The following is a 72,089-nucleotide window of genomic DNA, read 5'->3' on the forward strand; positions in this document are numbered from 1 at the left end:
GGAAGCATTTATGATACGAATCATTAAGAAAAGAAAATATTCTACAAGCATCATATGTATGTGTGTATGTCCTTCAATAAATAATATTTATTTTTATGGCCAGGTCCATAATATTTTCCACTTTCTGCTTCTGCTTTTAAAGGACATTCATACAAAATTTTTTGGTGGTTATTTAAAGGGTTGATCTTCTTAAAATATTTATTAAAAAATAGCATTGATCTACCTAATAATGGCAATTGTTGCAGTGGTCAACCAAATCGTACCAGACGTATTTACGTAATCTCTTGAGAAGATGATGAAAGTCCCTCCACAAATTATGACGTCATACAATAGAATAACCAATCAGAGGCCAGCATAAATTTTACCATTGGTCAATTACAGTGCCGTATATATTGTCCTCTCATTGGCTATTCTATTGTATGACGTCATAATCTGTAGAGGGACTTTAATCATCTTCTCTCTTGATTACAATTGCACCATAAAAAGATTGATGAGAATCCGTTTTCATCATGGTCTGTAATATGAACATTGCCAACAAACAGACAGAAAATTCCACCATTCAACAAATATAAATTTTAAATTATCATCCGAACTAAAATTTGAAGTTGAAGAGTATCCTTTGATTTGAATGCAAAAGTGAAGTCACATTAAGATTAGTGTTTTTTATTATGACATTCTTTACAGATAAATATATTTGATATGTTTTCTCGCACAAGCTATCTCTCTACCAAGAAGCGCAGCCACTCTATAATAATATATGTCCTTAAATGCACAAGAAATTAAATTTTTTATTATATGAAAGAACTGACCAATAAGTTATGTTTATGAAAGCAACCTAATATACGAAATTTTTCCCCTGTCATAATATCCACCTATATTTTATATCCATATTTTTATCAGTTATGTTTATGAAAGCAACCTAATATACAAAATTTTTCCCCTGTCATAATATCTACCTATATTTTATATCCATGTTTTTATGTTATGTAGCAAGAGCTATCACGTAGCTAGTCTAAAACTATGGCTATCCGTACGTATGTTGTAATTTATCCAAAAAAATTATTTACGTATAAGAACGCAGCTATGCTATAGTTTTGACTACTTCATGCCTGTTTTGTAAGGCATATTAGGATATTTCATATTAATGTATTTTTGTTATAAAGTCAAAGCTTTCTTATTTCAAATAACTAAAGCCGTTTAAAGTGGTTTAATATTTCTGCTTTTTAGAAAAAGTTAAATCTTTCCTGTGACTTTAAATTTTATTTTCCTTTGTGTATTGGGATATTTCTTACGTTATATTTCTGCAGCCTTCTTATCTACTTCTTTAGTTTTACTTTTTCTTTTCTCCCTGTTTCTATCTTTTCATCCTCTCTCCTCTTTCTTTCTTTATTTCTAAACTTTATGTATCCAATTCCCTATCTATTTTAAGAGTTATGAGATATGACATCAAATTTTATGGCTGAACCCATAGAATTTAAATCCTTTTTTTTAGTAGCGGAGCTTCTCTTAACAGAGCTTAGTTGGTTGTTTGTTTGTATGTTTTTGCACCATTTACTGATCAGCGAAATAATTGAAAGCAAGATAGCTTTTATCTTTACTAAATATTTGTGCAATTTCCTAGATATTTTAATTTCAATGGGGATGTCAAAACTGGTTTAAAAATAAACAAGTAGCGTAGATTAACACGAGACAAAAGTTGTCCTTTTCTTAATTTGAAACATTAAATATGATTTTCAGTCATGAAATTGTCCTCACATTATTATGAAAGTTTAATATATTATAATATTTACGTGTTAACTCAGAGGAGATGATTGTAATCCTAAAATATGTAGTCTACTTGTTACTGTTGCGCTACTTGTTGATTTAATAGTCCTTATTTTTAATCTTGACATACAACATGTTGTAATAGTTTACTAGGACTTGGCATTTTAACTTAAGGGAAAGAATTGTTATTCCAAAAAATAAAGCGTTGAATAAGACAAAGTTTCCCTTTAAGTATTATTTTTTTGGTCGTATTGTCCATTGCAATTATTCAATCTTTTCATTAAATTAATAACATTTTCCTTGGCAATTAACTTGATGTATTTTGTTATGATATTGTTTGATATTAAAAATGACAGAAATTAAGCTATCAAATGAGGAGTATGGATATTTTAGTGAAACTGCCAAGTAAAACATGCATTGATTGCAATATTCTAATCTTTAATTTACAGCAATATATATTCTTTTGTAATTTAACACTTATTACAGGTTGAGATTGTTTGAATATAAAGTGGTGAAGCTATTCTTTTTCTTTGACTGTCAGTATATTTGTCAATTTTCTATGCTAACCTGGATAACGAGACCTCAATATATTTTAGGCCTACGTTTGTGCGTGTCAATAGATCAACCCATTTTTCTTCTCTAAGTATTAACTTCTGAAATAGCAATTAAAGAGCCGTTTTAAACAAGTTATGGAATGAAATTAGAATAAATCACTTTTCACTTTTATGAAAAAGGGCAGGCGTTTTTGCACTTTGAGCTGAAGATCTCACAACATTCATTGTAGACTTACATACCAGAATACTGTCAGATATACATAACAAACTCATAATTCAACCTGAACTCTTAAAACATGTCTTAATCAATGGCGAAAATCAGTAAATAGTAAAGAGGACTAACTATAAAAATAAATGGAATCAATCCTTTTAATCTTAACAAATTCAACAATTCATTTACTTTAAAATTGAACCAAATTCAAGATAATTAATACAGACAATTTGTAAGGACAAAAGATTTGTCAAAATTGGATTTAGAGTCCTTACTTTACATACAGTTATTTAATTTCTACAGAAGCTATATTCGCTAAATCAATTAAGATTATGAAGATTCTATAAAAGCTGTATGATGTTAAAACATACCAATCATAGATTTGGTATACATTAAAATGAATAAATATTCTACAATAGCAATCAATTTGCCTTGCAGACAGAGGTATGGAATCCCATGAATGTAGAAAAGTTTTGTCTTTAAAAATGTTGAGTACATGAATATGTATTGTTTAAAAGAATGATGACAATTACCTTGGTCAATAAACTTGACAGTTTTAGAGTTGGGTGTCCATTTATTCCAACATAGATTTATCAACAACCTTATTAACATTAAATAAAATTTCAATATCTTGGTCCTATAAACAGGCAGTTTTTTTTATTTTTATGAAAAGGTATAGATAGACAAAGTTTGTTATTAAAGGTTGTTATATATTTGGCTGGTTTGTTTGTGGGGGATGTAATTACTTTTTTATGGGTGATTTTTCATGACAAGATAGAGTTACTCTCCCCACAAATAGATTTTTAAAATTTCTTGGGGCCAGTAAGAATATTAAAGGAAAGCCCAATTGGTTGACCTAATACTTTCAGTACCTACACACACTGACGGACTCCTTTCCTCTTTGCTATAATCTAATATTGTTCATAATGTATGGACGTTACCATAGATTCTTTGCATATTATTAATGAAATTGCTTTGTTAGTTCATTATCATGTTCAAGCAATACAGTGAAATAAAGTAATATTATAGCTACAAAAGATCGATAAAAGTAATAATATCCCAAAAAGTGTTTATTAGTTCAATTTTTAACATATCAAACCAACTTTAGGTTTAAAAAAATCTGTTTGTATGTATAGATTCGTTTAAATACTGAAATCTAAAAATAAAATACCTAAAAACCTTCCCTAAAGTGGAAAAAACCCAATCGGCTTGGCAGTTATCAAAACCTTAAGCTACAGACAAAAAAAACATGCTACTTTTTATAATATTTTTTATAATATAACATCTACACAGCAGTTTTTCTAAAGCTAAAAATTAAATGATCGGTTAAGTTTTAATGTTAAAACACTTCATTAGAACTTAAAGAAAATAATATATAACTTAGTTTAATCATGTATTTTTATGTTTTATGGATATGTTTTTTTATGACGTGCAGGTTTTGAAGTGATACATCGTCAAAAAATAAAATAAGACTTAACAATAGCACTTTTTCTTTGTGAAATAATGAGCAGAGAAAAAAACCGTAAGGGAAGGAGTGATTCATATTTCTTTACATCTTAGCTGAATCAATATCCCCACCCCAACCCCCGAAAAAAAATAACAGCTAAATAAGAAAGATTTTCGGACTTTTTGGAAATATTAGTTATCATTCAATGCTTAATCACTAAATCCCTGGCTGAAATGATTTCTTATTTAAAATTTATATGACAGTACCACTAGTTGTGTGTTTAAAATGCTATTCAAAAGAAAAGTTATTGTAGAGAATCACATGTTAAAACAATTTGAAGGCAATGCTGAACTCATATTTAAATGCAAAACATGGAAAGTATTGAAACCAGGATGACAACTTTCATAAAACAGTAAGACAAACAAACATTAACATTTCAGAGTCAAAACTTAATAAAAATTATATATTTAGGGATATTCTTTTTAGGACTTCATTATAGAGATGCTTTGCGTATAATATTGCACTTTGTTGTCCTAGAAATCATTATTCAAGAACTCAGATAAAAGGGATAAGTATATAAATAAATTTGTCTGACCGTTAACAAGATATTACTTTTGTATGTCATGGAGGTTGCGCCTCAGAATCTTGGGGGAGAGAGGGCGGTAGAGTAATAAATTATAAAATAGATAATCCTAAAACCGAAACCTGAACCAATGTTATCCTCTCTGAAATGAAGAACTTAATTAGTTTAGTTTTTTTAGCGATATCTAAAAGGACAGACAATAGAAACCATACTACTTTATACTATCAGATGCACCCTTAGTATCAAGGTAGCATTCGAAGAGAGCACAAAATCAGACTGATAACCTAAGTGAAGCTCTCCTAAACTGGAAGACTTAGTCAGTCAGTGTTAGCGAGGTTTTAACAGACAAACAAAAAAAATTTCATATTATAGGATATATGATTGTTGAAAAAAACATCTTAAAGTAGCATATCACATTAGAATAGATATAATCCAGTGCCAACTTATCAATCAATACACAATACATTTATTGACTAACTTGTAAACTACCAAATACAAACAATTGAACAATATATTATAAGAGAACCAAAAGTAAAATAATATCCTAAGTTACAGAAAAAAAACTACTATTAACAAACTATCTACATATTTCATGACTTATGATAAATAGAACAGTAAACTTTTGACTTTGCCTCAAGCAAAAATGGCCTAAAACCTTACCAAGCAAATATCCTTAGGAATCCAGGGACCTGATTGAAGCTTCCCTTAAATTGAAACTTGAAACAGTTAAGTTGTTTATGAGATATAAATATACAGAAAAAAAAATAAATTAATATTATAGAATAAACAATGATAATCACATACTTTAGTTACAAATGTAATACTACAATCAGAACTTAATACACGAATTAAATACAAAATACTTTTTTGGTTCACCACATCCAGTTAAAAAAACATGTTAACGTAGAGTGTCTTTGCTGCTATCAACACATATAAAAGTATGGAGTTTATAAAAATAATAATCTTATCTAGTTTAGATCAAATTTGGAAGCTGTGTTAAAAACCTAATTTTTTATCTTAATTGAGTTTAAATTCCTCATGTTTATAAGATAATATTTATGGTGGGTATTAATTTCCGCGAAATGTCTTGTTATAGTAACAAGGATTACTACATCCAAAAAGGATTTAAAATCAGAAGGTAATACAAACAATAATTAACAAGATATACATCGCTTATAATATTGTACCTTGTAATCATATGAATCATTATTTTTAAAAATTATTTAAAAAATCAGATGAATAGGATAATCATATCATACAAAAAGGTAATGATAATGAAGTTGCCACGCTACCTAAATCGTACCTAACTGTTATAGAAATCATCATGCAAAGTTTGAAATCGATAGGAAAATTCTAACATGCTTAAATTAACTTAAAGGAATTTTGTTTCGGACGGACGGACGTAAGGACGGACTGACACTAATTATAAAAAAGATGCACTTTTGATAGACAAAATATGATGTTACGATGTTAGTTAAGCAAAAGGGAAAACTTTCTTAATATTTTACGGTTCTGATGATTTGATACTGTGATACTTTTGTGTAAGTGGATGCACACTATTATTTATGTAATGGGGGAGTACTACTACTACTAGGAAGCAGGGAGGGAGGAAACAATGAACTTTTAATCACACTAGTACCCAAAGTTTTATAATAATGTTTTCTTATTTGTTGGCTAAAAATCTTTGGGTACTTAAATTTTCCTTGGTTGAGTGTCCAAACGATTCTACCAATAGTGTTAATCTACTCAAGGGATAATTTTGCTCATTATCATTGGGGATGACTTTACTTCATCGTCCATTTTCTTATCCCTCAAGATTCCTGACACGGGTGAGAGACATGTATTCAATTAATTAATTGGAATGATGTAATGTTTTTATGTCTATTGTTTATCGGTAGTTGTATTCTAACTAAAAAGCACCATTTATTAAAAAAAAAATTTTAGCATGTTACCTCTTACTGTATTGACAAATAAAAAAGCATAATTTCTAAGGGTACCAATGCGTGTTTTAAAAAGAATAGATTTTTAGAATATACGGCTACTATACTTGATTTAAGATAATATTAGAGTGTAATAAGGCTCCTTGATTTAATGCTTTGATAAACATTGACAGTGTAACTACACAACTGAAAATAAAATGAGCAGTTGCTTAATACAATTGCATGTACTTCACTGTATGAAAGTAAGTTATAAAAATGCCTGTATCTTCTAGCTATTGATAGAAATTAGTATAATTAACTGCTTCAAATTAAAAGCCTTCTGATAAAATTTACATTTTTAATTAATTATTGACAATAAATGACTTTCAGGTAGGTAAAACGAGTTTAATAGCAAGACAGAAAAAAATCATATTATTAAAATATTTTACTTTTTTTTCATTACACATACACATTGTATGAATACCATTGATATCACGGTATAAGTCAATAACGTTGAGGAATGCGGGTGTAGGGTTGTTCATTTCATAATTTCAGCTCTAAATTTCACAATTTGACTTGCTTATAAATAAGGATGATAACTTTGTTTTCATGCATAGTTTATTTTAGGTTTTACATAATAGAATTTTATAGCGTTTATTGGGACAAAAATTCAAATTGTAAATACTATTACTTAGATCTAACTCCAGATTTTTATGTTCTATAAAAAAGTGAAACATTCAGCGGACTAAAATAACAATTTCCCCCTTGCACCCAAATGACCCTACCCACACCTCTTACTAAATAAACAAACTGACCATTAAATGACAGGGAGAATAGCAACCTTAATTGGCGCCAATTTTCCCCTGTCATAATATCCACGTATTTTCTACATACATTTTCTTACTTTTGCAATTCTATTTCTTATTTGGAAGGTAGGGAGAAGTCTCCATTACAGTGGAGAGGATCTATTCATTTTGTTATAAAAAGACATTGAACAAACTAGAAGAAGCATTTTTTTAAAGAGCATAATAAATCCAACTTCATAGACGTCGTATGATCATAATTATAGAGCTACTTCACTGCTTTATGCTTATAATATCTAATTATATGATCTCCTAGAAAAAAATTCGATTTAAAGTTATTAAAAGTTCTGAGTAATCTCAATTTAAACTAAATTGTCAAGAAAATCAACGTATCGTGAAATAACCCATAGAGTAACCAAATAAGATTAGAAACAAATGTTTTTTTGGATGTGAGTATTCTATCTAAGCTAGCAAACGGTTGTATTTTCCCCTCAAATATTTCTTTATGGCTATCGATGTATTACCAATTAAAAATATTTACATATACAGTATATCGATTGTGTCGTAGATTGGGTTCCTGTCCATTATCTTATGCCTAAATTTCTGACTTTTGTTTGGAAAGCATGTTTTAATATTTTATGACTTAAATACTTAAGATATTTAAAAATTAATTTGCTCTTTTCTATGTTGTCTATGACATACATATTAACAGACAATACCAACCCTATCAAGTACTTTTAAAATCAAACCAAAAAAAATATTTATCAATAGATTTGATATTATTTATGAATAAAGTTATTGAAAAATATCTTGGAAATATTCTCTACATTTACTAACTAAACCCTCTTTGGCCTTCAGTCCTCATTCTCTATCTGATTTAGCGACTATTCTTAATCTTAGGATTAGCTAATTAAATCTTTGACACAATGTATGAACAACTGTCTATATAGTGTTGAAAAAAGGCGAGCAGATATAGTCGTGAGTTTAGTTTAATTACCCCCCCAATATTTCAAGTTGAATAACCTAAAGGGATATTCTGTTACTTTAGTTTGGTTACTCTCCCAATATTTCAAATTGAAAAACCTAAAGGGATACTCTATTACTTAAGTTTATTTACTCTCCCAATATTGCAAGTTGAATAACCTAAAGGGATACTCTGTTACTTTAGTTTGGTTACTCTCCCAATATTTCAAATTGAAAAACCTAAAGGGATACTCTATTACTTAAGTTTATTTACTCTCCCAATATTGCAAGTTGAATAACCTAAAGGGGTACTCTGTTACTTTAGTTTGGTTACTCTCCCAATATTTCAAATTGAAAAACCTAAAGGGATACTCTATTACTTAAGTTTATTTACTCTCAAAATATTGCAAGTTGAATAACCTAAAGGGATACTCTGTTACTTTAGTTTAATTACTCACCCAAATTTTCTTGTTGAATAACCTAAAGGGATACTCTATTACTTAAGTTTATTTACTCTCAAAATATTGCAAGTTGAATAACCTAAAGGGATACTCTGTTACTTTAGTTTAATTACTCACCCAAATTTTCTTGTTGAATAACCTAAAGGGATACACTATTACTTAAGTTTATTTACTCTCAAAATATTGCAAGTTGAATAACCTAAAGGGATACTCTGTTACTTTAGTTTGATTCCTCACCTAAATTTTCTTGTTGAATAACCTAAAGGGATACTCTATTACTGAAGTTTTTACTCTTCCAATATTTCAAGTAGAATAACCTAAAGGGATACTCTGTTACTAAATAATTACTCGCCCAATACTTCAAATTATATAACCTAAAGGGATACTCTATTACTGAAAACTTACTCGCCAAATATTTCAATTTGAACAAACTAAAGGTTTAATTTGGTACTTTATGTTAAATATTCCTCCAATAGTTCAAATAAATGACTTCATGGGATAATCTGATACTTTAGTCAGATTACTTTCTCCCACAATAATTATCATCGGATTTTGATCTTTGATAGAAATCAAATAAACTAGGAATCAAGAGTGTCCTTTAAGAGCAATTTTAACGTGTAATAAGTGCCTGAAATAGGAGTTTAGAGACGCCGTTCTTTGCAATTTTTCTCTGTTCCATAGAATATCTCATTTTTAAACATAATACAACAAGGATGATAACATGCAATAAAAGTAATGCTATTTAAAATATAAAACAAAATGACACTTTTTGAAAAGTGGCGCTAAGCATTGTTACATTAAATATCTAATCTTGTGCAAAAAAAATGACAAACAAAACTTGATGATGCCATGACAGTATGACATACAGCCAAATCCACTAACAAATATAGACTTGTATAGGTATTTTGTAACCAAATGTAGATGTTATTCTTTTCTGGACCTTTGCAAGATGATATTTGCAAAGCAATAATTCTAAATTAAATACTAGGTATACATATTAGTGTTTGTAAGGAGGATGGGTCATAAATACTCATATTTGTGCCATAGTTAACATGGACAAGAAACTAGAGTTAGGGGGGGTGTACATATCCTAGGAAAAAAATCAAGATCTTTTACAAAAATAGTATGAGAGGTAAAATATAATCCACATATTTTTACAAATACATAGTTAAATACATGCATAGTGAGGGAAACAAACCATATAGACAAGGACGTCCAACCAAGGGGTGGTGGTGGTGAGGGGTGCTCTGTCCACCCACCAACCCCACCCCTCAAAAAAAAAAAAGGTTAGATGTCCTTTCTTATAGAGTTAAATATTTGAAAATATTGTTTAACGAAATTAGATTTCTTAGGTAACTGACAAAATTTTTTTTTAAGTAAGAGACTTAAACGTCATAGTAAAAAAGTATCGCAATTTGTATTAAGAGAAGTTAGTTACGATTTGATTTGGCCTTTACTTGACGAATGGGAAACAGGTTACATTGTCTAAAAAAATCTTTCAGTTTACTTTCCCTGACTCCCTATAAAATCTCTTATAATTTAGATATTATTTATAAACACTAAACATATATTATTAATGCCACCTAGCTATCAATTCATATGCCAAATAAACTTATAGATTTTATTCAACTAGAACTATTAAAAATTAAATTTGATTGCACCCAAATACCCACGTCATAATAGTTTACCCCATTAAGTAAATTAGAAACTAGAATATTATACTTTTCATAGTAATTTCATATACTTACTTTACCTTTAACTGGATGATTCTTTTTTTTAGAACATAATGGTTTGAGGTTTTAAATCTTTTTTATTTCAGTTAAGAGTTAAAAGTATTAAGAGTATAAAACAAATAAGAATGGACATGAAATATTGATCCGTCTACGAATCTCTATTATAATGCCTCAGAGTAGGCAAAGGTCAACTTAGAAATGGGTATCTAATGACTTCAAATGGACAATTCATTGACCATTTCGATTGTGTGTGAGTGTTTATGTGCGTAAGTGTGTGTGTATGTTTTTGTGTGAAAGATAGATCAGTCATTTAAATTTCAGAGACTGAAGATAGCTAAATAGATTATAAAAGAATGGACAAAGTTTGAGTATAGAAAAGAAAGTTTATTTAAAGATGGATTCTCAAAGGGAGATAGATTTCGGTAACTTTGAAAGCTTCTCACTTATCTTTCCTCGTATTTATGAATTGGTCCAAATTTTTATTTGTAGGTTAGATTGTAGCTATTAGCATAAACAAAGCAAAAAATAAATGTTTCAATGCACTATGTAATTCTTTCGTATAATCTTTATTTTATTTCCTTTAAAGTAAATGTAAAAAATATTGTCATACAAATTTTTAGGGAATTTTTAGTAAAGGGAATAAGACAGACCAATAATCTTTACGAGTAGTTCGAATAGAAGCAACACCTAATCAATGTTCCATTATCCCTGAAAAAGGTAACATTTGATTTACAGGTTGATTTGTAGATAAAAAGATAGCATACATTGTTTACTTGATACAGTTAGGGAGTTGAATCCATTTTTATAGAAGCAGAAATATAATCTATGATTATGGTTTGGACCCTCTAAAACTGTAATCTACCTTTCCACTTTCCCCTCTCTTGGTGAAGATATCTTCAACGCCGATACGATTTTTGAAATGTAAGATTCTACTTTCCCCTCTCTTGGTGAAGATATCTTCAACGCCGATACGATTTTTGAAATGTAAGATTCCACTTTCCCCTCTCTTGGTGAAGATATCTTCACCGCCGATACGATTTTTGAAATTTAAGATTCCACTTTTGCCTCTCTTGGTGAAGATATCTTCAACAAGAGAGACAAAAGTGGAATCTTATATTTCAAAAATCGTATCGGCGTTGAAGATATCTTCACCAAGAGAGGGGAAAGTGGAAGGGTAGATTACAGTTTTAGAGGGTCCAAACCATAATCATAGATTATATTTCTGCTTCTATAAAAATGGATTCAACTCCCTAACTGTGATAGACTTCATGACAATTGGTTTATTTATTTGCAATTAAACTAGATAATTAAATAGTGTCAAAGCTCAAGGGTGGTCTGGTCAGTTCAATAAGGAAGTAAATTTGATTCTTAAGTTTGTTTAAAATATTTCCTTTCATAGTTTAAAATAAAAATTTTGTCATTTAGTTAGTCTTGGCAAAAATCGCGTCATAACTAAAGACTTTAAAAGTTTTACCTACTGCTAATACACAGGATACGCTAAATTAATAATAAAAGTTTGGGATAGTGCCTTGGACTAAAACAGACACAACTTATAACAATGCTGCACAGTTAGGACTTCTAGACGAAGGTTTGTAACTAAAATTCAGATATTTCCAAAGTTGAAATCTAAGGTCAAGCTTTTCAGTGTTATTAACCATTTCAATAAGATAATCAATATGTTTAAGATATTAAAAAAAATATGCTAGGGGAGAAGCCTCTATGTTTACTTAAAACTAAAATCTATTTCTCAATCTGTAAAGAAAAAAGACAAGTAAAGGACAACAAGGTCATTGTTACACACTTGACAAATATAGAAAATATAGATCATTAAAAAAGGAACACCGCGAAACCAAGCATTAGACCAGTGTTAGTTGGACTGATCAATCCATTATTTCTGTTATAATTATATTGAAATAATGCCTACATGAATAACAACCATAGCGGTTTAATAATGTCATTGTTTATTTTTCATAATAATAAGTAAAACATATTAATTTGTATTCAATTATGACTATTATGAGCAATTTTAAGATAAAGTATTTTGTGGATCTTTATATACTAAAATACTGACTTACAGATAATGTAGTTTAGCTTTGTCTCAATCTATTAAACAATCTATTTAAACTCTATTACAAATCACATTGTAAACCGAATGCCCATAAATGGTTGACTTTGAAAAGACAGAAGAAAAGTTAGCACTATCCCAGTAGATTGAGGTAGGACTTACTGAACCTAACCCCTTAATCATTTGTTTACTCTACAAGTCTACTTGTCGGTAATGATGTAATCATTGCCTACCAAAAATGAAGATAATTCATTTAATGCAAGCAGAATTAGATTAGATTTTTATCACTATTTTTTTATGTTCAGATACATTTTTAAAAACAATGTCAAAGGCATACGTGGGTCTTTGTAGCAATTAATTGGATTTAAAGTATTTTCCTTCAAATTTCTTTCCTTCAGTGATTTATGTCTGTGAAACAATGAAAATTCTTTGCTGTGAGAAATCAGATGAAATTCAGAGATTATTTTGGAAAGAATGCCGCGCCAACCCTGGAAGAATGCCGCGATACACAAACAAATTGTCAATCTAGATTATGTGCGCTTTGCTGCATTTTACGACATCATATAAATGTTTATATACTCAAGATAAGTTTGTTTCATTCTTTTGGAAAAAAAAGATCGTTTTTTATATATAATACATTTTAAATTAAATTTTACCAAGAAAACAACTATGAGCTTCAAGGATAAATTTAATGTAACAATTTAAAAATAAAAATGCGGGATATTTTGCTTGAACACTAATCTTGTTTTGTGGGATGTCACTTAAAACAAATAAAGATGTTATCTGAAGTAAAGTTATTTGCTTATCCTTGTATTTTTCTAATTCTTTATGAAAGTTTTAAAATCATAAAAGTAATATGTCTCAAATTAACAATTAAATCCTTAAAAACATTAGTGTTATGCTTACCAAACTAAAGTTAAATTTCAAAAAAAAAATATGCTATTACTTCAAATAATGGAATATCATTTTTTTAATACTTGAATTAATATTTTAGAGATAGAGGTGTAAAGTTTTTTTTGTAAACAACAAAAGGACACAGCCATTTATAGGTTAACTAAAATCCATGTTAATATTTTAAATTGAAAGGACATTTTGATGGGATATAATAATATGGAAATGGGGAAGGCATTTTTTGTCCTAACTGTTATATCAAAATATCAATAATGGTTTTTGAGAATCTTTTTTACTTACCAAATTTAATTAGCAAACCATTTTTTCATTTTTATCCCATTATTACTCTAAACCCTATGTTTCAATCAGTGATATTACAATGGACGATAAATTATCTTTCCTAACCTTTACAAATCATTTACAGATTCAGGTCCATACTTTTCTGTAGGTAAAATAGTAAGCTGAAACGGTTCATGAAAAACTTCAAATATTTTAGACAAATTTGAAAGCCCTTAGAGACTAGGATCGTAGCACTACTTTGTGTATAGTATATAAGTAAAAAAAGTAAGTAAAAAATATTTATCATTCATTTTGAATAAGGTAGGTAGTTTTTAATTGAAGTTCAGCTGCCGCAGAAAACAACATAATACATTCATAATTTGATAGTTTTTGTTACAAATGTTTTACAATGAAAACTATAATGATTAAAAAAAGCAACCTCAAGCAAATTCAGCTCTAATGTATTAATTATGGCGGCAACCGACCCTGATTATTACACCGTAATTTAACAAATGAGTTTCTACCATTTTGATTTGATTTATCGTATGTAAACAGTCAGGCTAACCTCCCTAAAAGGAAAACTACTAGAAATTGGTTCTCGAACGATTCTGCAACATATTTTAATACAGTACTTATTATTTGAAGCAAAATTTATCTCATTTCTACCTACGTAACAAAAAGTAAGTTAAGGCATGTAAGATTAATGCAGTGATAAGGTATATAAGTTGGTCGATAGTCAGTTTTAAATATATTTGTTTTCAACTATTTTAATATTTATAATTTGTATAATTTTGTAAGCTGATCAATTTAATTTTCACGACCAAAGATTGTACTGTTTTAGAACAAGAAACAGTGTATTCTTTTCAACAATGAGAGCTTTTTAGTATTAGTTTGGCATTCTTCTTAACTTTGCTCTTATGGATGTCGTTATCTTTAACTGTAGGTATATTTTGATCCCAAATTGGTTTTGCATGATTGTATAAACCTCAATACTATAAATCTAAAGAGGGGTAAGTCCTTAAAGCTCCTCATATAGATCCATAAGAATCAAAAAAGGTTCATATTGTCACTCATTAGATATGTTTTTAAATATTTGCATTGTTGGCATTATTTAATGTTCAAATAAAAACTTTTTAGAAATTTTAAACTTCAAAGTAATTCACATATTTTCTGTATAATAACCACTTTATCCATAAACAGACCACTTAAGTAAAACAGAGAGTAGTTACTTAATTCTGATAGGAAATTGAAACCGTGTGTAAGCAGTGAGAGAGAGGGCAATGGGCTGCTTATTACACTAGTAGCTAAGTTTTATAATAACGTTTTCTTTTTCGTTGGCTTAACAACTTTTGGGACTTTAGTGAATTTTGATTGGTTAATTCATTCAGTTGAGTGTTCAAACGTTTCAACTAATTATTTTATTCTGCAGACTGAAACTTTGTGTATCATCATTGGGAAAGTACATCAATTTATCAGTCATTGTCTTATCCCTTTGGATCCCTGTGTATTGGCTAATAAAACATAGAATATAATGTAAAATAAATAAGGCAAAAAATAATCAATTATAGTAGCTACGCAAGTAAAAATGTTTAACAACCACCATTAAACAAAGAATTTTAAATAGTCAATTGATAAATTCTTATCATTACTATAAAGTAAACTATCTGAAAGAATTTTGATTAGCAAAAAGAAATTACTTTTGCTATTGTCAATAATTTAAGATCTTATTTGTATTAACAACTTCGCTTAGTTGAGATATTTTAAAACAATTTATTATATAAGCATGACTACGATCAAAGGAATCAAAGTAATATGGAAAGGACTGAAGCCTTCAGAAATTATAAATTATGATATATCCTTATTTTTATATTTTCTCCTTTTCCCTTTCATAAAGCTAAACTATTTTAAGTTTATATTTGAAAAGTAACATGTCTACGTAACGTCTAACAAAATTACCATGATATATAAATAGAAAGGCTGCATGTTTGTGGGTATTTTTAGCACCACTAAGAGGTTCATACAATGATCAATTTAACGGACAAATTAGCAAGATTTTATTGGTGTTTATTCGAAGCAACAAAATTTAGTCAAAATATATTTGCTCTATTTATATCTACGATATAAATACGAGATACTTACATTCGATTCAATATGAATTTTAATATTGTTATCTGAACGTAAGTATTTATTTGGCTTACTTTGTTTTTGCTATAAATCAATTGATTGGTTTAGCTGTTTTTTTTTGTACACCTACCTTATCTAGTTACAAGCCAATTTGCAACTTAGAAATGTGCAACTATTCTATCTATAAACGGTTAATAAACATTCTACAGGATGAAATCGTTTCTGATTGGGGGTTGCTGAAATATCTGATGAAAAAAATATACCAAAATTTAAATTTAAATCTTTTCTCGTTTATGCTAGATCGCATCTGTCAATTAGTTTTTTTATAACATTTTAATGAATTTTTTTATCTTTGAAAGGATTAAGATTTTATATTTTAGCTAGAAACGAGGCAACCCTATAGTCTTGTTTAACCTGAGGTAAATTCTCCACAAAAAAAACGTTGCCTTTCTAAAATAAGTTTACCTCACTAAAATTTTAGTGAGGCAAAATTATCCCCTTTAAATTTTTAGAGAGCCTTACTGATTTTAGTGGGGCAAACTGATGTTAGTGGGGCAAATTTTTTTAATAATTCATCGCTGGATATTATCTAGGAGATAGGATGTATTGTGTTGGTGTATATCTTCCAAACCAAATCTTGCTCATAAATTGTAGAATTAGCGGCCGAATGTCCTAGAGAATAGTTATTTCTCGCATCGTATTATAAACAGCTTTCCGCGGATATAGAATGTACAATTTTAAGATTAAAACTAGTTTTTTTAGCCCCGAGGTGCTGAAGGCATGGGCTAAAAAACTGGTTTTAATTTTATGATTGTACATTTTAATATCCACTGGATTCGAATCAATACGAGAAAACCATTCCTTTGATTGAAAATTTTTCTGTTTTTCTTGTATTGTTTTCATTTCGTTTTAAAATGTTACCCAAAAATATTTATTTTTTTCTCTGAACTGTTGTTGCAATCGTCCATATTTACCCTAATTTTAGAAAATGTTTGTTTAAAGTATAATTTTGAGTATAATAACAATGTACCGAAGAATTTTATAATACCTTTAATTGAAATAAATGAAATATCACTTTCAAGCTTATCTATTGATAAATGTCTTTGTTAAATGTAAAGCTACCAATTCTGTTTCTGATGTAATAGATTTTACATAATTAGATCGATGAAAAAAAGTAAAAAGTGTTCTAATAACAATGTACCTTTATTTTCAAAAATATACACTGCTGTCGAAGTGTTTTTTTTGTGTTTTTAAAATAATACTTTATAAAGTTGTATTAGATCGACATTAAATCATTATTTTTAAATTATAAATATTCTATTCGAACTATAAGGATAAATTTCAAGTTTTTCTGTATAGAGTGCATTGGTATCTGATTATTCTTTTAAGCTGTGTTACTTATATCCAATTAAGTAGATAATGTATGAATTAAGCTATAAATAACGCCAGTTCAAAGTGCCAATTAATTGTTGAAATCAATGTGTTTTTGTACCAACAGGAATTCCAATCAAAATTTTTTGCACCCTATTAAGTCTTTCATGTCGAGTTATATTGATAACACAGAAATCAAAGAATGAGAGAGAGATAGAGAGAGAGAGAGAGAGAGAGAGAGACAGAGAGAGACAGAGAGACAGAGAGAGAGAGAGAGGGAGAGAGAGAGATAGAGAGAGAGAGAGAGAGAGAGATAGAGAGAGAGAGAGAGAGAGAGAGAGAGAGAGAGAGAGAGAGAGAAAGAGAAAAAGAAAGATATATAAATCGTAAACGGTAAATGCATAATAAGTCCACAAAAATGCCTGTGGATAATAATAATAAAAAAGGTGATCATTTTCAATGTAAATGGAGCTTTTTACTAGATTAGTATAACTGTAGTGAATTACAGAACCTATTAAATTGATGCTTCGTTGTCCTATCCCTGAAGAGAACTAGCCCTGCAGATTCTATCCCTACTTAATTTATCTATTCTTAAAGAATCCTTTAAATAACCTTGATACTTAAATAAGAAGGATGGTAACAATGAACTATAGTACAGTACTTAAAATACTTTAAGTAATTTAGTTTTAATCTGCAATATGTTTTTATTTTAGAACATTTGTTCAGTTGTTTCAAGAAATCAAAAAAATGTAGAAAGATATTAGAAAACTACTTAGAAAATCATGAAAAGAGGTGTAAAAAAAAAATAATAATTATCATTTAAATGAAATGACAGTAAATCTATATAGATATTCTTTATTAAATAAAAATTAGAATCTGTGAAAATTTAAGGATCGAACCCAAGACTGTATGACTCCTCCCATATAACAAGGAATGGCTCATTAGCTCACTAAAATACCCAAAATACCCAGTAAACCCTATTATTTTACATATTTATTGAGGTCAAAAAAGGGTATTTTTTCAATAGACAAGGGTGTAATAGATTCAAATTAGCAAAAATTTATGAGATCTTCAAAGTGTCTAGATTTTTTTCAAAGAAAATTTTAGCCCTGTCTAAAGCAATAAAGAAGAAAATTTTTTAGTTTACTGAAAAGGTTAGGGGGTTATCTTTTCAATATTTTAGCGCAATTATGGTTCAAACAAGGTTGACAACATCCATTAAACCGATGCTCTACAAATCAGACTGGCAAACGAACATTAACAAACGTATTTAATATTCAACTATATCTAGAAGTCTTAATCCGTGTCTATTCTAAATTAATTATTAATGGACAAACCTAAATTTTTAAACTAACACAGTGCATAGAAATCATACTTCCAAAAATTCAGTTGAATAGGAATATTTAAACAAATTTCAAATGGTTGTCTAAGAGTTAAAAACACGTCGTCATAAATGGATAGACTTTTGATAATGATGATATAGCAGTATAAGAGCTATCTGGTTCGGATGTACGGACCGACCCTATTTATTATCAAGCTTAGCTTTCAAAAATGCAAAAATAGCGTTAACTGATTTTAAAATATTACTTTTTTGGCAGAATTTCATCTTAATAAAATTATCAATGTAACTTTAAGAAAATTTAGCCAACAACTGTTTTCTGACTCAAATTTTTTGTAAAGCTAACATGTAAAAAAAATGTGGTTTACCCGTTCAGCTTCAAAATAAATCAGTGAGGTAAAAGTCAACTTCTTGCCTCTAACTTTTCCCCCACTAAAATGCTGTATTATTTTGTATAGAGCGCTTACAAATTAAAGAATTCAAAGCTATAACATATAAGTTTGTCTGTAGTAAATACAATAGTGAACAAAAGAAAAGCTGACGATTTCCTTCAAAGTTTACATCTAAACTATGAATTTGTAAGTTACTAATAGCCAATTTAATAAAGATGGAGAGCTGCGGCTGAAAAAAATGCTTCTTATCGAAACTATGACTTGTGATTCTTAATAAATGTGTATTTTTACTCTTTTTAAGACATTAATTCTTTAATTCTCGCTCTTTTAGAAAGGAAAATCGCAAATACATAATTTGTATTGATTTCTTTATCTTATCAGAATTGTAATTCATTGAACGTATCAAACAATATAAATAAAACCCGACCCTTTTAATGTTTAGGTTTTTACATTGTAGCAAAGTTTAATAAAATCCTTTTTTTTCTTTTCATAAACCATTGTTTCATTTATTCTACTAAAATTAAAAATTACGTTGTTTGCATCTCATTCATCCTGTATTTATCTTTCATTCAAAAAACGGTTTGTTGCGCATTTGTCTTTAATTCATCTTAATATTGTCTTACATTTGTCGTACTTTTTTCCTAATTATGATCTTTTAGATACATTGGCATCTATTAAAAATTTGTGTCTTGTATTTTAAGTTTCATGTCTTTTTCACTTGCTAAGGTTATAATGTGAAATTTATCTGTTTTATTTTAACATTCTTTTTTCTTTAGTTTTAGGCCCCTAAAGAAACTCTCACTAAGCTCGATATAAGTTTGATAGCCTTGTTTAAATTAAGAAGGTTTACTTAGGGTATGTAGAAGGTAGACAAGTAAATTTTTGACAGTTTTACTCTTTTCCATTTTCGAATTTCTGAACCAAAGTATTGCCAATTGAAGTGTACGTTTGCTTTTTAGACACAACAAACCCTTTTATTACAGGACTTGGCAAAGAAATTTGTGTACCAAGGCATTCCCCTTACCAACTTGTAATAATTATTATTCATAAAAAGACCATGTCACAAATTTTATAAATATTCTACCTTGATAAATCCGCTAGATTTGCTCACATTAAGTGTATGGATGGCAATATATTACTTCACCAGATAACAATAGACCATGTACATACATGTATTTTAAGACTAAAGAAACTAAATAGTTGGGTAGCTCTATAGATTATGGTATATAAATGCAAAAATATTTGATTTAAGGGATAAAACAATAAAATATGAATTTATCTTCTGATTAGCGAAGTTTGTCCTTTAGTAGCAGGCAAATAGAGGAAGAAACGGTTGTAGATTAATCAGGCATAGAAGTTTACTTTGCTTTCTTGAACAAAATTGTATAAGCAATTTGCTGTTATATTTGAAATAATGATGTTAATATATGTATTTATCGTTCTTGTTTCTAATATAAAACGTCTAAACCCATGCTAAACAAAGACAAATAAACTCCTCAACTTTTAAAAGCATGGGTGTTTAAAAGCAATCTTTTAAACCTATTGTTTATCGTAGCAGTTAATAATAAGAACAGTATAAATAATAACCAAACTGAATCACAAATCAGAACCTTTTTGGGTTTAAAAAGTTGGTTGAGCTTTTTAATGTTAAAAAGAATAGTTGTATTTCTAATTTAAATTTAGTTTAATTGTCAGATCGTTGACTACAAAAGGTTATAACAGTTATTTTTCGCATCGTACTTTCCGCACAAGTGATGCCGAAGTCACAGGCTAACAAAACTGGTTTTTATACTATGATTGTACAGTTTAAAATTCGTAGAAAACTGGATATAATACGATACGATACATAATTTTTCAGTATGGCTTAAAACGGGTTCTAATTCAGTAGATGTTAATCAGCTTCGAAGCCATAAAGAAACACTATTATTTTTGAAGATGTTAGATTTGGCCATACTCTTTGACTTTGGCTTATATCCTTTGATATACTGCATCTACTGTCTATTATATTAAAGAAAGATATGTGTGTTTACTTTAAGTAATCAAATACGTGACCTCATCTGTAATGAATTTTACACTTATGGATGTAATCGTCTTTACAAATGATGATCTAAAACAAATTCTGGTAGACTTGAATCTTAATGAATGTTGTATAATACCATTCCTTCAAATATTTTTAAAACTGTTTGGAATTAATGCATAGTAACAAGTTTAATTCTCTACCACTACTTATAGTAGTTTTGTAGTTACATTTAGAGTAACAACTTAATATCCAATGTATACTACAATTCTTCAAGTAGTTTTGTAACTATTTTGAAATACTGCAGAACCCCAGTGTTCAATTATTAGTTTTGTAGTTACACTTTTATAAGTGTTTTAAAGTACTTGCAGATAACAACCCTTTCAATCATCTACCATTTTTTTAACATTTTTGTATTCACACTGTTGTAACATATTTTCCATTTCTAAAAGTAGTTTTGTATATACACTTCTGTCACTGTTTTGAAGTACTGTAGAGTAACAACTTATTACCCGTATGTTTAATTACCTACCATTAGAATGTAGAAAGGTGCCATTTCATATCTAATTTATGTTCCTCATTCTCTAACTATTACAGCTTTCTCACTTGTTACCAGTAAAGCTACTAGAAAATTAGTAGTTTTCTATAGGTTCGTCTGGTTGTCTATTAATTGAGTAAATAAATGGCTGTATTATTTTCACTAATTTAAAGGATGTAATTCACTAAGATCTCTGTGCATGACACTGGGCTGAATCAATAGTTCTGCAATTTCCTGGGAAGTTTAAGATTGGTCCTGGGCAATAAGTGGATTTTTACTTTTTTCTTCTTATTCATACACAAAAATATAAATCATGTGAGTTATAAACTTTATATTTAATTAAATTATTGTTTAAATTTTTGCTTTGCTTCTAATTCTTCTTGTTTTCAACAATTTTCAAATTCAGTTAATTGACCTAAAAGTACAGAAAATAAGAATAATAAAGATATCATTACTTGACGCTTTCTAGAGCGAACTTTTTTACAATTCAGATCTGTCCGTCCAACAATTCATTTTTGCCTACAAAAAAAGTTATTTTCCCTCAACGCGCTAAGGCAAACATTGATCAAAAATTAAAAAGAGGATAGTCGTTGTATATTTCTTTAAGTAAGGTTAGGTTATGTTAAATAGGTATAGAGTAGCCCTGCAGAGGTCAACATATTATTATAATGCAGGAAGGATTCAGTGCTTCCTAGGCACTTTGAGGAAAAGTATCAAAAAGATATCTTTTCTATACGTCACTTGAAGCACAGCTTCTGCCTAAATAAGACCTGTGTATCCAACCGTTCGTTACAGACTTTTAATTGTCAACTTGGAAAATATTGTAATTGTATCAAATAAAGGCAGTTTAATGTTATACTTTCAGCTAGATTTAGGTTTGCTTTTTTCCTACTTATGTAAACTTTAATCCTTGCTATTAAGAGAATTACACTTAGGTGTTACTTTTATTTGATTTTATTTGGGTCAAAACTTTCTAACCAATTAATGCTTGTTAAAAGATTAGATTTAATGTTTTTAAAAGTTTTCTCAAGGATTACAATAAATCTTCAGTTTCAAAATCTTATGTTTATTATTTAAACTCTCCATTGTGAGGTTAAAACCAAGTCTGCTTTAATAAGAATTTGCTCATTATAAAAAGCCAGAAAGGCAAGCCATTATAAAAGTTAATAAATAATTTTCCATATTAAACATGAGACAAGATGATTTGTATTACAATCTATGGTACTTTTGTTATTATAGATTAGAAATTAGGTAGCTATTCCAAACCTAATATAAAGGTCACTTTAGATTAAGAAATGGATAGTTTAGATTAAAAATATAGTCTGTAAAAATTATAGGAATAATTAAAGATTATTTTACTTTTACTTTGGCTCTAGTCTCTATGGGCAGGGCACTCAATAAATACAAACCACAACCAATAATAAGCTTCTCTGAAGATTAGGGAGCCATTATGGACACACATTCAACACAACTTACTACTTTAGAACATATGAAAGTATATACCCTAGCTATACTCTATAATATTCTATGTTATGGTTATAATTAAAGTTATAATGACCAAGAGAGTGCTACTAAGATTTATTGCATCTTATAATATTAGAAAGAGCTGCTTAAGGATTTGCTAGCCACTACAAAATTTGATGTGCCCGCTTAATTTGTAAGTTACATTTGCAGCTATAATAGCCTTTTACAATTGTCATTAACGATCCTCGTAATTATTTTTCCTTGTCTACCTTACCCTAAAGTCAAGGAAGGTGTGAGTTTTTAACTCTTCTTGGCATTTTTACAAGTAAACAGGGGGTGTAGACCCTTTTTAATTATGGGGGTATGGTGATGGGTTTATCCTACCCCCTTATGCATGCTTCTGTTAAAAAACTAATTTAATATCTTACTATGTGGACGTAACTCAATAATATAAAACCTTCACATTTGAATATTTTGCAATGTCCTGTTATCGTAGTGTACAGGACGAATGACATACATAAAATATAAAGTTACTGTTAAGTTACATAATTTTAAACTGGATCTAATTTAAAAGGAGAACTTTTATTCAATGTTCTTTTGGATTTTGATAAATTTAAAATCTCAAAACAACCTTGAAATATCCAAGGTTACAATATCCATTATAGCTGACCACATGACCTGGATGTAAGGATAAAGATAATATAAATATTATATTCATGTTTTAATATCCAATATAGCTGACCACGTGACCGGGATGTAAGGATAAAGATTATCCTTGCCATAAAATCAAACATTACAACTAAGAAATCCTAACAGAAATATTTGAGTTGGTGTTTATGTAAAAAAGCAAATATAAAGTCTACTTTTACACTTTACCTGTTATCATTTTCAAATTTATAGTAAAATTTGGTTCTAGCTTACAGTCCTACATTAAAATCATTTACAAAGGATACAAACCAGTTATGATCTGTAAATTAAATAATTCAAGGAAATTTCCTTCAAAAAAGCTGGTAAAGTTGCTAGAATAGATTCTTATTATCTTGGTCTCAAAGGAAAATTAATTTATTTTTAAAACTAAAAAATATCTTAATTTTAATTTATTTTTTTAAACACCTAAAAGTCCTAACTTGTAGTTAATACTTTTCTTTATTGTCATCAACTTTAGACATTTTATTAGAAGATTTTAAACAAGTTAACCCTATAGATAGTTCTGCACTAGAGCAGCCAATGCAAGCATTTCTTATTGGAATATTCATATTTTCATTGCTAGCAGTAAAATTTTGCATAGGAAAAAATATATAAAAATTCTTTATAAAGGGATAGGACAATGTAATGTTAATCATTTATACTACCAATTTTATTTGTGAAATATTGATATAAATATAGGCGAAGAGAAACTTTAAAATTAAATCATGATTTAAAAAGACCTCGCTAGCCACTAATAAAGTAATTCCTTCATAAAAGTCCAAGGATAGTTTTAAACTATTTTATTCTAAACTATTATATCTATTTAATAAACTGTCCAAATTTCTCTTAAAAGTGTTAAATTATGGGTGGGATATCTTTAAGTATAACAGAAATATCTAAGATAAAGCTTAGGCCAGGGATATAAAGGGATAAGGGAATGACCGATAAATTTATGTACAATGTACATCCCCAATATGATGATACAAACAATTAGCCCTTCTACCATTAGTGGTTGAAACGTTTGAAAACTCAAAATTCAAAATAACCCCTACAATTGTTGAGCCAACAAATAAGAAATCTTTATCATACAACTATGGGTACCGGTGTCATAAATAGCCCAATGTCCCTTTCCTTTCTGATCTTGAGCCCATCTTTTCCACCTATCTATCACCTCCCCGTATTAACTATAATCCTCCCTAGACATCCTCTTAGAGTATTCCTGTAAACTAGCTAAAATTTATGCACTATCACTCAAAGTACCCTGTTGAGTACTGAGAACACCTCCCCCACAAGGTTTGAAGTAATTGAAAATATTGAAGGAAGGGTCATTTTTTGTATTTTTATTTATTGCTTTAGGATAGTTTAGGTTACGTTATTGTTTTTTTTTTAAATTAATTCATTTATAAAATGTTAGCATCGTTAGCGCTTTAATAAGAAAGATAGATAGAAATCAACAAAAAATGCCCAATGATCGAATTTATTCAATGCTTTTGCTAAATACATAATTTATGTTGTTTTCGAAAAAACTCTTATAAACTGATTTGCTGTAATCTTAGGTAACTAGTATCCTCCCAATAAGATATTAGTTTCATTTAACTAGCGTTAAAAGAAGGGGAATAGTAACCTATCACAGCTATCTAAGGATATTAAAATAAAAATTATAAGACTAAAACCAATTATGTGGAAAATTGTCTGTAATACGTTGCTATCCGTGATTTTTCCGTTAGGCTGAGAACCGGATCTAGTCCAGCGGATATTACTCAGTTTCGAGGACATTCTGGAAAATGTCATAAAAATTCTTATGAGAAGGAAAAGTAATTCATGTCAAAACTGGAAACCTTTTATAGAAGTAAATTTTCGTATTTTTATTTCGATTATATTGCATTACATGAAGGTGGTTATTTCAACATTATTGATTAAGTATAGTTGTAAAAACATATAACTGGGTTTCATGATAAATAGAACAAAGTGTTGTTATCAGCATGTTTTGTTTATATTGAATGATAATTAATATTATCAAAATATGGAAGATTTCTGATTCTGATTTTGATATGGCACATGAAAGTAATTACTTAATATTTTTTTATGTTTTAGGGTGTGCTTTCTTCATAGTATTTCATATCAGGGATCTAATGGGATAAATTGATGTACATCACCAATAATGATACATAAAATTTCCCCTTCTGTAGTTACAATTAATTGTTGGACACTAAACTTAATAAACCTACAAATTCAATTAAAGTCCCAAAAGTTGCATACACAAAGGTTTTGCAATCAAATGGTTGGTTATTAATAAATTACATCATATTAGGCAACACACATATATAATATTACATATTTATTGCAAATCTACTTGTAATTGTAATCAACAACTTTGCTGTTTATGTATATACAATATATTAGCAGCTAAAATTACTGTTGTTGCAAAAATGATGTAAAATGAATTGAGTGGTTGAGTGACTGCTGTTGATGATGAGTATTATGTATTATTTTTCTTGGTTAATAGAATGTTTATTAAAAACAGCAACGTTTTCATAGTTTTGACTAACTATAGACTTTTTACTTTATCTTCAGGTATTACTCAATATAGCTTCAAAACCGATCCTTTTCTGCTGGATAATGACCGGTTTTTAACACAGATACAATTTAAATCTAGTTTGCTTATGAACTTTATCCGTGAAAACATATTAAAAAAATCATATGAGTAACCTTCCCTTTTCAGTTCTAAATTCCAAAAATAAAGTATTTTTTTCAGACTTTCATCAATGAGCCTCCTCTAGCTGAAATATTACTTCTTATCAATAAAAATATTTATTTTTTATTTTTCAGAACAATTTATTTAATTATGCTATAAAGTTTCATATTTTTTTTTCCAGATTGAGTGGACACCATGTTGAGTGGTTGATTATTGTTGTTGCTTCACTCAGCCCCACTGCTGTAGCGTATGTCGTGACAACTGCATAAACTTTAAATAGAATCAACCGCAACAACTTTAAATGGACTGTATGCGATATTCTTTGCATAGTTATTTTGAATTGTGAAAATATGTTCTTACAGTATAAAATAATTACAAAAGTGGTAATTCAGGAATTAAAAAGAATTTTAAAGGATATTTTAATAAATAAAAAATATACTATATCAAACAGTTATCTTATTCAAATAAATAGGATTTGCTTCCTTTGCATATAAAAATTCTTGTTTTTTTACTGAAACATGTCGCTTAAAAGGCTAAAAGCATGTCAAATGCTTAGCCAAAAAATATAATATTTTTACATTATGTCATTGGTGTTTCAGGTTTCAAGGTGTTCAGTTATTTTAAGTGAATCTAAGCTTCTCAAAAAATCATACAGTATGTCTATCTACAATAATTGCGTAATTTGGACACCTAATAATAACAATTGCACAACGTATAAAGACACCTCATTAAAAGTCAAAAATAATATGTAAATAAAAAAATTAAACTTAAAGACCTTTTGTTTAAAGAACTATTACAAGAGTTATAATTGTAAGTTAATGACAGGATCGTTTATTATGTATAGAACATTATTTATTATTACTTAACCAGTTATAATTGTTTACTTTTTAGGCACTGACAAGTCAATTAAACTCACTGTAAAAAGCTCATAAAACAAGAACAAAACACGTTTAAAAATTTAGCCAGAAGTAGTATTAAGAAATATGTGGAGCAACCAAAGAAAAAGAGAAGAATTAAAAAGAAAAATATGAATTCAAAAAAACTGGTTTATAGAAAGCAAGAATGTTGTCATTCATAGCAGCCGAAACACATCATATCTCTTCCATAGCCTTACAGGAAGATGGACGGACGGACAAAGTAAATCATAGAGTTGCTTGGCTATCACAAAAATAAATGTATAAATAGATTAAATGGAAGGCAGATAGTAAAATTAAAAAATGAAGAAAATTTAATATGTAGGTAGAAATAAAATAGCAAAACATAATAGCGAGAGAAACAAAATCTTGTAGAGATTCCTGGCAACTTACAAACAAAGGGTTGTCAAAGATAGTTAAGCTGTAATCTATCTGCATATGATTAAACAAAGCATATTCGTGTTATAGTCGAGTAAAATAAGGTTAATTAAGATAAATGCTTAGCAATATATGGCTCTTTAAAAGTATTATAACTATATCTTTGTTTGAAGTATCGTTTACAGCTATCTGCAAATGGGAAAAAAATAATATAGGTATTATTGTATTCAGCAAGATTTTCAAAATCGATGTATTGGTGAAGCATTGTATGTTCATTGGCATTGACAGGATTTAATCTATTTTGATTAATTGTAGATAAAACCCAGAGAAAATAAACTCTTCTCTTAAAAATTATAAGGAAAAGGGTCGCCTTACCTAGTTGTAGTCAAATTTTGAAAGGGTTATTAGATATTCCCATTTTCATCTATAATATTCCAAAATGTTTTTACACGACTCGATTTTGATTGATGTACAACAGTTAGGGAGTTGAATCCATTTTTATAGAAGCAGAAATATAATCTATGATTATGGTTTGGACCCTCTAAAACTGTAATCTACCCTTCCACTATCCCCTCTCTTGGTGAAGATATCTTTAACACCGATACGATTTTTGAAATATAAGATTCCACTTTTGTCTCTCTTGTTGAAGATATCTTCACCAAGAGAGGGAAAGTGGAATCTTACATTTCAAAAATCGTATCGGCGTTGAAGATATCTTCACCAAGAGAAGGGAAAGTAGAATCTTACATTTCAAAAATCGTATCGGCGTTGAAGATATCTTCACCAAGAGAGGGGAAAGTGGAAAGGTAGATTACAGTTTTAGAGGGTCCAAACCATAATCATAGATTATATCTATGCTTCTATAAAAATGGATTCAACTCCCTAACTGTACAAAGTACGGAAATTCCATCTTATTTGAATTATAGGTGTTAAATACTTCATTTGAAATAGTCAAATAATCATTTAACTGTTTATACTATTTGTTAAATGTTACAATCAGTTTTGGCTATATTCTAAAGAAAAATTTAGTTTTTAAAGTAACGAGAGTGAAAAATTATGTTTATTGAAACAAATCGTAATATTATTAAACAATTTATGTACTGGCTAAAATAGATTTAAAATAGTTTATTCCTTACGAAATAAAATGGAAATATTAATGACTGAATCTTGGAAATTATTCTTTATTACCAAGTCAAATGTATGCTAACTTTTTTTGTATGAATCATTGAAAATTATACACTGAGGAAAGAGCTAACAAGGATGACACCCATAAGTGGCGAAGATGAAAATTCATGGAATGAACAAACTGAAAAAATTATAGAGCAAGTGAATTGTCATAGCAAATGATAGAAAGCAGGAATAAGGTATAACCAACAAGTAAAATAAATCTTAAATAATACTTGGGGGGCAAATGGAGAGGTCGTCAAATTTACGATGTGTTGCCCCCCAACGACAGCTGAAAAACACTTATAGGTTCCATGATTTTTTTTAGAATGATATCGTTATTAGTATAAACTGGATAGAAAGATTGATAATTCAAAATTAATAAAAGAAATTACGAACGTACAAATCACTAAAAAAATAGATCAGCTGCCTATCTCCAAAAGCAGTTGAGAAAAACCACATTTCCACCCATAGCATTACGGACATACAGACTGACTAAGAAAGTGAATTGTAGAGTAGCTTTGCTTCTTAAAGGCAAAACGAAATCAAACAAAAACGAAAATATGGTATTGAGAAGAAAATATAATAAGTAGAATTCAAATAGGAACATTAACGAGGTGAATTAGTATCAAAACTAAATTTTATACAAAATGATATCAATGTATCAACCTTATAATTTGATTTTTAAAATTATTGAGTAGCATGCTAGAAGTTTAGTTGTTCTGTTCAAAGAAGAAATAATTACAACACATTTACTCATAAACCTACTGGACTTTCTTCATGGTATTTTTCTTACAATCTACACATCAATTCGTATATCAATAATTACAACGTAGAAAAACTTACTCATCTTGGCCTATTTGATTAATTTTTACTCTTTCTAGCCAAAGGATCTTTTTATCAAATTATATTCTAGAAAATTCATAAATAAAGGGTATAATTGTATGATCCTAAAATCTTTCAGTGAACAGGTAAAAGAAAATTAGAGAAAATAGTTAGCCCTAAAGGCCCGAAGTCAAAGCCAACAAATGAAATGAGGCATAAATAGATTTTGGTTAATTTATTAAAATACATAAAGATTAAAACAAAGTTTAAGTAGAATAAAATATTAAAGACTTGATTTCCAGTTTACTTAATCTGCTTAATTTCAACATCTTCCGTGGGTTCCTTCTTGAGAGCCTTGACAACCAAAACACCATCCGTGGACAGGTTGGAGGTGACGTCCTCGGCCCTAGTGCCCTTGGGCAGAGTGTAGGACCTGCTGAACATTCTGGTCACATTGTGCTTACCATCCTCAGACTTCTCCTCGTGGCTGCCCTTAATTACGAGCATGTTTTTACTTACATTAACATGCAACTCCTCTGGCTTGTAGTGGGCCGTGTCCAGAGAGACTTCAAGCTTGTCCTTGTCGTCGGTGAACCGGATGACGTCATGGTCGTTGCCGTGCTTAAAGAGCTCCATGTCTCCAAAGTCAGACTTGATGGCGGGCATCATCCACTTGCGTGGGAACATCCAGCCTTGCTCGTACCTACAAATATCACATTAAAAAATAAAGATAATATTACATAAAATAACACAGTTAGGGAGGTGAATCCATTTTTATAGAAGCAGAAATATAATCTATGATTATGGTTTGGACCCTCTAAAACTGTAATCTACCCTTCCACTTTCCCCTCTCTTTGTGAAGATATCTTCAACGCCGATACGTTTTTTGAAATATAAGATTCCACATTTGTCTCTCTTTGTCCAAGAGAGGCAAAAGTGGAATCTTAAATTTCAAAAATAGTATCGGCGTTGAAGATATCTTCACCAAGAGAGGGGAAAGTGGAATCTTAAATTTCAAAAATCGTATCGGCGTTGAAGATATCTTCACCAAGAGAAGGGAAAGTAGAATCTTACATTTCAAAAATCGTATCGGCGTTGAAGATATCTTCACCAAGAGAGGGGAAAGTGGAAAGGTAGATTACAGTTTTAGAGGGTCCAAACCATAATCATAGATTATATTTCTGCTTCTATAAAAATGGATTCAACTCCCTAACTGAATAAGTCTTCTATCAAGGCAAAGCTAATCAGACAAACACAAAACAAAGATCAATATAAAAGAAAAACAATGAAGAATTAAAGATTTATTAGTGGACTAAATGAAAGTTATACGAAAAATTTTTGGGTTTATCGCTAAAATTATGTAATACTCTTGCTATTAAGATTAAAAGAAATTCTAATCAGCTTAACTTCAAATATGAATAATTGATCAAAGGATTGCTTCAAATAAAAAGTAATAAGAGCTAAAACAAAATTAAATTTACTTACTTCTCCATGGGGTTATCAGACTGGATGGCAGGATTGTCAGCCTTGTTGGGCAGCTGCTGCATGCATCTGGTCTGTCTGAAGTCCTTGTCCATCTCCTTCCACAGGTCCCTGGACTCCTTGAACATGGCATCCCTCACCATGTCGAACTGGTCCCAGGAAGACTTAAAGTGAGGATCCTCAAAGAAGAAATCTCTTACTGTGGTGGGAATACGATCAGCCATGGTAAAATCTAAATAAAAAAGGATAAGCAAGACCTAACATAAACGCAAAATTTGAATTTTATAAAACGTTAAGATCATTTTTAACAAAATATTTATGTTAATACATAAAAATTATAATATTAAACAGCTAAAATATTAAATTTACTTAGGAAAAGTTTTATATAGATGTAAATAAAGACATGAGAAAACGTTATTAATATATAATAACTACAAAAAATGAAAGTAGATCATAAACAAATACTTTACAACTAAAACACATGGAAAACTCCAAGTTGAAAACTTTATTAGTCACATAAAAATTACACATACCTTAAAAAGCAGAAGAATAGTTACTACGAATGCTAATTGAATACTCAATATTGAAACGTAACGCTGCAAAGTTTATATACCCGGAGCTATAATTGTAAACAAATAGATTTGTACATTCTAGAAACTAGTTTGTACAAATGGAAACTGGATATATGATATACGTGGTGGATATATTGACAAGGGAAAATTTTTCTTCAATATAGCTTGCCAATAGGGACCTCATTATTTGGTCAGTTAGTTCATCCAGTAGAAGGGGTTGGGATGGGGTAAAGAGGAAGGAAGGGGGAATCGGTATTTTGGCCAGCTACTAGTTCCACTTTATTAGAGTACATGATAATCTGGTGTAAAATCCAAGTAATATTAAATCCATTATTGTAAATCAATAGATTGTACATTAAAAACTAGTTCGTACAAAATATTAGAAATCAAAAAGTACAAAAGTCAGGAATGAAGGGATAAGTAGGATATGGTGAATCAATATCAATAATACAAAATCATTTCCATTAATATTTTAGTGTGCTGCATTTTTCTTTCTTAGAAAAATATCATTAATAAAAAATATGAAAAAAAACTACTTTTTTTTACAAATAAATCTTCTATAAGATGATAAAAACTACTGTAAAAAGTTGCAAATGTATTTTAGAAGTCAATTATCGGTTGTATATTTATGTGGTCACTAAGGCTTTAAATATAACAAGGATGATGTAGTCCAAAAGAGCTAAGCTGAAGCTGAATAGTATTTGCTTTCAAAACTTCTGAGTACTACCTCTCGGGGTTAATAACAAAGTAGAGACAGACAACTTTTAGTAGGCCCCAAAACACAAACATCCCAACTATTGAAAAAATTACCCTTTAATCGAACGACCTTTGCTAACTGTGCATAGTAATGAGCTGCGCAAGTTTAGTGTCAAGGCATTTCACCTTCTCTTATTGTGCATGTAGTTCAACTGACATAGCATCAGTAAGTATAACTTTGACGTCTTTAGTTGAGACATAGTTGGAGCTGAGATTCCATCCAATCACCTACCCAACGACAAGCGGACGTAATACGCTAAAATTGCAGACGGTATGACGGACTGAAGTATTTTTAGTCCTTAGAGAAGCTACATTCCAAAAATGTCCGAGTATAAGAAAGGAATGTTGACAAAAAGCTTCGAACATGAGCTTGTGGTATGCAAACTATTTTTTCTTAAATTCTAAAACTACAAACACACCAACAAATAGCAGATATTTCAGATTTTGGGAACTTTTTGCTAAATTTGTCTTGTTTTAAAATAAATAACATATAAAACAATATATTTATAATTTGAATCTTTTGGATCATGGAAAGAAAACGAAGTAGCGGGTTTCGTGGTATTTTCACAGTAGCTTTTGAGAGGTTATTTTAGGTTAGGTTAGGTAAGTGTTAATGATTGGCTCGCAGGGTTAGGAAATAGGCCCCGCAAGGTCTAGAAATAGGAGAAAAGCTTCTGTAAAAATACGACTAAACCCCTTCCTTTATTTTCTTTCTATGATTCAAACTTTTCTGCATTTACTGTCGTTTCCTTGTTACTGACAGATATATTCATAAATTTTATATTCAAACCTTGAAAAATATATCTTGTAATAATTAGTTATAAACAGAAAGCATAGTAGCAACTCTGTACTCATAACCAAAGAGTCCCTTCGTCCATCTTAAAAAAGTAATTTTTTTTTATTTTTCAAGCCCAAATATTTATATAAACTTTCTATTTTATTCTTGAATGTTAATTTATAGGACTATTAAAACATTTCTAAAACCGTAGCATCTGTATTATCAATTACTAAATGAAAGTACATCTTAACAAGGCTAATTCAATTTTAAGAACAGATACTTTGATTATGTAGAGGTCCGATTTTGCTTAAATTTTTTTTACTGTTGTTGTCCATGTTAATATGCCTATGTTTGGTAGCGCAGTTTCTGTAAAGCTATAGTGGCTCAATAGTAGCTGAGTATCCACGTGGATATTCAGCTACTATTAAGGGCCAATTTGATATTTTCTATAATAGGTATAATTTTTTCACGATTTTATTTATCAATTTTTTAAAACTTGCATATATATTTCTTTTCCCAAGAAAATGTAAATAAAAAAAATCACAATTTTATTCTTAATTATATATTACATATGTCATATTTGTATCTCTTTTTTGTTCTTTTTTTTCATTAAAACCATAAGATTCTAATTATGGCAGGGAGCTGTCAAAGAAAAAAGTTGCCCCTAGTGGGATTTGTCACTTTAGTACATTATAATCGTGATGCCTAAATGGAATATTTAAAAAGTTCATGTTACACGGATTTTCCCTTCAGCTACGTTCTATAGCCGTTAAGTAACATATAATCACATTAAAATACGAAGTCCAAAACATCCTAAAAGTGTATTGTGACTAGTTATGACTATGAGTCTCTAAAATTCTCCAGTTTCCTCACCATATTTCTGTCCCCACGATTTACTTATGTCCTTAGGCCTCTCAGGAATCAAAGAGATATTGATCTAATAAACATTTTTTTTTAATTTTGTCATATCTCAATGGTAAAAAAGGCTTTAAACAAATATTACATTATAAAAGACAAAATATATAAATGTGGCGATGCCCTGCACTTGCTGCAGAGGTACCCGATATCCAAGATAACCTTACCTAATCTGCCCCAAAGTGATAAACAAACAATGGAGACCATCTCCCTCCAACTTATTTTTTTTTTATTTTGTTTAAAACGAGGCACTATTCCATTATTTGTGATTAAGGTCTCAAATGGAACATTTTTGTCGAACAATATACTTTAAGTAGGTTAACAGACAGACTTTTAAAATAAACAAGGATGGTTATGTTCAATAATAGCGGAACCTTATTTAAACAATGAATGCATATAAGTAGAGGAGTATACTTTTTGAGATTGAATAATCTTCTTCAAACATAGCGCAAATAAATATAAATAAATATAGATATATATATAGCGGCTACGCCCTTATAAGCCTCTAAGGGCAAATGAGGTAGGTGAAGGATACTGGGAGTTTTTTTAGGGGGGGGGGTGTCTATATTTTAAGGGGCGATTAATATTGCTCATGAAAGGATGGCGGTATCCTTCCCCAAAATATTTCAAATCCTCCCAGAACCTATGAAAAGCTTCCCCGTAAAGGTAAACCTAATAAGTTCAGGGTTTGCGATATCCTTCGATTCCCACAGATAGACAGACAAACACCCTATAACTTTTATTAGGATTTACTTACTTCTAAATTAAACAAGGACAATTTTATGTAATTTTGATTTTATTTAATAATATAAATAAATGGACGCACTTATATAGGTTACATGATAGACCTTTCTTATAAAGAAATTAGTTATAACATTCTTAACCTATGTTATCTATAATACGGTTGACTCATAAGTTCTTTTTTCGTAACTTATTCTTATTATTACTTTAAACTACTTTAAATAGCATAGAACTTGTTATTTCCAGTACTAATATTTTGAGAAAATTATGGAGAATAATATGTAGAGTGTAGACGTTCACGAGATATTACTGGATACACATTCAACATGCTACTTTACATAATAAGCTTCTATAATGTGTGAATATCATCTAAAATTTAGCAGAATCAAAACACACATAAAATACCATTAATATGAATGTGGTGAGGTTCAGACTTATTTTAGCATAAAAGCTCGAGTGTGATTTACGATGCCTTTTTCACAGGCGTTAAGGTCTACTTCTTGGTACTAAAATATACGTTTTTGTATTCTAACATTTTTGATAGCAAAGATACTTTCAATGCAATTGTGTTAAATTGCTGGTGATTTACTTTCCTTGCGAGTACTTAAACAACTCTACCTTTAATTGATAAAAGAGGGAAATTTTTTTTCATTTTTAAATTTAATCCCTAAGAGGGCTTATACCTACGGTGACTTAACCATGTGACTACCAAGTACCCAATGTAACCTAACCAATCCTAGCCTAAAGTAAAATACAAACACAAAAAGGAAACCTTCCTTATTTTAACTTTATTTTAAAAGGGTAAGAGGTTTCTGTGCTTAGACAACCACTTTCAGGGAAACCGCATTTTTGTGTATCTTTAATTAACTTTAAAAAAAACTTTTGTTAATAGCTTTGCTGCTATTGAAAAAGTTTTAAAATTTATTTATCAACACTGTTTTTGAGGTGTTCACTTCAGTCTAGCTCATCTTACCTATATCTGACAATTCTGGGGCCTGTATTCATAATTTTTCAAAATATACATTCATTTTTTGATTTTCTGAGTGGTTGATATAAATTCAAGTATTCATGACACTGTAACAACATGATGCAAAAAACAGGTAATTGTTCTGTGATAAATACTTTTGCTTTTTACGTAAAAAATATTTTAAAAAATGAATAATACAATAAATAACTTTTTTTGTGGATACTCTTCCTGAAATATAATACTGCTAGGGGCAGGTATCTGGCAGTTAGCAGCTGTTAAAGGAGACACTTTGATAGATTTTAACAGGTCGCCATCTTGGCAGTTATAGCTGCTCTCAACACAAAACAGTCAACAACAGAGGTGTTTTAACGATGCAAGTATATCTTAAAATTGTGAAGCTTTTTTGTCAATATATTAATGCAGTCATTATGTCATAAGAATGTCGATATTGTGTCATCAATGACCACTTTTATATAATCCAAAAACAAAACAGAAAAAAAATTTCTATGTCGAGATTATATCAGCTACATTTACTTTTAATTAAAGCTACTTAGTCGATATAAACTATTGAAATTACATATCAATAGAATGTGAACAGTTTTGACGTATTCTATGTATTCTATGCCTGTCTTTCTTACTTCTCTTTGTTTCCAATTATTTGGGGTATGTAGAATATGCATGGATATTATGACAGGGGTATTATTAAAGTCAATTTAGCTGGCTAACATGGAACCATTATTGGTCTGTTCCATCATCCAGCAGGAGGGAAAGGAAGAGGGAGTGGAAGATGGAAATCGTTATTTTAGCTCACTGCATGTTTCACTTTATATAGAACATAAAAACCTGTTTTAATATGCAAGCAATAATATATCTATTGCTATTAAACTTTCCTACAAATTTTGGTTGTTTTACATCTCAACCTTAACCCTTAACGGTCGGGGGGGGGGCGTTGAACGCCCCCCCCTCCGGTTTTTTCTATCTCATTTTCTGTGTGTGAAAGATAAAGAGCCCAAACTGCTTGACTTTTTAAGTTTGGGTATGACACATAACTGAGAGTTGGAATTTTTTGAATATCTCCATCCTGGCGGGCACAGGATGCCAGCAAACCTGGCAGGGTCATCCAGGTAAAGATCAAAAATATTTTTTTGACTTAAACAAAGCATTTTATCTTACCAAAATACTAAAATATCCTCTAATAGTACATCCTCATATTAAATACAGGTATTCAAGTCAATTTTAGGTTCCAGGTATGATCCTGCAGGTCCTGATCCTCCAGGTCTCCAGAAATCTTTAAAAGGCTCCTGTGGCCGCAATTTTTGACTTAGAGACTTCAAATTTTAAACTTAAGCTTTTCTTACATGTCTACATAATGTATTAAAATTTCATAAAGATCCGCCGCCGTTTTCCCGCCGACCGCCGACTGCGGCGGCTGGCAGCTGCCAAGTACAGCTGCGGCCGCTGAAATTTATGTTTTGATATTTCAAACATAAAATTTACATAAAAATAAACATTTTCTGCAAAAAAAATTTTCTTCTAGCTTCAAAAATAAAAAAATTACAGCCATTTGAAATTTTTAAGTAAAAAAGGACCTAAAAACAAAGGTTGTTAAATAAAAGGGTGAAGGAAGCGAAAATTGACCTTGACTTACTTAAGGTCGAAAATTCATCATAACACAGGGGACTTGCACAAAAAATTTTAGCCCTCTAGCTTTAATAGGAACTGAGATAATAGGGGGGGGCGTTGAACGCCCCCCCCCCGACTGATTAAGGTGCGGCAAGGGGCCCGACTGTAAAGGGTTAACCCATCTTAAACTTATATTGTTGGGTGAATTTTAAGAAGTTAAACATATTAGGTTTCTTTTTTCAATTTCAGGAAATATAAAACTCTTTAACAGATAGCAACTTTTGGTGAAATAAAATAGTGTTATTTATTATCTTTTTGTTGCTAAATCTAAAGCTATATTTTAATTTTAAAATAGTATTTCTTTTTTTAAATGAATATTTCTATTTCATTGAGACTATATTCACAAAAAAACTGCATATCCCTAAATTTGTTAATCTTAAAAGATTTATTTTAGTAGTTATCATCATAAATGTCTAAATGCATAATAATAATTTTTGTATACAATATTTTTGACACACTGTAAATGTCAAAAACTTAATGTGATGTATTTAACACATAAAAAGATTAGAAAATGCAAAATATAAATCTTATATTTTCGTATTTGAATGTTTTGTTATCAGGAAGAGGGGGTGGGTGGGGATTAGTAATCTATAACCAGCTTCCTTCACTCATAAATTTATAACCTCAAATAAAAAATTCTACACAAGAGTTAAGGAGAAATAATATTGTCACGTCCTTAATGAATTATTATGTTTTATAGAGAGTATATAAAAAAGTCTTGTATTCTAAATTAAATTTTTTCCAATTTCTAATTAAAATATTGTTAATTTATTGATGCTTTATTACATGCCTCATTGCCTTATTGTACTTAATTATCCTTGTTTATAGGATTTTTAAACAGGATTTTACACTAGTCCTCATAGTTTTATAATGATGTTTTCTTATTTGTTGGTTTAACAAATTTGAGGCCTTTATTTGATTTATTAAGTTGAGTGTTCAAAGTTTCAACCACTAATTGTAAACTAAAAAAGGGAAAATTTTGTTTGTCATCATTGGAGATACATTTATCAATTTATTGGGCAAATGTCTCATCCCTTTAGATCCTTGAATATTAAGATTTGAATGATTTACCATTAAGAAATTTATCCTTAAATACCAACTCATATTTCTACATACATGTAATATTACGCTAGATCCAGTATATCCATCTCGTCTATCCGTGTCTATCCATCAGATATGAGTAGATTAACATTCTGTAAAGATTTGTGAAGCCACAACAAATTAGTCAAGGATAAGATGATGATGCTACCTGTAAAATAATAACATAACAGTGGTCTTACGTTGTAGCAAACAAAGAAAATTAATGACAGTTTTTTTTCTTTAGTGAAATGTTTTTTTGCTGAAGGTAAATATATCCTAGAATTTTGGGATGGTTTTAGACTTTTTTATTGAAAGCAATTTTAAAGGCTGTAAAAGTATTGTCAAAAAGAGTAATAAATACCAAAAATAAAGTTTAAAAATATTATTTTTTATAAGAACTGTAGAGTATCTTTACTTCTACAAAAAAGAAATATAAACACAAGCGTTATGAATATAATTTGCTACTTATTTATGGAAAATTGATTGTTTAGTCGGAACACTATTGATAAGAAGCATATAAGATATTACAGTTAGGGAGTTGAATCCATTTTTATAGAAGCAGAAATATAATCTATGATTATGGTTTGGACCCTCTAAAACTGTAATCTACCCTTCCACTTTCCCCTCTCTTGGTGAAGATATCTTCAACGCCGATACGATTTTTGAAATATAAGATTCCACTTTTGTCTCTCTTGTTGAAGATATCTTCACCAAGAGAGGCAAAAGTGGAATCTTAAATTTCAAAAATCGTATCGGCGTTGAAGATATCTTCACCAAGAGAGGGGAAAGTGGAATCTTACATTTCAAAAATCGTATCGGCGTTGAAGATATCTTCACCAAGAGAGGGGAAAGTGGAAGGGTAGATTACAGTTTTAGAGGGTCCAAACCATAATCATAGATTATATTTCTGCTTCTATAAAAATGGATTCAACTCCCTAACTGTATTAAGCTCTAGATTTTAATCAAAAGAATTTAAGCCCAGTATTAAGTAAGGTTTTTTCCTTCTTGGGATTTAAATGAGATTTTTTTAAAGATAATATTATTTTATATTATATGAAAATAGGCAGAATCTAATTATATTATAAAGATTTATATTGGCCTTATAAGATAAGGTAACAGTAGAACACATAGACTTAATAATAGCATGAATTTTTATTAAATACTTCAAAACAAAACAAAATAATCATTGTAATTTGTTTCATAGGTTTGCAAGATCTTATAAAGACAGATTTTATATTCAAGTATGGCTTCGAAACCGATTAATATCCGATGGATTAGAATCGGTTCTCAGTCATACTGAATAATTATGTGTAGCATCGAATTACAGACAGTTTCTCAAGAATATTAAAAAAGAAATAAAAAAATGTATACCAGTTTTGATAGTGTTGGCCTTCGGCACCTAGGGCCATCCAAACTGATATTTAGATAAATCTTTCATTTAAATATCCACGGAGAGCTGTCTATAATACGTCTATAATATCGAAAAAAAACTATTTTCGAACATAGGTCCATTAATATAAAAATTGATGTTTTAATGTGCATAATTTTAAGCAACATAAACTACCACTATTTGAGAAGTATGTATTGTGGTAAACTATGAAATTTAATGCATAAAATAATAACACGCTAGAGTTTAAAAATTGGGTAGATGAATCAACTTTTCCTTACTTAAATTCATTATTTTAGGATAAGGTAAGTTTTCGTCCCATTAAAGGCCATCTTAAATTTAAAATCACTTTTGAACTTATAATCAAACTAAGAACAAAATAAGAAATAATCCTATGATTTTTACTTCTGTATTTACTAGAAATATAAATTATATACGCAGGAAATATTATAATCTTTAATTAAGTAACAATGAACCCTTCTGCCCAACTGTATAAGATGCAGATAATAAACTGACATTAATGTCATATAATCTTGATGTTAGAAAGATATGCTAGATAAACTACTACTCTAGCTATATTTATCATATGCATATTTTGGTCCTCTATACAGTTCCTTAATTAGGCTTGGGATGGAATATTTAAAAGTAATATCAGCTATTTATCTTTAAACTAAAATGCATTTTATAGGGACGATTTTGTCAAAAATAAGCGAAGCTCGCAAAAAACAATAGATAGATACAATGTTTAATGGGTTTTAGGGGCCATCTTTTTTTAGTAGATTAGCGCTTCATAAGATGTCTTAACGACCTTCCTTTTTTATGGAATCTTAAAAGAGCATTAAAGTTTATATTACTGTGCAGATTTTTATACTTTGAAGATTTTCTCGCTTATACCCTACTTGAAAAATTAAATCTAAATATGTGGTGTATGGGGTATTCTCATGACGCTAAATAGGATTCCTTGTAAAATATAATCAAACTTTTTAACTTCTGCCAACTTATAATACTGACAAAATACATTCTATTTTATATAACCTTGAAATTTAATGTGAAATCTTCATATAGAAAAGATTACAAGAACATAAGCAACGTATGATAAACGGATTATTGATTTATAGAATAGATACTCATTGGTTATAAGATATTTACATTGGAAAAGTCAGGCATTTATCTTGTAAAGCAGGTGAATTATTAGACCTGTATGTATTCTTTCAATGTATTTTGCTAAATTTGTGTTAAAATTTGGCTTCAAACAAACATTTTGTTTTGTACATTATAGAGGGAAAAAACTATAAAACTCGAGGAAAATTTATTTGGACATAATATCTATTTCATAAATTGACTCTGAATTTTATCGAAATAGTTTAATTCTTTTTGGGTATTCTATAAAACGTCTTTGACATTAACAAGGAAGTATTTGCCAAACAAAGGTATATATTTCCCACAGTAGAAAAAGATCTTAAAAACAATTGTAAGGGTTATAATTTTTCAAAATAATTTTATTAATCTTAAAAAATATTTATAAACCTTTTGAAATAACGCATGAATTGGAACACTGATGAACGATGGACAGTTTTTAATATATAGTAGCTGCGTAGTTAATAATTTAATATCCAAATGAGACTATTTTTAGAATTATGTATAAAATGATAGATATTAGCCATTAGTCCCATGAAGGTCAATTTTAGACATACACGAGGTGTTTCAATACTACTGTCAAAGTTTTTTGGAATATTTTAGCAAAAGTGTTAGGTTGCATGACACCTATCTTATGAAAAAGAATATATGGTAGTTAGTTTGTACCTTAAGATCTCCAAAATGGTTGATCTTTAGCACAGTTGTCAGGGATGCTGATTGGGATTTTCTGCCATTCATGAGAAAATGTTGAATTTAAAAATGTTTCTAATATTTTAACTTTTTTGTTAGACCACCAATAAATTAACATATATTATAAACAGGACAAATTTTATTTATGCCTCTAGATGATTTATGCATATTTCAGCAGGGGTTAAGGAATAGTAAATAAAATTTACACATTGACACAAAATTTACTCATTCTTAGTAAACTAGCGGATACACACCCCTATTATTTAGGGGAAGGGATGGGCCAAAAATAGCATTAAATCATCTAAGGCTTAAATCTAAAAATGTGAAGTACCCCAAAAGAGAAAATCTCAATCGGTTCAGTAGCTATTGAAACCTTTAGCTTCAAAAAGTACAAAAATTACTTTACATCTTTATAAGATAGGATAGCAATGAGTTAAAGGACCTAAAAGGAAAAAAGACTTCAGATTTTTTTAGCAGAGTTCTGAAGGCTGATGCTGCGTCTGAATACAAGACTTTGGGTGGCTGTGGCTGATGGAGCCTTGGGATAGTGAAACTTTATGTGGCTGATTTAAATTTAGTTGCTGAGGGTTACTGGGTATCTGACAGTGAGGCTTCTTGGCAGGCTTACTAAGCCGCGTGACTGACAGTTAAGAGGCGCAGCGGATATTATCTGTGGCTGCTGATGTGGCTGAGGCTGCCAAGTTCAAAATAAATCGTTCAAGAAAGAAAGTAATTTTTTCCAGTTTAAAACCGGAGTGAATCCGAAATGAAGCAGAACCATAGGCTTTATTGTAAACAATTTTCTTTTAAATCCCGCATATTTTTTTTTAAAAAACCACCAATTTAAGGTTAATAAAACATTTGAATGAACATTTCGTAGCTTATTTAGCTTCGTGGGACTATACGCTTTTGTATTGTAAAGATTGCAATTTAAATATTATCTTTACATCTAAAATGGATCTATTTGATATTTTTATTTATGTAAGATGACTGAAAAGAAATTTCTTATACATGTTTTTATTGTACTTAATAGTTTAACCGACGTCTTTGTATACATAATAGACTTATATTAATATTAGAAATTTGATAGATAAACTATGGAATAAAGCATTTAAAAAGTAAAAAATAAAGAACATCAAACAGAGTCAATATAAGCAACGAAGTTCAGTTGTTCAAAGTTCCTCCGATTGGTAAAATAACAACACACAAAATAGGTAAATAGTATAAGTAAACCCAATAAAAGATAAGATTTCTATTGTTTTCGATTATTTGTACTTAAACAAATTCATTTGTATAAAACTAATTACAAAAAAATGTATATTCTATTGTAAGCAATGGCCTTTATAAAAGTTTAAATGGAACCTGACCTTTTAAAATGCTCTGAAAGCATATATCCTCTTTTTTTAGGACCAATATCTAAAATTAAGACAATAGCCTTGTTCCTATTAAAAAATTACTACAGGGCTAGCAGAATAATTCATCATTATATCCTTTTAATTGATCCATCATATATTTTCACAAATATAAGAATGGCTTATCTAAAAAAAAGTGTTCTAATAATTAGATATGTATTCGTTCTATAATTTGGTTTGTACATTGGTACATCATAGAATCTGAACCTCAGAATTTTCTTTTGTAACCTTATACAAAATTGACTGATTGCCAATTTGTCAAACTGTGTTTATTCAATGTCTAAAGCTTAGCCACTATAAAACTTAAAATGTCTGTTTTGAATTTTAAAGCATCGCCCTTTTTTATGAAACAGGCCTTTCAAAAGTCAAAAGTTAATTTGATTTTTATATTCTTTTTTAGAAGTTTCTGTTTATGCATAATACATTTTTGTGTATATTGATACTCCTTTCATTTGTGAGTTTCTATATACTATAGGCTATACATGATAAACACATTTTTTCTAGAAACATTAGGTAGCAGTATTTCAAAAGCGTACGCATTTTTATCTAATTTTGGACAAAAAGCCCATAAAGAAATCCTCCATTTCGTTTAATTTTTAAAATCAAAACAATAATATTTTTTGTACTCCCATTCTTTATTGGTGGCTAAGCTCCTAGCTTTCTTTGGTTCATAGGAAAGGAGAATAATGCCAGCCGAAGATATATATAAATACAACTTTACTGTAAGTAAAAAAAAACAATTTCACCATTCTACTACCTTCTTTTACGTATGTCTTAAAATTTGTATTAATACTCTGTTTTGTTCTGCCAAAAACTTTTGATATTTATTTTATTTTTGTGTTGATTTGCACTATGGTATGGTATCCTACAAATTTTAGTCATTTTAAGGGTGCTAGGTATATTACAATTTGTCTAACAAATCTTGTGGAATGAAATGATAAGGTGTCTCGGTAGAAGAGCAACAACTCTTTTTCTCGTAAAATAGACTAAAACCTGAAGATCCCAAAATATGAAGTGCTCTTACATTAGAAGAACTTCTGAGTTAATGGTTTGCGAGATCTTTCAGGACAAAAAACAAATGCTCAGACACACATTCACATCAGAGGACAATTTGCTGTTTTGATTAGTTGGTTCATTAAGTTGAGTGTTCAAACGTTTCATCAACTAATTTTAACCTACAGAAGGGTTAAGTTTGAGTATCATTGGGGATGTATATTGATTTATCGGTCATTGCCTTATCCCTTTAGATTCCTAAATTCACATATGTTAAAAGTATATCTTTTTATTAACTATAACTTTGTTTGTGATAATTTATTAACTATACTTTATTTGTGATAATCCACTGCACTGGTGGTGATTAATTGATTAATACATGACAGCAATTTGAAATTCATTCTCTTCATAGGCGTCCAAGGGGGGGGGGGTAATGGGCCATTTGGCACCCCCAAACGATTTTGGGGGTGCCGTAGGCACCCCCAAAATTTTTTGAACAATACCCTCCCCAAAAAAAAATTACCCCTACCTTGGGGGTGCCGTAGGCACCCCCAACGATTTTGGGGGGGGTATTTACCCCCCCCCCAAACCATTTTGGGGGGGGTAATTACCCCCCCCAAAATAAATGTTCTTTAAAAAAAATTTTTTGGGGGGGGGTAATTACCCCCCCCCCAAATTGAATGTTCTTAAAAAAAAATTTTACTGAAAATTTTTTTTTGGGGGGGGGAGGGAGTAATCCCCGCCCCCCCCCCCCTAAACCATCCCGGGGATCTATGATGTAATTGTAAAGCACTGAAGATTCCATAAAATAGATACCTAACTAAATTAAATATTTCATTAAATAATGAAAAAGAATTTCTATAGGCGATTTCTTTTGGGAGGATGTCAGGGTGTCTCAAAACTAGTTATAAAACTTACCAGGACCTATAAGACGCTTCACTTTAAAGTATAATCATATTGGTTCATTGGTTAGTGAGTTAATTATTGTATTTTTATGTTCTAAAGAATGAGATACTACTATATATTTGAATAGTAGTGGCGCCCTTAGCATCTAAGAACTCGTGTTTTCTAAAGGGTAAAAAGGGAGGAGAAAAATAGCCTAAAACCACTCAAAGGATTGACCTATAATAGTGTGGAACCATCATGGGATCTATGTGAAGCTTTCCTAAAAAGGAGAACTCAGCATTAAAAGTAATGAAATCTGAAGCTATAGTTAAATAAACCTTACTTACTACTTTATGTTATAGGATAGTACTTATTAACTTAATAGATTAGGTAGGTGCTTTTTTTAAATAATTAAATTACCCCCCCCAAAAATTTTACCCCCGGGGTAAATTAGTTTGGGGGGGGTAATTACCCCCCCCAACAGATTTGGGGGGAGTATTTACCCCCCCCAACAGACTTTAGGGGGGGTAATTACCCCCCCCAATCAAATTTTACCCCCGGGGTAAAAATTTTGGGGGGGGTAAAAAAAAATTTCGGCGCGCTTCGCGCGCCATTTTACCCCCCCCAAACACGAATTACCCCCCCCCCTAAAATTTTTTACCCCCCCCAAAAAAAAAGCTTGGACGCCCCTGATTCTCTTCGTGTGATATTGTCCAGCAAATTAAAAATTAAGTTTGCTATCATTATAAATTGCTTTGTTAACTTTTACTCTATAGATTTTTGTCCTACAATTTTTAGTTATTTTAAGGGTGCTAGGACATGCCTATCTGAAATTAGATCTTGAAAATTGAGGAAGATAATGTGTATGGGTAAGAGTAGTTTTTACAAAACAACTTAAAAGTGTTATAGCACTGGCAATTTTTTATACAAGATTGTATGTCTCATTGTTATCTGCCTGATTTAGTTTTAGATCATCACAAAATGCTTTAACCCCTTTTTACCTTGTTTTTCAAGCAAGGAATTTTATAGATTTGATATTATGAAAATTGTAATCATATTTTTAATAACTTTGTTTGAACATAACAATAAGGTGTGCTATGTGCATGGACATTAAGGGATAAGACATTAGATGACTAATTGATGTAAATCCCCATTGATGAAAAACAAAATTATACTATCTGAATATTAAATTATTGGTCAAAATGTTTAGACACTGCGAGTTATACATACAATTAAGCTTTCATCAAAGTACCAAAGATTTTAAGACTCTGAATAAGAGAGCATGTCTAAAAACTTTTGGGTACTATAACAATTTTCGTCCATGGTCCCATTCATCCATGGCTATGTGTGTGTGTGTTTGTGGGTGTGTGTGTAAACCTCAGCATCATTGGAAAATGATTACGAGTTTTACCCCAGGCAAACAATTTTACCAGACAATTTCGGAGGAGAAAATAAGTTTTTTTCAGTGGCGTAGCTTCTCTGTATGTAAGTCAGTGTGTAGTGTATATTTCATGTAATATGTCTTTAAGAAAAGAGAAAAATATTCACAAACTTTTCGGTGTTGCCACTTGATTTAAAATACACATGACTCATCATTCACAAAACTTACATCAAACTAAAAACCAGAAATTGTACAGGAAACTCTACAAAGTGTCCTAAAAATGAGCCGTGTGACGTCAATAGATCCATCTCTTTTTAAGTGGTTTCCTTTCCCACTTCTCCTCTCATCCCTCTTTTTATAATGTCACACGGCCCATATTTTAGGACACGTTGTAAAGCTTTATTGTAGGGGAGAAGAAAAAAATAAATATTAGTATATTAACAAAATTAACATGGTTTTATATAATTTGCCAATTTAAATGTGAATCAAAACATAAGATTGGTATCTTTTTCTTGGCCTGTATCTTCGTATCTACAGTCAACTGTCTACAATAAAAAACCTATTTATTTTATCATTATTTTAGAAAGTTTTATCTATGGAAGTGTTCATTCTTTTATTTTAGTAATAAGCTGAGAGTTATTAGTTTTAACACAGCTGGGGGGATGAAATGGGGAGGAGATATAATTATCCCCCCAAATTAATTTGTTATACGGCTCAGCGGTATATGACCATTGACAGAAAACGAAATTATGATTTTTTCTTCTTGAAAATTTAGGCGGGCTAAAATTATTATTACTTAATTTCATATTGTGCTTGGATATTAGAGATTGTTTTCCGCAGATAATAAGATGAATAGAATTAATGCCTGTTTTGCTGTCTCTAAGGAGATTGATTAATTGTATGATTCATTTACGCTATACATTTGCCTATTATACAATCGGATTCGATGCCATAGAAAATAAGTTATCTAACGAAATTAAAAAAGATATAGTGTGACTTAGTTGTTATTAATTGAAGATATTTTTTTAATTAAAAGAGTATTAAAAGTGAAAATACTCTACAATTCGACTTTTCCGTTACCCATTAGAAATATTGAATGATAATGGGTGTTAGGTCAGCTGATATTAAAGCAGTACGATTTAAGCTGTTATATCTGATTTTTTCGAACTATTAGAATTTGAATTTATTTGATAGTCTTAGAATTATAAAAAAAATACGATACTTTTCTACTTATCGTTTAAGTTAATAAAAGCAATGCTTTTCAATGAGATAATTTTGATTGCAAAATGGCTGAAAACAATTTTTGATTTCTTATTATTGGTTGTTATTATACATAAAGAAAATTACAAAACAATCTTTTATTTCAGAACACTTTATGCAGTTAGCATACCGTTTTAATCGTTTTATAATATCTCAACACTAAAAAAAAACCAAAAATTTAATTTTTATGTAATAAGTAGTAAATAATTAGATGTAATATGATGAAAGGAAAACCTCTGGCAGTAAAACCACACAACCACCTACTAACCAACCAACCGACCAACCAACCAAAGCTGTAAATGTTGAGCAACCTTGTTATAACTACCAGACACGCCCTTAACAACACACTACAAAATAAAATAAATTGAAAATAGAGTTTTTGATATTTTAATTTCTAGTTTAAACAAGGATGACAACATTCATAAAAGCGAAGCTCTGAAATAGAAGGACAACGAACATTAACACTTGTAGATTTTCAGAACTGAATTAGCAGAATGCATCAGTACAAAAAATATTGTAAGTAAATTTGTTGCAAAACTGCATAAATAGATGAGACTGTTTAAGGACATACTTACATTTTTGGGACTTGTTTATAAAGATGCTTCGCTTATAACATTGTACCTTGTTGTAATAGGAATCAGTTTTCAAAAAATCAGAAGAATCGGATTATTTTAACATAGAAAAATTTGTTGTCAAAAAAGTTAAAATCGACATGTTTAAAATAAACATACAGACATTCTGGTATTGATTAGAGTTGCTACGCTTTCTTAATTGTACCTAACTACTACAGGAATCATCATGCAAAGTTTGGAATCGATAGGACAATTCTAACCTGTTTAAATTAACGAAAAGAGCTAACTGTGACGTACGGACGGCCGGAAGGACCCTAATTATAGAAAAGCTTCGCTTTTAAAAAGAATTTAGTTGATAGCATGAATAAGATAGGTGCTATGATTAGTATATTTGAATCATCAAAGCAATTCAATCATGTCGTGTACCTTAAAAATAGGTTACTTTTTAGGTTATTAGCATTATTATGACATTATAAAATATCAAGCATAACAATACAGTCGTACATAAGAAAAAGTGTTCTACAAATGGATGTAGATTAAACGTGGTTATTATGACAGGGGGGAAAATGTCATATATTTAGGTTTCTATTTCCCTGTCATTTATTGGTCAGTTCGTTCATTTAGCAGGAGAAAAGGTGATTGTGTAAGGGGGTGGAAGTTGGAAATCATTATTTTAGCTCGCTGCGTGTTAGAAAACATGAAAATCTGGTGTAAGATCCAAGTAACAATATATCGATTTTTCTCCTGCTTATAACTAATTAATATTTAAAATTATGTAAATAGGAAAACCATTCTTATTTTCGTTTGTTTTTAATTTGGTATCAAAATGGGTAATGATCAACCTAATTACGATAGACGTAAAACATTCTGGAAACGATTACACTAAAATATTGTAAAGCAACATTTTATATCGTTTAAAACTCTCTTTATTTTCTATAGTAGTCCTATACTGAACATGAATCTCCACCCAAAACCAATTTTCTTCTCTCATTATAGATTTGCTCTTATTATACGCCAATGATTGCCTAAATCGGACGTTCATACATTCTCTACATATATAGGTAATATTTAGCAAACTTTTTTACAATAAATTGAACTTTTGTTTAATTGATAAAACAGGATAATTAAACCAGTTTATGATACTGGTCCCTAAAGTTGTAGTATAACGTTTTTTTATTCGTTGGCTTAACAACTTTGGGTACTTTAGTGAATTTTGATTGGTTGGGTCAATACTTTGTTCAAACGTTTAAACCACTAATTATAATCAATTGAAGGGGTAATTGTGTGTATCATCTATGGGAATGTACTGAATTTAACGGCTATTGTCTTATCACTTTAGATCCCAGTAATCAATAAGATTTTTTGAGGTTATGTAAAAAGTCACCAAATCATTAAAGTCTGAGATTCTTAAGAAAGAAAATGATAATTGGTATTTTTTATCGATATTTTTTGTGTAAAGGTATAAACAACTAAAATATTAGACATTTTCTCATAACCATCATCTTTTTAGTAATCACAATTCTATATAGCGGATTCATTTTAAAGGAAAAATTTTCAAATTTAAAATTAACACCTAACAAGGACGTTAATAATCTAAGTAGCGTTGAAATAGGTAAATTATTTAGTAGCTTATTTTGCACTGGGTAGTCTTAGCGTAAAATTACATTAATCAAGATTAAATGTATAATACATACTTTGATTTATAGACTAAAGCTAAAACATTATACACATAAGAAAATCTGGTAACAAGCGACAATTAAAAAACGCTTTCATCAAATAACTTTTTTTCTGAAAGTCTCTATTGTTTTACATAAACACATCGTTTTCTGTATGTATATTGTATAAATATAACTTTTTTAAAGATTGTTAATGTTAAAGATAATTAAAGAGTGGCCACGCTGAGTAGAATAGTTATAAAAATAGCCAGCAGAAGTAGAGCTTGAGGCTTGGGACGCTGTATAATAAAGACACCGCCAATAATACTTAATACTTACTTATAGAAATAAAGGGAATAGGTCATCGACGAAATATTTGAGTTTAGTTAGGAACGATCACAACTATTTTATCGCAGCCTTAAAATGCCTTTACGCTGTACCTAATTCATTCTTCAGGTACGTGTGTCTACTACTCCGTCTGTCCGTCTGCATTTCAGCTGTGCGTCTTTAAATGTAATTTACTGTTATGAATAGACGGCAGTTACTCTTGGTCCGTCGATATGTCTTTAATATGTTCTTGGACATCATATCTTTAATGGGGAAATAGTTTGTTATTAAAGACAGATGACAATTTTTTTCTTGATTCTAGTTGTCTCTAGATTTGGTTTTCACCAAAGCCGCATTTAACAATTGCCTATATTTTAATGATACAGAATAACTTATATTACTGCTAATGCTACTTTTCTTGTCTCTCAATTATCGTTGAATTATATTGTCGTAATGACAGAATTGTAGAGTTGACTCCATGTGTATTATAATGATCTTTGATTTATATACATATATACAAAGCTATGATAAATAAAATAAGCAAGAAGTTTGAATAAAGAAGATCAAGCTTCAGTTGCGTTTTGCAAGTCTTAGATAGTGAAAACTATAAGACTTACTAGCCAGGTTGTCACCAAGAGTGGGGCCTGGACATTATAACGAGCTCCGAGTTGAAGCTCGTTATATATCTATTTATTGATCATAGCTTTACCCAGTTATTAACTATCTTAATATACCTAACCTAATCTGATTTAAACATAGATATAATTGGAATACAGTAAGTGAATATTCAAAGTGTTGATTATTGATATATGAAGTATTGCTACTCTATAACTAACTATTTACCGTCTGTTTTCCGTGGTATAAATACTACAAAAGTGGCGCAGTGCTTAGGTGCGGAGGGTTATAGTTCTTACTAAAAGTTTAAATATAAATATTGGTTGTCATAACTAATATAAAAATATTAAGCTAATCTGAAATATAACACTCCCACCTCGTGTAAAAAACATACGCTCTAAAGACTCTTTTCTAGTTTCTCATGTGAACATACAAGGTCATTATTGTGTCTACATTTCTTTTAATTGTTAATAACATTTTTCATTAAATTTTCATCTTAAATTTGACAAGAATAAGTTTAACCATGACTACACCTAATGCACAGGAAATCATGGCTGAACGCATTGCCAATATCAAAGATGAAAATATTAAAAATATCTTAACCCAAGTTACTGCTTTTAACACACTATTACATAATGCCCTATTAAATGTTCAACAAACACAAGAACAAGAAAAGGTAAGTGTTGGTACAATAGTTGATACACTCGACAAAAAATTGGACACCAACAAACAGACTTTAACGGACAAAATTTCATCCTTAAAGACTGAAACTGCCACCATAAATCAAAAAATTAAAGATCTACCTGCTGGGGGTGATATTTCTAGTTTATTAGACCTCAAGGAAAGGGATGATCTAACCTTAGTAAGGCTTGCAATTGAACAAGGTGTTGGTAGAGATGATACATTAGATTGTACATATAGGGAATGGGTACCCAAAACATCAATTGAATTCACAGAAATGCCAAAAGCTAAGGCCCCTGAAGAAATGCAAAATTCTATCTTTTCTTTCAATGGGCCTAAGGGTAACAAAAACTTTGTCAACGCAAGGGAAAATCACTTCTCTGATTTTGAAATAAATCTGCTTACTAACCTATTCCCTATCCCTGATAGAACAGCTACACTTAAAGATATGCAAGATAAAGATGCCTCATCATTCACATACAAAGTGATATGTGATTATCGCTATAAATGGGATGATTCTTTTTGTAGACTTGCACCAAATTGGAACAAAGAGACTACAGATATAGAGGATTTTTTTGCTCAATTCTGGGCCGTAGCTAGCTCTTATAAAATTGACTCTCCCTCGCTTTTCAAGCTAAAGTTCTATGAAAAAGTTGCAGAAGCTTATCCTAATGCTATGGGATTCGAACTTCGCCCCGAACATCCCGAACTTGCGGAAATGTCTCCGCTCAAATACTATCTAAAATTGCGCAGAAAATTCTCTCCATTTGTTAGTGCAGAAACAGCTTCACATTGTTTCTATAATATGAAACAAGCATCTACGCAGCTCCTTGACGATTTTTTTTACAAAAAACTAAAGGCGTTTAAAAATATGCAACCTAGTAAGCAAATTTTGGGTACGGCTTGGAGACAATTTTATTATAATGTGTGTAAAACACTAAAAAATGAAAAATTGGGGGAATATATGTTAGATTATGTTGAAACCATGAATAATCTTCAAAATACTGACCAATTCTTAGTTCAACTATCTAAGAGGGGGAATCATTACGTCACTTGGGGTAAGATGGAAGGGTTAAAAGGGGAAGAAGTCAAATCATGTTTAACTATAGCAACCCAAAAACTATATTTTGAAACAATTGACAGCAGCAATTCTACAATTGCCCCTACCCAGCTTCAAATCAATGAAATTCACCCTAAAAAGTCGGATGTAATGGATGTAATAACAATGGATAATACATTGTCTGAGTTAGATACCATTCCTCAATTCCAAAATGAGGAAGGTTTAGACGAATCTACTATTATGGATATAATAGGTGCGTTAAATTTTAAATCAAAAGCTATGATATGTTGGTATTGCAATAAGGCAAATCATACTGTTGTCAAATGCTTGTCAAAGAAAAAAGGTAATCCGCCAGATCCTAATTCTAAAATTGGACTGACAAAAGCAAAAATGTTTATGGGGCAACCTAAAAATACTTTTAGGCCCCCTAACACGACAGACAGACAAGTAAATCAGCTCTCCAGCCAAGAAACCATACAAGACAAGACAGACAGACAAATTGCAATGTTAATGGACAATGCTGAAAAACAAATGAAACATAATCTAGACAGCGTTCCATATTTCTAATCAATGGGTTAAAATAGATAAAAAGCCTATTATTAATTGTACTTTTAATTGAGACATAATAATTGATATTTTCATAAATATGTTATATTTGTATTTTAAAATTCTATGTGAATAAAAGTATAAATAATAACCTTGTTTCTGTTTTTTTGTGTTTAACATATAAACAAATAACATATTAATATAAACAATAACAACATAACTAATGTCTATCTCAAATCATATGATTGGAAAATTATAATCAAAAAAAAAAGTACATATATGTTATGAAAAATCTACGTATGATAAGGGGGAATTTAACCCCCTCAAACACCCCCTTTCCCCCCTTTTTCAGCCACTCATATACAAACAAAAATTTATATGATATTGATTTCAAATAATGGGGGGGACAATAAATTTTATAAAAAAGAGAAAGAGAGATAAAAAATTTGTTGATAAGAATATAAAAAAACTTGCCTTACTACTTTAAATTTAAATCAGTCCTCAGTTTCCATTCAACAAAAGCACATTTAAATAAAAAATTGAAATTTAAAAAAGTTATAAGCTCAATGTTGAGTTAGTGACTTAATTTCAAAATAAACTGTTAGTTAATAAAACAAACAGACATAAATATAAGTGAATTGTTTACTTCAAGGTAATTTTACTTTACTTTTATTTTTTTTTCATCTGCTTACCAGTAATTTTATCATCTGATATATTTATTTCTCTCTTTATACCAATTAATTAATAAATATGGTAATCAGAATATGATATATATATATATATATATATAAGTATACCAATTTATCTTACATGGTAGTTACTCAGTACGGCTTTCGATATGTCAAGATTCTATTCAATGATCTATAAATTAATTTAGTAAATTAGTCTTTATTGTTATTAATATATGATTGTAATAAACTAAATTAATAAGATAAAATTCAACCTTTCTATGCTACAATGTTAAAAATAGTTCATTTATTAAAAAGATTTCTATATGACATGTACAAAACAAAGAAAAACTGAATAAAATAATCTATCAATAAAGCATACCAGTAATAGATATTCCTATAAAATTTTCTTTTTTTTCCTACAATATTAAAGGATAATTGAAAATATGAGAGGGGGGGGGGGAATATAAGGAATATATATATATAACTATGGTTAATTAAACATTGATAGGTTATAAATATTTTTCAATATGGCCATCTTAGCAGAAGTACAATTATCTAATCCCCTGTCAAAGTTTAAGCACAAAGTCACCTCACTTATAGATACTGGTAATAATTTCTACAATTTAATTTCTCCAGACATATTAAATAAACATGATATATCCTATTTACCTGTCAATAAAATAGCCTACAGCATAGATTTAAGTACTGTTAAAATCATAGGGCAAGTAGAATTAGAGTTTAATTTTAACCAATCCACCAAAACTTTTAAAGAATTATTTTATATACCCGAGCATATGTCTGATGTTATCAATTTAGGAGCTAAATTTCTTAAAGAGAATAAAATAAATATTCTGTTAGACAAAAATGTTATCCAAATTGAAAATCATACTATCCCTTTATATAACAATGAATTGGTAGACAAAAAAGACCTTAATTCGCTATGTATCTCCAAAATTGAAACTGCAGAAATCCCTTCAAATGATTTACCAGGGTTAAAATACAACTCCAACAAATTTTTTAAATATCTAGAAGGGACAAAAGTGAATTTATGTTTAAATGAAGATTTATCAATATATCCAGGGACAAGGGTGATAAAAGTGCGAGTACCTAAATATTGTAACCTACAAAATAAAGAATTATATATCTCCCCATTAGATTCTAAACGTACATCCCGACAGGGATTCATGCTAATTGAAGGTGCCTATCAAATGTCATCAAACAATTATTGTCAAGTAAACTGTGTCAATTTATCTGAAAATAAATTATTTATTAAGGCTAATACAATCATTGGAAAGGCCCAACCTTTGTCCAATGACGTCATAGATAATACAATTAGTCAATTAGATATTGCTTCATTAGACAAGGACACTTTATTGCAAAGAAGCGAGTTTATTTCTGAAGCTCTTAAACTAGACTCTAATCCTCTGTTTAAAGAAAATGATGAACTACGCCTTCAAATATTAACACTATGTTTAAAATATTATCATGTATTTTCCGAAAATGACAATGATGTCGGAAATACTGACTTACTACAGTTCAACATTAAGCTAAAAGAAGGGGCAGAACCTAAAAGGGGGAGGGTTATCCAACTTAATCCCGAATACAGAGCTAGACTAAAAGAACAATTAGATAAATGGTTAGATTCAAACATCATTAGGGAAGATTTTAGTCCCTGGGCTTCGCCCATTTTCCCAGTTAAGAAAAAACCAATTACACCTGGGGGGGAAGCTAAACTTAGGTTTGTAGTGGACTACCGCCATTTAAATAATTGTTCTGAAAAGCTAGCTTGGCCCCTGCCCCTAATAAGTGAAAATATTCAGCGGTTAGGTACAGGAAATGTCTTTAGTACATTGGATCTAACCGCTGCTTATCATGCTGTTAAGATAGATAAGGAATCCCAACCCTACACTGCCTTCATTGCAGACAACCGGCAATTCGTGTTTGAGAGGCTGCCTTTTGGCCTCTCAAACGCACCTGCCTATTTTTGTAGACTTATGTCCAAAGTCTTATCATTGCTCCCAAATATGTATATCTATTTAATTGCTTACTTAGACGACTTAATAATTTACTCTGAAAACACTAAAGACCATTGTTTACATTTAGAAAATACTTTCTTGGTTCTACAAATGGCAGGTCTAAAAATAAATCTAAATAAGTGTCAACTATTCTCTGATAAATGTAAATATTTGGGGCACATAATTTCAAGGGATGGGATAGAAGTAGACACAGAATATTTAGATCGCATACAACATTGGTCTAGGCCTGTTAGTGGGAAGGATATGCAGAGGTTTTTAGGGTTCTGCAATTATTACCGCGACTATTTTCCCAATTACTCTAAAATAAGTTACCCCTTAGATGACCATCGCAGGGATGAAACAATAAATTGGACCCCTGAATTAATAAAAACCTGGGAAAATTTTAAAACTATGTTTACTCAAGCCATTCAAAAAGGATATCCAAATTGGGATTCAAAAGAATTATTCATATTCGATATTGATTACTCATCTAATTACTTTGGAGGAATAATTTGTCAAAAGCAAAATGACCAAGAAAAAATAATAGGAATTTGTACAAAAAAATGTAATTCCACTGAACAAAAATATGCATCATATAAAGGAGAAATGGCCTGTCTTATATATGTGATTAAAACATTTCTACATTTTGCTAGATACAGAGAATTTTTAGTTAGGACAGATTCTTCCTCTTTAGTAAATTATAGGTCATGGACTAAAAATTCTATAAATGGGGTATCCTATAGATGGGTGGTTTTCTTGCAAAGTTTTAATTTTAAAATCATTCATAGAAAGGGAAAGGAACATGTTAATGTTGACTCTTTAAGTAGGGCAAAATTTGATTGCGTACAACATTCTAAATCCGAATGTTTATTATGTATAGACAACAACACATTAGATCCATACACTGATAATTGCAAATTTGAAGATCAAATTTTCGCTATAAATGATTATGAAATAGCCTCAAATCTTAATTCATGGTTAATTGAAATTCAAAAAGATAAAATCACATCCCAAATTCGGGATTGGATTGTACAAAATCATGTCCTAACTAAAAACGAAAAGGCAGAGTTAGGGGGGCGTTTAAAATACTTATCCCAGTTTTTGGATCATGTCCATTTGGTCAAAGGAATATTATTGTTTCGTCAACCTAAACACATTGATAGACCAATAGTCCCATTAGGGCTATATAATAGCATTTTCGATTTAGCACATTCAGCGCCAGGGATGGGACACCGTGGAATAAATGAAACAATTGCAAAAATCAACGCAAAATATTTCATGCCAGGGTTACAAAAATTTGTAGAAGCACGCATACACAATTGTATAATTTGCTTAAAAAAGGTGGGACATAGCCCTAAACATAAACACCCCTTAGAATACAGTGCGAGTGCTACTAGGGTCTTTGAATATGTGTCTATTGATTTAATAGGACCACTTACCCAGTCAACATATAAAGGACAAACAGTCAAATACATCTTCATGTTAATTTGTCTATATTCTCGTTTTGTTTTTTCGTATCCCATACCTGATGCAACCACAGAATCTACAATTGATGTAATATGTAATGAATTCTTTACGACATATGGCTTATTTAGAAAAGTTAGGAGTGACAGGGGGTCTAACTTCACATCAAAAATCTTCCAGGGAGTAATGGATAAATTGGGAATTAAAGCAGTAGTCACCCCCGCACGTAACCCCCAAAGCAACCCCATTGAGAGGCAAAATCAAAGTATTTATAGTGCACTAAGAAGTAATACTGATTACTTAGACAAAGATTGGCCTCAAAAATTAGCAACAGCTACGCTAATTATCAATTGTAGTAAAAGCAGACGCACAGGTTATACACCATACTTTATTGTTTATGGTCGAGAGCCTATCCTCCCCATAGATATATTTGCCCCAATAACCAAAACTACAGAAGAAATTGATTGTTATTCTTATATAAAATTTGTGCAAAACATTGAGAGTGTTATAAGACATATTACCTCAAAAAAGCAAATTTATATTGAATTTGAAAACAAGAGTCGAAAAGATAAAGAAGAGCTGTATCCCAATGACGTGGTATTTGCTTTTTTTAATATTGTCAGGGTGGGATTATCAAAAAAACTACAAAGTTTTTATTGTGGACCTTTTTTAGTAATAAAAAAATTTTCCAAAATCTTATTTGAAATTGCCCCAGTACATAATTGTCCTGTCAAAAAAAATCAAATCATAAGTAGAGAAAAGTTGAGAAAAATTTCATCAACTGCTATGGTTTTTGAGGACAAAATCTCTTTTGAAGTATATCCTTTATCAGGAATTGTACCGACCGAGGATATAACATTGGAAATATCAAATAAACAAATGGATATAGATAATGCCTATAATGATAAATCTTTTAATTCCGGAGAATTTTCATATTTAGATTATAACAACGATTCCTCCATCCCTGAAACTACTATATCAGGGTTGCCAGAGGACGATAACGAAAATATAACAACTACTACAAGTAGCCAAAACCCAACCCCCGCACAATATCAAATTCAGTCAGGGGGGGAAGATTTAGAGGAAGGGGATATTTGGTATGATATCGAGGACAAAGATATGGAATCTAAAGAACCTCAATTGTCGGAATTTGATTCTAGTATCCAAACTAATAAAAATGTAAGTATAAATGATAACCCTATTCCATCCGAACAATCATTTATGCCAATGAGGCCTAAACAGTCGTCACCTAAACAAGTTATTAAGGTACAAGAAAGACAAACCTTACCTGAGTATATGTATGATAGAGTTATGAGAACTAGATCTAGAACCAAAGTACAACCATATCCCCAATTATCACTAGGCCCCAAGAAAAATACCCCTAGAAAAGGGCCTAAAGAATAGAATCTTGAAAAATATACATACAAGTATACACACATATATATATATATATATAAACTAAGAAATTAACATGTACGTTCAGTTAATATAGTAATATAAAATATTTATATGTAATTAATGTATAATTAAATATTAAAATTAACTTAATAATGATTCTGTCTTTTGTTTTAGTTAAAGAAGCACTCAGACCTAAGCAGGCTAATAAATCTAAACATGAAAGGTAAAAATATTTGGTATTTATTAGTCTTTATACTAATTCAAGGGAAAAGCTGTATTTCCCAAGTCTTGTTAGATGTAAATAGTTGTGAGCTTAACAAAACCTCCCTATCAGCAAATGAATGTGCGCAGTACACTGAGAGTACATACAAGGGCTTAAAAAATTTCCACCTCATTTTAAAAAGTCCAAAAAGGAATCTCCCCGCAGTTTTGTGTGAAATAATAGAGTCCAGTCACTCTTATTATTGCGGCACATTCTCGCATTTACATTTAACCTCACCAGCAAAAATTAATACTAGGCAATTAATGAGCAGGGAGGATTGTACTCGGGCGTTTCACACTAGAGTTTTAACATACAGAGGAAGTAGTATTCGCCTAGCCAAACAAGGACCTACCATCAAACACTTTATATTGAATGGAAGTCTTGTCATATATGATACGTTAGAAGGACTAAACCCAGGGTGTCAGGGGGAAGGCATATATGTAGGTAATAGGCTAGTGCCTAATTCTTTTGTAGACTTACAAGTCTCCATAAACATAAGGCCAATTACACTTTTTCAAAGTCCTGACGGTTGTTATTTCAAGATGGACAAAATAAAAAATAAATGCTCTGGAAAATTAACGGATATTTTACAGTCTCGTATTATCCTACTTGATAGATCAAATAGCGTTTACCATCCTTTTGAACTAAATAAATATGAAGCACCATATCGGACAATTTCATTAATGAGTGCTAACCTTACAGAAACCAGGGTTAAAGGGACATACAATGAAATAACCCGTCAATTCTTATCTAATGATAAAACCTTCCTATCCCTAGAATTATTAGACGTACACCCATTTGAAAAAGGTTTGATTCCCCCATTTCGTTTCCTCACTCATGTATACTTCACCACCAACATTGATAACTTGATTGTTTACCTAACAGATTATAAACGCCCCTTTTTCCCAAAAGTTCATGAACAAGAACAAATCACTTCCGTAGAAGAAGCCTATATGCTAGCTCACACAGCTATTAATCCCGCAATGCAAGACTGTAAAGGTTTCAAGCCAGAGAATCAACCTCACAAACACACTACTTTGATTAGGCAGCTAGGTGAGGCCAGTCTAATCAAATACTGTGTAAAAAAGGTTATTCCAGTAAGTTTGGGATTAATGTATCCTTGTTTCAATAACCACCTCACAGTCAAAATAAATAGTACATATTTTGGCATCACACCCTTTTCTAGAAATATTATTCCAATCCAAGGTTTAATCCCTGTCAATTGTTCCTTACATCCCACCTTTTTAAATATAAAAGGAAATCAATTTCTAACCAATAGAGGGTATGGAATGGAGGTAATTAAAATTGATTTACAAAAGGAAATACACACGCCCCAAGCTTTATACAACAATACCCCTTTAACTATACAATTCGGCGTTGATGTTGAAACTAGTATGGAGGGCAACTACTTAGAAAGTCTAGCGAATGACGGACATTTGTATAAGACACGGATTGAAACCGCTCAATTTAAGAAATTGTACAACAATGTTTCTACTTGGGTATCCATACAATGGAAAAAACTTACTAATTACATTTTTGGATTAATGGTTATAGGAATTATTATCATAATTGTCATACTTTTCATCTATTGTATAGGATGTGTAAAAATCTGTCCAAAATTTCCTACAAAACAATTAAATGAGCATATAGAATTGAAAAATCTAAAAGCGTCAAACGATAATATAATGCAGGAAATAGAAAGTCAAAATGCTAACAGGGTAATAAGAGATGTAAATTCCATAGAAATCGAAAGTGATGACCACAACAATATTCTACGCGGGGGGAAAATCCTTAGTAGATTTAATTGGGCGCTCACATGTTGCGGTAATGAAAGGGAAAATAGCGGCATAATAGCAAATGACGTTGAAAGTGGATCAATCAACAGTGCAATCGGCACTCTACGCAGCGAGACGCAACAGGGACAAGGGGGTGTAATAGCAAGTCTTAGCGAAAATGGGGAGACAACTTACTCTCTCCCCAGTGTTTACCCAAATGAGGCACTAAGGATTGCTCGCGCAATACTCTCAGCACCCCCCCCTCAACTTGAACCCATTTAATTCGTCAAAAGCCAAGGGGAAGTATACTATTAGAAGGTAAAAGGGGAAAGATACATAGAAAAAAAAATGCGTCACTAATCACTTTCAAGAGCCTAGATCAAGGAAAATAAAGGGGGGGGGATATGCGTATTGAACTTGAACTTGAAATTAAAATTAAGGTCGCAACCCCTTCCCCCATCCTTTTAATCATGTATTCACATGTATACTAATGTAAATACACATAAAATGAGCTACATTTAAATCTATAAAGATATATACATATATAACTATATCTAAGATGTCCATAAATCTATAAAAGATATATACATATATAAATATATCTAATCATTAATAAGATGCCCATAAATCTGTAAAGATATATACATATATAAATATATCTAAGATATCCATAAATCTATAAAGATATATACATATATAAATATATCTAATCATTAATAAGATGCCCGTAAATCTGTAAAGATATATACATATATAAATATACCTAATTATTAATACAATGTCCGTAAATCTATAAAGATATACACATATATAAATATATCTAAGATGTCCATAAATCTATAAAGATGTATACATGTATAAATATATCTGATTATTAATAAGATGTCCGTAAACTTATAAAAAGATGTATACATATATAAATATATCTAATTAGTAATAAGATGTCCGTAAATCTGTAAAGATATATACATATATAAATATATCTAGTAAGAGAATATGTATAAAATATTACTAAAACAAACATCAAGTTTTAAGTAAAGAAATTTTAGCATATTATTATTATTATTATTTCAGGTCGAGCCAACATTAGCAAGGGCAAGCGGATCTCAACAAGAAAACCCTACGGGACTCCAACCGACCATCCTAGCCAACGGGAGGTCCAAACCCGAGCATCCTACCCCCCTACTAGGAGACCCTACCAACAACCAAATTACCAAACGCAATTTTATGAAATTAATCCAGACGCAGCTGGGCCCTCACACCATACAAGCAACCTCCCAAGACCACCAGTCAAACTCATCCACAACGCTAAATACGCCCTATCCAAGATTTTAACCTACAACCGCAGCGCGCAACCAAATCAAAGTCTAAAATCTAAGCAATTTGCTCAAGTTCTTAGAGAGACGTTAATAGAAATAGAAAGTAAAAACACAAAACCAATACCAACAGCTGCCCTCCACCAGATCCCTGGACCCTCTGATAATCAAGCAACCACACCTTCCCTGAAAGATGTTACTGAACAAGAAACAGAAGTTGAATACGTTGGGACATCTACAAACGTACTTCAGCATATAAAAAACGAAATAAAAGCAATAAAAAAATTCAACGAAAACGCTGATAAACACTTTCACAAGTTAGGTAACACTGTTTCAAGTTTAAAGTATGTCATAGATTCTTTGACAAGCAAACAACACACAGCACAAGAAACATTTCAGCGTATCTTATCTGAACAAAATGACGCCATTCAACTTCTTACCAAGAACGAAGAAACCCATTGTCGTTTCATTAATGACAAGCTGACCGAGTCCTTAGAAACAGGGATGAATTTCAATAAACAAATATTAGATCTGTTATCTAAAATAAATCCTAATCCAATAATTAACCTTGTCCATGAACCTGCCCCAGAGGAACCTATTGATGATCATCTCCTAGACGAACCTGAGATCAACCTGTTTCCAGAACCAGTTGCACCTATAGACCATCACCCAGAGGAACCTCCAGCTAATGTACTGGAACTTCCATACCAAGAGGAGCATGAAGTAGACTATGAACCAGAAGAGGGCGCACCCCTGCTACTCCACGTGGACCAATCGGAACGAGATCTAGTGGATGACCTACTAACCGACTCTGACAGCGATTTAGAGTTCATCGATGGTCCATAGAACTAATAATAACTGTTCTTTTGTTTTAGTTGTTCGTTTTAGTAATATGTTATGTACTCTGTTGTTAATAAAATAATGTTCTAATTAACTTATGTAACTTGTCATAATTATACAATCATTCTAATCCACATTGGGTCAAACAGGGGGAAAAATGTCGTAATGACAGAATTGTAGAGTTGACTCCATGTGTATTATAATGATCTTTGATTTATATACATATATACAAAGCTATGATAAATAAAATAAGCAAGAAGTTTGAATAAAGAAGATCAAGCTTCAGTTGCGTTTTGCAAGTCTTAGATAGTGAAAACTATAAGACTTACTAGCCAGGTTGTCACCAAGAGTGGGGCCTGGACATTATAACGAGCTCCGAGTTGAAGCTCGTTATATATCTATTTATTGATCATAGCTTTACCCAGTTATTAACTATCTTAATATACCTAACCTAATCTGATTTAAACATAGATATAATTGGAATACAGTAAGTGAATATTCAAAGTGTTGATTATTGATATATGAAGTATTGCTACTCTATAACTAACTATTTACCGTCTGTTTTCCGTGGTATAAATACTACAATATTTATATTAAATGCGTATCTATTTAATGTTTAACTGTATATAATTAATGTTATCATTATCAATAAATGTTAGAGGCAACTAAAGATATAATTGTGTTCATAGGTAGCGAAGGATAGTAATGTTTTAATGAAAACAAGACAATAAACTTAAATATGGCTGATATCAAAAGAATCTAGAGCTATGTAGAATAATAGAAAATATAACAAATGGATTTGTTATATTTGTCAATTTATTGACAGATAGGAAAGAAAGCCCAACGCAGATGCTACTTTATAAAAAGATTAATTATAACAGTAAAATAACAAATATGTTTTAATTAAAACTAAGTAAGATACAAGGGTAAAAGATAAGCCTATAAACCAGACACCATAGATTCATATCTTATCAATGGTGTGTGTATAAAACAACATGATTTTAGTAGCAAGGAAAAGCTGAAGAAAAATGAAAAGTGAGTTAAATTTTTCAAAATTATGAAAAAAATTATTCTATATAGTTTGAAAAACTTAGGGAGTGAAAATCTTTATTACGTTGATAATATGTAAGCCATTACCACTTCTATCTCATGCCATGTAGTCGACAGTCATAATCTATTTATTGACACTAGAAAAAATCTAATACTAAAAAAGAATATTTGCTTAAATGTATACCTACCTAAATCTTTTTATTTAAGAATGTAACAATTAAGTTGCTACTGTAAAGGATTAACTAATTTATGTAATTAGATTATGATAATTAAAACAACAGTTGAATTACATCATGTTTAATTAAGCTTCTAGTCTTACATTTAATTGCAGATTACTTTTGAAAATTATTCGTGTCTTTACTCCTAGCCTTTAAACTTACGCTCCTAAAGGGGTTTGACTCACCAACCCCCAGATTTTTTATAAATATGCAGAAATGTTCTGCCATAATGAACGTAAACCAGGGAGGGTGGAGACATTGGACTGTAATTTTCACTGGTAGACAAAGTTTATATAAATACGATCTCTCATTGGTTTGCTTAAAACTTTTATTAGAGCTTTATCGTGTTGTACAAACCATCAGTGTCAAAAATGTTCACTATTAATTTCAATCTAGCCTAGCTTTAATTCCTAAAACTGTCATCTTTATTGGCGAAGCTTCTCTGAAAAGCTTTCAAAACTACATTACACATTCCTACTAAATATGTTAAAAACTATCATCATAACTTTGTATGATATTATGTTTAGTCGATCCCTCAATGTACAATTTATTTTTATGTATTTGACCGTGAAACTATAACTGAAAAAAGTAAACAAAAGTACTTCCAATTTAATAAAGTAACTGAATGTCCGTCTGTATGCCCAATAATATATCACAATAGTATTGTTTGTTTTATTTTGAGTTATTTTTTCGGGAAGTTATCTTACAATCACTCCCTTCACCTGAAATACATTGCTCTGGCAAAGATGATAATCAACCCCCATCCCCCTCCCTTCCCAAATATAATTTCAATTTTAGTACGTCTTGTGCTTATTATTTATATGTTTATTAGTGGTTAGTTGCGCTACTTATGTTTGTATGTTAGTATCATCCTTGTTTTTAAGAAACCTCTTAAAGCGCTATTCTCAATTATAGTACTTGTATAAAATTACTTCCTGGACTCGAACTCAACTTTTTGGCATTATCCAATCAATTTGTAATAGGACTTAAAGTTCCCCTTTCTAAATTATGCTCTTTTTAAACTTAAAGTTATTTAATACCTAAAAACGTATAACTTGAGAAAATAACCAATTCTAAATGAAGGAACATATGATTTTATTAAAATTTAAATGTTTAACTTGAAGTGAGTGAGGGGGGAGGTGGTACATCTATCTTTTAATGGAAATTGAAAAACGCAACTCGTTCAATTGTTTATTATTGCTATGCTACAAGTTCAAATCATTTTAATGAAGAATGTTCATCCAAAAACGCAGAACCTTAATAATAATATTATTTTTTTAGTCTTACATATTGGTATAATGAAAAAATAAAGTAATTGGGTTGCATGATGTTTTCGAGTGGTTAATCCCTCCTTCAACAAAGGATATACAATACATAGATATTGTGAAAGGGGAATTTTTGTCGTAAATTTAGGTTGCTGGTATAGTCCTCAGATATTGGTCAATAAGTTTAATGACGGATAAAGTCATAAGAAGGGGATCGTTATATTAGCCAGCTGGGTGAATCATTTTATCAGGATATGCAATATCCACGTATTCTATAATCAACCTCAACAAAAAGTCTTTAAAAAGTATGGCTTTCTCAAATTGACATAATATTTTACTGCATTTAAAGAACTTTTTAATAAAATGTACCCTTTGCCAAATTATGCTTTTATTCTAATATGCTATTTAGCAAATAACAGTTATTTATGTTTCTACAATGATGAGAATACAATGAAAGCGAATTTTGTCATATCTATGTTAATATGTCATTGTCTATGAAAATGGACACACTTAGAAATTATAAAAATATTGCACTCTTACATATAACAAAATATAACTAATTGTCCTAGAAATCGCCAATTCAATAAGCTTTAGCCTTTAAGGCCTTATACCCTCTGTAAATATTCTGTTTACTAATATGGAAGGTTAAGTTTAGTTATGGAAATGTTCTTAATGGTCCAACTTTGGGCCCAGGATTGTTTAAGGCCATTGCATTATAAAATTTTTAGTCTTGGATGTTTAAAATGGCTTTAGTCTATCTTCCCCCCCTCACTATCCCTACAAATAGGAGCACAGCTGCTAGTTTACTATATAGTAGCACAACTCTACGTATATAACCAGGAAGCTGGAAAATGGACGTATCAAAATTCTCATGAAATTTTTGCCCAATTCAATGAATCGATAATAGATAATATTTTCCATTGTACGTATTCAACAGTTTAACGTTTTGATTTGTATTTATATTTTTTTTCCTAAAACTTTGCATACCTGAAAAATTTTAAAAGTGAACATTAAAGTAAGAGAATTAGGGGGGCACGAGCTAACCCCCTGGGTGGGGATCCTGTGCCAACTTTCAATAGGGTCTTTAAATATCAACCAAAAGCGTCGCGACGGAAATAAAAACACAACCAAGTAACTACAAAGGAAAGAAAGCAATTGCTAGCAGACGAAAAAGGTCCCCACCACTTGGACCAGGTAGTTGTAAATGTATTGAGTGAACAACAAACATTACTATTTGAAGTACAGCTTTTATATTATTGTTTCGTTATATATGATTTTGTCAGCAAAAAGGCTGATTCTTAAATCGGAAGACTACACTTATATATTTTATGAAATGATACCCCTGATAAATATCAAAATGAAATATAAGAGAATTTAGATCTAAGAATTGCATGTTGTTTATTAGGTGTTTATACAATGTTAATCATTTTATTAAACCGCTGAAAATTTACACCATTTCATTATTACCAACTTAAATTGAAAGGATGGTAAAACTAACTGCAATTAAATAGAGTATGACAATAGAGTCTAATGAAAATGAAAGCAGCTTATAATTTTTTACATCTTATGATCTATAACTATCATTAATATATTATTTTCATTGCTGTGAAACTTAGGCAACACAATTTTTCATGTTCTTTATAAGGATGAAGAAAGACTAAAATACCATGTCAGATCTTGGCAGGTTAATACTCTTTTTAGATTATTTAAATAGTTGATATATAATGCTTGTTTAACTCATGGAGGCCATTATCTTGTCCTTTTTATGAAAAAGAAACAATGAAAAAAATGATTTAGTTTGATTTGAAAAAGTTATGCAAAAAAGGAAGATTAAATATTGAATTATAAGGGTTGATGAAAAACAAATATTCTATTGCGTTTCAAATTTATATTTATTTGATGTATATAAGTATTATCTATGATTGTTTCAATGATATAAAGTATATGTGTACATGTAAACATACATGATACAACAACATATAACAACATACATGCATGACCTACAGAATATAGGTAAGTAGAATCGTAAAGAAAAAAATCAGTCTATCCCCTTAATCTAACTATTGAGCACTGAACTTTCCCCCTCCCTTATTTCTTAAATAAATTGAAAATTAGATGAAGATAAGGGCCCCTACAGAAAAAAAACTTACCACCCTCCTCCTTTTATTTTCAATTATTTCAAAAATAATTGTGGATCCTTAATGCTTAACACTTTTAGGGAAAGTACAAAAAAAATCATTCTTACATAGAGCAAAATGTTTATTATAAGGATGATTAGATGTATTCCCTGGAAGAAATACAAAAGTATTTTTATGCTAGTTCCTTCACCCTTGGCCTCTAGGAATGGGCGGGGATGTCAGAAAAAAGCTTAAAACTACCTTAACCCTTAACGGTCGGGGGGGGGGGGGGGGGCGTTGAACGCCCCCCCCATCCGGTTTTTTCTATCTCATTTTCTGTGTGTGAAAGATAAAGAGCCCAAACTGCTTGACTTTTTAAGTGTGGGTATAAGACATAACTGAGAGTTGAAATTTTTTGAATATCTCCATTCTAGCGGGCACAGGATGCCAGCAAACCTGGCAGGGTCATCCAGGTAAAGAGCAAAAATATTTTTTTGACTTAAACAAAGCATTTTATCTTACCAAAATACTAAAATATCCTCTAGTAGTACATCCTCATATTAAATACAGGTGTTCAAGTCAATTTTAGGTTTCAGGTATGATCCTGCAGGTCCTGATCCTCCAGGTCTCCAGAAATCTTTAAAAGGCTCCTGTGGCCGCAATTTTTGACTTAGAGACTTCAAATTTCAAACTTAAGCTTTTCTTACATGTCTACATAACGTATTAAAATTTCATAAAGATCCGCCGCCGTTTTCCCGCCGACCGCCGACATAAAGATAAACATTTTCTGCAAAAAAAATTTTATTCTAGCTTTAAAAATAAAAAAATTACAGCCTTTTGAAATTTTTAAGTAAAAAAGGACCTAAAAACAAAGGTTGTTAAATAAAAGGGTGAAGGAAGCGAAAATTGACCTTGACTTACTTAAGGTCGGAAATTCATCATAACACAGGGGACTTGCACAAAAAAAATTAGCCCTCTAGCTCTAATAGGAACTGAGATAATAGGGGGGGGGCGTTGAACGCCCCCCCCCCCCCCCCGACTGATTAAGGTGCGGCAAGGGGCCCGACTGTAAGGGGTTACGTAATTAACCAGTTATTTCCTAGATCATTAGCTACAGACATAAAAAATACTTTGTGCATTAGGATACATAAACAATAACCTTGTACATGCTTGCAGATGCATTTTAAGATGTTATTTGAAGTAATTTTCCTTGTTTATTCTGCATACCAATATCCCTGAAACGGCAACATGCATACTACCATTCAACACCTTCAAACAATTTTGAGCTACATTTCCTGTACTTGAACCTAAGAATAAAGGAAAATCATATTTGTTGAAATTTTCCATTGTAATGGATGAAATATCATTTTAAATTGCGATAAATAAACATCTAGTTCGCTAAAGTTTTGGTAGATAGCATGACCAAAATAGCGTGCTTTCGCTTCAGATAAAATGATTATTTATCCCAAAGCAACAAAATAGCTAATTTGCATAGGGATAATATGGCAATAGAAAGATTATCTCTGATGGGCAAAGCTGCTCTCAATAACATTGCATTGTCAAGTTTCACAGTCAACAATAACTAAGGTGATCAGTGTCCTTTTTTTTGTTCAAGCATTCCTGTGTTTCAAAAAGTAAACCCAATAGATAACCATGATTGCATGACCTTTGTGTTAAAGTTCTAACTGTAATGAGTTCCATCTGTATTGTATATTGACTAAGGCAAATCCCTCTACTCTCTGATAACCAGATACAACACAAAGCTGCTCTAAAAAATATTCGCCAATTGAAACATAAATCACGCTGCATTAGTATACTTAGGTTGATTGTTTTATATGTTCCTTTTATGCCAATCTTTCACTTCCTAAAGGCCTGAGAAATAAAACCAAAGTTAAAGAGAAATAATGAGAGAGTGTGAAAAAGAAGAGAGAGCGAGAGGGAGAAAAATAGAGAGAGGAAGAGAAAGAGAGATAATTAGAGAAGCAATAAGTGAGAGAGAGATAGAAAGGAAGACAATAGTACCTATAAAGCAAGGCAACACTCCATTCCCATAAAAGTTCAAAACAGGTAATTACAGTAAAATTTAATATTATGAAACCTGCTTATTGTTCAGTAATTATAAAAATAAGTGTAACTATAGAACCAACCTTCACTATAGAATGTAATGACCCAAAATTATGGGAAATTATAGCAAGTCTTGATTCAATTGCCCTATTTATCTGGAATAGAGACAAAGGACAATGGAGAAAAAAAATTAAACCCACCATCTATATTCTATCTTTGTTAACAAATTGCATGAAATTATATCAAGTCTGAAATGCAGTAAAAGGACATTTAAAGACTAAATAAACACTATTCTAAAATTGATCTACTGTGAAGTTTTGTCTTTGTTGTTTAAAATAATTGGACTTGATTAAGGGTTTTTTTTCTTTCCATTTCCACTCTGAAGACTTAGAAAAGAGATACCTAAAAAATTAATTTTTACCTATTTTGACAGAATTTTCCTACATATTTGGAAGATAAGTAATGAAAAATGAATAATAATAATAACTTACTTTCCATATCATTATAAAACAGATATAAAGATATATTTTAAGATAAGTAAATTATATTTTTTAAATTGTAATTATTATTTCCAGGTTATTTTACTTATTTCAATTATTTTTATTTACCTTAAAATTAACTCAAACAGTCAGAAGGTTGAGAAATGTTTCGTTTCTTAAAACAATAATTCTTTGCATATTATATAAGGATTCTTTTTTATTTCTAGAAGGTGTTTTGTCTTCTATGTATATCAAAATAAATAAAAATACATATGTGTGCCATTTTAAAAGTCAGAACATTTGCTAACTTTATCTTTTACACAATTGAAATTAAATGCAAAATCTGTAGAAATTTGATTTTATACTAGCCAAGAAAATATTTTAAAGAAAATGTAAGTGTTTCCATTCACTTAGCTTTTAAACCAATTATATTAAGCCATCAATGACAGCCTTACTACTCATTCAAGCTCACACACACATATATACACACACACACAAACACACATGAGCACTGATTTGGTTTGAAGGTCAAACAATTGTTGGTGTTGGTAGAGAAGCTACTACATAATTGTCAAGTATGTACGTCTTGTTGTTTATGATTACTTGGGGGTTATGTGAGGTCTGTAGACAATGACTAATGGCTTCTCTGAAATCACTTGTACTTATTTTACTGCATAACTTCAACATTGACTTTTTATCATTTCTTTCTTTTCAGAATTAAATGATAATATTCTCAAATTTTTGCTACTTTTTCAGCAATGATAAAATCAGTCTGTTTTAGCATATTATGGCATATAATTTCAAACATTATTACATGTTGTACTGCAATGAACTTGGACATTCATGTCTAAATAGTTCTAAATTTCTCGAGAATAGCAAAGGATTTCCAGAATTTGAGATAGCTTTGCTTCTTCAAAATATAGTCAAAAACAGCATTATTCGCTGCAATTTACCTAAATGTTCTTGTTGAAATTGTTTTGAATTACTGTGTAATGACAAAGGATTTCTAAAATTGCTGCCAGGCTAATTTTGCTCACTATACAGTAGTACTTCCTGCACCTCGCAATTCAATTTAGATATATAGATAGATAGTTAGACTTACAAACAGACTCAAACTTATTCTCTTGGGAAAATTATTTACAGCATGTTATGATTTGATGTAAGAGGGAAGTTATATCTTATATCTTGATAATATTTATTGGCATACAATTAAAGTTTGGTGGGAAAAAAATATAAAATTTTATCAATTTCGATAAAGCTGGGTCATTCATAATATTGCAATCAAAAGAAAACATGTGTTTTTATTAATATTTTTATTGTAGTATTATAGGAAACAGTAAGATCCGTTAAAAAATGATTAAATCCCCATTTTTAGGAAAGCTTCACATAGGTACTGAGGTTGTTTTATTTTGTTATAATTAATCTCGTCGAACACAGATCCTCTTGTGACTAAGCTTTTAAAAGTAAATTTAGAGCTAGTTTACATTTATACTATATAGTTGTCCGTCAGTCCGTCTTTCCATCCTTTATACACAGGACTGTCAAGAAATATAATTTTCTTGGCTAATATTTAAAAACTAACATGAAATTTTTCTCAAGTTTCTCTTAATTTATGAGCATCTATTTTATAATTCACTCTGGTGGTTCTTGATATATTAAAGAAAAAAGTTTTACAAAGTATCTTCTTACACACACTATATCCTCATTTTCTATTTTCATGAAAATTCAATAAAAGCCTGTCAATTCAAACAATGAAATTATTTTATTTTAAATTTTGCTAGGTATGCTATTTTGGAAAGGATGATTTCTTGCCTATAGAATTATAGTAATTTAACTTTTTTCCCTTAAATTTAAATAAAAAAGCAATATTAACAAATTTTGTGTCAGGGCAGATGGTGATAGGATTTTATTTCACACACAAAAAAGTGTAATTTTTCTTTTTTAAGTGGAACACGACTTAAATTATGTAGCCTTTCCTTAATAGAATTAAAAGAGGGTT

At 30.4% G+C, this 72,089-nt stretch overlaps 1 protein-coding gene across 1 annotated transcript; it reads right to left on the reverse strand.

Annotated features, from left to right (window-relative positions):
- Positions 1-29,801: 29,801 nt before the first annotated feature.
- Positions 29,802-31,992, reverse strand: LOC145314269 (uncharacterized). The gene is made up of 3 exons (XM_080154116.1): positions 31,597-31,992; positions 31,067-31,295; positions 29,802-30,284 (listed from the first exon to the last, which is right to left on the reverse strand). The coding sequence occupies exons 2-3, from the start codon at positions 31,285-31,287 to the stop codon at positions 29,885-29,887; spliced, it is 621 nt and encodes a 206-aa protein (XP_080010242.1). The 5' UTR covers positions 31,288-31,295; positions 31,597-31,992; the 3' UTR covers positions 29,802-29,884.
- Between the last annotated feature and the right edge of the window lie 40,097 nt (positions 31,993-72,089).

The sequence above is a fragment of the Acartia tonsa genome, chromosome 3 (genome assembly GCF_053477335.1).
Source record: "Acartia tonsa isolate MP-2025a chromosome 3, ASM5347733v1, whole genome shotgun sequence".
Taxonomy (NCBI): Eukaryota; Metazoa; Arthropoda; class Copepoda; order Calanoida; family Acartiidae; genus Acartia; species Acartia tonsa.

Bases quoted from the DNA above. Each gene is read 5' to 3' on its own strand.
- LOC145314269 (XM_080154116.1), bottom strand. From the start codon at position 31,287: ATGGCTGATCGTATTCCCACCACAGTAAGAGATTTCTTCTTTGAGGAT. The intron at 30,285-31,066 runs GTAAGTAAATTT...TGATATTTGTAG, and splicing joins TCTGATAACCCCATGGAGAA to GTACGAGCAAGGCTGGATGT.